Source organism: Chelmon rostratus, chromosome 22, assembly GCF_017976325.1.
Source record: "Chelmon rostratus isolate fCheRos1 chromosome 22, fCheRos1.pri, whole genome shotgun sequence".
NCBI classification, from domain to species: Eukaryota; Metazoa; Chordata; class Actinopteri; order Chaetodontiformes; family Chaetodontidae; genus Chelmon; species Chelmon rostratus.
Window position 1 is genome coordinate 6,997,016 of NC_055679.1, and position 72,089 is coordinate 7,069,104.

General features: G+C 43.3%; 2 protein-coding genes across 3 annotated transcripts in view; one reads left to right on the top strand and one right to left on the bottom strand.

Moving 5' to 3' along the window:
- Positions 1–17,404: 17,404 nt before the first annotated feature.
- Positions 17,405–50,405, bottom strand: cerk (ceramide kinase). The gene is made up of 13 exons (XM_041964240.1): positions 50,237–50,405; positions 40,030–40,167; positions 38,400–38,522; positions 35,690–35,815; positions 34,960–35,026; positions 33,701–33,846; positions 29,188–29,262; positions 28,828–28,980; positions 27,647–27,752; positions 27,036–27,118; positions 23,828–24,033; positions 20,169–20,383; positions 17,405–17,885 (listed from the first exon to the last, which is right to left on the bottom strand). Exons 1-13 carry the CDS (start codon positions 50,403–50,405, stop codon positions 17,774–17,776), a joined length of 1,719 nt encoding a protein of 572 aa, XP_041820174.1. The 3' UTR covers positions 17,405–17,773.
- Positions 50,406–52,649: 2,244 nt separating this feature from the next.
- tbc1d22a (TBC1 domain family, member 22a) overlaps positions 52,650–72,089 on the top strand; it is a 110,168-nt gene continuing 90,728 nt past the window's right edge. For both annotated transcript variants that reach the window (XM_041964059.1, XM_041964058.1), the window contains exons 1-5: positions 52,650–52,839; positions 53,324–53,380; positions 55,237–55,420; positions 55,673–55,922; positions 59,442–59,624. In XM_041964059.1, coding sequence (XP_041819993.1) covers positions 52,778–52,839; positions 53,324–53,380; positions 55,237–55,420; positions 55,673–55,922; positions 59,442–59,624 — 736 coding nt within the window. In that variant the 5' untranslated portion in view covers positions 52,650–52,777. The remainder of the gene's footprint in view (positions 52,840–53,323; positions 53,381–55,236; positions 55,421–55,672; positions 55,923–59,441; positions 59,625–72,089) is intronic.

Here is a 72,089-nt window from a genome sequence, read left to right on the forward strand (position 1 = left end):
GTCCAATATTCAGTCTCCAAGCTCGATATTGGAGCTCGATATTGGTTACCACGTGTTTGGTGCTGGGCAGGTAGCCCATGTGGGTTCATCAGAGCCTTTTTATTGAAAACAGTTGCGGTGTGCTGAGTCCCGTGAGTCTGAACCAAAACAGTAAAGTTTGCAGACCATCAAACCAAAACCATGAGCTGGGAGCTGCTAATGCTCCGTTGAGCTCAGAGGAACCAAATCTGTGCTAATTCTCTGTGGGTCCACAACTATGAATGACACCTTTTCACATTCACCACCTGCTCTGTAATCACAAGACGGCACTCTGACAGATCCTAGATCAGATACACCAGCAGTAGCAGGTCATGCGCAGATCACGTCACTGGAGACGTCGGCTGTATCCAATAACAGGCCCACTCATGCACTAAATAAAATGTCTCCATAATGTCTCGTGTTTGGTTTGGGATGTGCACGTATGGACAAGCCTGCAACAAACAGGCCGTGCAGGTACAGGTGCAGTCATCGGGAAGCAAAAACAACGTGGCTCAGCCCAGCAGCAGCGACTCAGCAGAAGCTTTCTGCGTGTTTTCTCGTTGGGAATTCTTAATTGGCCGAGGAGGAAAGCTGAAAGGAAACTGACACTGAAAACGATCAGCCTGTATGAGCAGCGTTCCCTTGCTGACCTGCGGCAGGTGTTGTGGTTGCCCTCAAAATGAGACAGTATGGACCAACTCGATGAGGGGCTTTGTGCCGGGCGGGAGGACACGCAGACACCCACCGGAGAGAAGTGAGTGGCAGTTTTCCAAAACGCCGGCAGAGCCGAGCCGAACGACAGTGTGCAGATTGTGAAGACAATTTTCTCTCTGATGACCATTAAATGGTCAGACTCATGAGTTGTGCGCATACTTGTGCGCTCGCTCCGTGGGTGAGAGGGCTGCAGCGCACACACACAACGTGTTTGCTTGAATACAGGTCGCACTTTCAAAGCACACGACTGGCCTCGCTAATACGGTGTTCATAATGTGGATGATACAAATCCTCTGAGATTATTTAAGAACAATATAGAACAAGAATAATGAGGGGGGGGGGGGGGGCTCCGGTTGTCTCTCTAGGCAAGATGGGCAATGCAAAGAATGATAGGCCTGCATACACTCAAAACACAGAACTACAAGCTACACCACAGGTCTTTGCAGAAGAGAACTGTACAGGAAATGAGGCACCCCCCAGCCCCAGCAGCTAGTATTCACCACAGTTTAAGTGAATCTGTGTGTTATATATCTAAGTGATTTTTCTATTCAAACCACAGAAAAACAAACCGCACGAGTCCTCGCACCTTTTTCCTCATCTGCCTGCACCAAAACCCCGCTGACCTCCTCCCTGTATCTCCACGACACCTCTCCCGGCGACACCTCTGCCCTCTTTATGACAAAGGTAACAATTAGTGTGAGTCTCACAGCGGCGCTGGCGTCGAGCTTCGCTATCACACCACCGTGAGCCTATTCCCAGGCTACGCACAGGCGGCTTTGGCACAATGCTATTATCCAGGCCAGCCCACAGGAAATAGACTGAGAAGAGAGCTTATTGATTGTCTCAGTGTGAGAGCTGCTTGATTTTCTCTCTCATCTGTATCACCTCTCTCCCTCTCCCTCACGTCTGTTGCTCTCTCTCTTCTGCCTCCCCGTCGCATCGCCGTCCGAGGCTGCGTCTGAGGGGAGAAGGGAGAACCGCACAACCATGCACACACAAAAACCAAAGTTTGCCTTTTCCTGTGCTGCAGCGAAAGTCAAAGCACAGACACACACATGCAAACTCACACCACATGTGAGCAGAGCGTAATGTTAGAGAGAAGAAATGTGTGTGCTTGAAACGATGAGATCAAACCAGCGGCGTGACGCTGCTTGTTGTCATTATTACCCCTTATTGACGAGTGTGTGCGTTGTATGTGTGCATGCATGCATGTGTGTGTGTGTGTGTGTGCAGGAAGAGGGAAAGGAGAAAAATCGAAGCCATTAGGGCCTCTCCAGCACTGCAGCGCTCTCGCCGACTCTCTTCACGTGGGGAGAACCTTTTTGGCATCGGCCGTGGAGAAAAAAGAGTCAATTTATTATCTGCCCTTTCCCACCTAATTCTGTTTCAGTGCTCACTAACACACCACTGTTTGATTTACAAGAAGCCATTTAATATTCATGCGTGCCTGGGAGACACCAGCCAAACTCTCCGGAGACGGCCGGAGATTTATTGGCTTTGTGTGCTTTTCTGGTTTGTGTCTATTTGCGATCGAATTCGTCGAAACCGCAACTTGTTTTGTCTCGTTCTGAAACGGCCGTCTTCCGCATCTCAATTATCTCCCGCTTCTCATCTTCTCTCTCTGTTTGCCTTCAACTTTTTCTGCCTGTCAGATTTCCCTCCTTCCTGCTTCTTGAAGCTTCCGATTCTCGAGTGCAGAGACGTGTCTCCGACGGTGAGATGGGGGTGCTTCAACATCTCCTGTAGGCGTCCTCCGCCATCGGGAGCCCCCCATGGAGAGATCCCAGCGGGCCGGTCGCCCTGTTGGCCTCTCGAGCAGCCCATTATACGAAAACAAGAGCGAGAGCGATGCGTTGCCAGCCCACTTTGATTATGCACCAGCCCACTCCCCTCCACAACCCCCATATGCCCTGACTTTTAATGACCCCGTGCTCCTTCGGGGAGTGCAGAGGAAGAGATTAGAAACCAAACAACATCCAATATTTCTGAATGTCATCAGCCCTAAACAGCAAAGTCCTTTAAGCGCCTCAGAAGGAATGTATGTCAACCCAGACACATGCTGCCGTGAATGCATGATGTGCAGGAAGCGGTGTGTTATGCTCGAAGGGGAGAGACTGTGTGTCTCCATTCATCATGTGTGTGTTGCCACGTGTGTGTGTGTGTGTGAGGGGGGAAAAAAGCCATATGTGTGTATTTCTCCTTAATATGTATGTGTCTCCGAGGTGAAGTGTGTTCGAGATTGGCTGGTGGTTTGCGACCGGATCCTGCACCTCTTGTTTGCGCTGGCACCAGGCGTAACCTTTTCCATGACGGATCCTCATCCACCCACACACACGCACACACACACACACACACACACACACACACACACACACGGGACTTAGAGGAGAAGCCAACTGTCAGCAACAAGAAATCATCAGCACTATCATCTGCACTCTTCCCTGGCCTCCTCCGTGTGTGTGTGTGTGTGCATGTCTGAATCTGTCTGCATGTGTGTGCGAACATTCGTCTTTGAATCTTTGTGAGTGTGTGTGTGTGTGTGTGTGTGTGTGTGTGTGTGAATGCTGTCTGGCTGTGTAGAGGGGCTGAGGTGAGTGATTGCCTTGTTTCTGTGGGCAGCAAGCTGTGGCGGTTTGCTCTCACTGTAAATTTAGAAGAATTCTTAATGGAACTCTGGAGCTGTCAGACCTCAAAGTGTTGCACCTTTTTTTTTTTAGCTTATTTTTTTTTCAACGACAAGAGCGATGCCTAAATCCTCCACACACGACTTTATTTTCAGTGTCATCAGAAGGCAGGCACCGTCGGATACATGTGTGTGTTGAGACACACCACGGTGCTCGATGTGTCATAAAGGAAGAATCACTTCACTGTAATGGCGTCAGCTCGTTGCCTGCAGTTCTCATAAATTCCACATTTCGACAACACTCTGACGCGCTCTTGATCAGGCAGTCTGAGTGCGCAAAGGATCCACACGTACAACAAATGAGCTGAGTGTGATCGTTTTCACGCCGCAGAAATGCTATCAGAGCATTAGGGTTTGCCTCTTATTCGACTCTCTACACTCTCATCAGTACTCTTTCTGTCCATTTTTTAAGCCAGGAGTCCTGATAATCTTACGTTCTGAAAGGGCAGTAAGATAATTCAAACTTTTTGCAATAGATATCAGTTTGTTTTCAAGAATTTTCTAGTGAAACAAAGAAGAAAAGCAGGTTGTTGCATTAAAATGCATTTAAGCTTTTTCAGCTAACTACAGTCACAGTCTGGATTTAATCCTGCTCAGTTATTAAGATCTTTACAAAAAGTACCAATACAACAATGTAAAAATACTCCTTTACAAGTAAAAGCCACACTTTTAAAATCCTACTAAAGTAAAGAGATATTCATCAAATTATACTTGAGGTATCAGAAATAAAAGCACTCATCCTGCAGTAAAACTGATTTATTATCATATGTTCACTCATTATATTGATAATAAAGATGCAGTGTGTCAGCAGCATTTTACTGTTGCAGCTCTGAGTGGAGCTAGTTTTTACCTGCTTTAAACGTGGTTAGCTAGTTTAGACGAGCATGCGTCGGATGGGTTCATAGTAAATCAGGTGCTGGGCCACCATGAGCCTCCAGAGCAGCTTAAGTGTGTTTCAGCATTGATTCTCTCAGTCTCTGCAACTCTATGAAAGGATTGAGGTGGTGGGAGAGCGCTGTCTAACATTTCCCATCGGGCTGAGATGGGGTGACTGAAGGCCAAGGCGGATGATTCACAGTGACCCACCGTGCCCTGCGTGGACATACAGCATTTACATTCACCACTCCCCTGCTCATCCGTGCAGGTTTTTTTTTTAATCCGCTGCCCGTCCGTCGCGTTTCGCCCCGGTTTGCAAATCAGCCACGCGTCTGAAACGTGTCGAGCCACAGACGACACTATTGAGCGGGAGCGAGGGCCGATGAAGGAAGGACGGAGGGAACAGAGACGTGACAGGCGGTAAAAACATGGCGGCAGATTAGTTTTTGATAGTGCGCACGGAGCAGGAAGGCGACAGCCAAGATGGATATTTGATTGGCTAATGCGATGAGGCGGGCGGCGGCAGAGGGCACCCCGTTCTGGCCCTGCTCTCTCTCTCTCTCTCTCTCCCACTCGGTTTCTCTCAGCCTTGACGGAACAAGACCACCCATTGGGGACGTCTCTGATCAATGCAGTCATTATTCCTGCACACACACACACACAGACGTAGGGGACAAATGAGGGAGAGATGTGCTATGACTAGGTCAGAGCGGCAGCAAATGTAAATGTGTCCGGTGAAATATGCTGGTAAATGTCGCACCATTAGCCAGGCTGCAGAGCGAGCCGGCTCTCTGGCCTCAGGTGCAATAACAAGTGGAGATTTAGGTTTGTCACTGCCTTTCTCTTGCCTCGCTATCTTTGGTTTTCTCCTCGCTGTGTGCCTCTTTTTCTCTCCCTCTGTTTTTGATTCATCTCTTCCTGTCTCGCTGTCCTCTTTTCATGAGCTACACCACAGCCGAGACGAGCAACAACAATCCTCATTGACAGATACTCACTTCCTGTGTGCACACGTATTTATGTCTTTCATGTACCTGCGCACCATACGGGATTTTAATCTATATTTGTGTGTGCGCACGTGCCCATCTGTGGGTACGTGGAGCCCGCGGAGGCTAAATCCCAGTGGAACAAGCGATCCGAGTGGAGCAGTGTAATGATTGCTGTCTGTTAGCTCTGCACCACCTGTAGGTGCACCAGTGTTTGCAGACCCAGCATGTCTGTTTGCTGTCTCTTAATGGCTCCCTCTCCCCCCAACGGCAACACTCCGGGCTTTCCTCGGTCGCACAGCGGAGAGAGGGAGGCAGAGGCGGAAGAAAGACGCCGCTGCGGTGAAGAAGGAAACAAATGAGACGAGCATACAATGCTGAAGATGAAGCAGAGGAGGAGAGGTGGACATGAGGTGCAGTAAAGATCCTGACGGGGGCACTGGAGGACTTGCTATCGCGTCGCTTTCCCAGAGAGCTCAGGGAAGCGAGGGACAAGGCTCCATCTCACATGCTCAAAAGAACCATTTGTGAGAGCGCCGTGGGATGAGCGAGTTTATGGCAAATACAAATTAAGTCTAATACTAGCTTTCTTCCATTCTGCATGGTGGCAGTTTGATGCTGTCAGTGTTATGAACACCTATCAGGGAGAGCCCGGGTGGCGCGAGGGGCTTGACTGCAACTCAGGGAGCTGAAACGGCGCTCGATGTCGATCGCTCCTTTGAGATGCACAATTTTGCTGTCAAAAGCAATGACCGTTTGTATGAATAAAGATGCTCAAGGAGGGTATGGCAAAGCTCGGAACCAGCTCAGCAGATAAGAGACTGCGCAAAACATGCTGCTTGAGCACTCGGCGTAGGTTTGACCGTGCACAAACCAGCAGTTTAACAAGATGAGCGAAGGAAGTGTTTACCAAGCAGACGCAGAGGCTCCTATAGGCAGCTAAAAAAACGTAGACTAGATACACACAGAATATTTGTTTCTCTGCACTGTTGAAGTGATTGTAGAAACAGAATTTGCTGTATTTGGAGAAGAGAAGCAAAAGTTAATCTAGAATGATCATGTTATGATGTTTTTCCATCATTAGAGAGTATGATTGGTCTGGGAAGGATGAGTTGTGGCAGATCGTGGCAGAGATTTGAAAATGCCAAGTTCTAGGAACACATCACCCCGTCATTCCACTCACTGAGGACTCACTTGTGCTTCACCCAAATCGCTTGTTGAATTGTAGAAGCCTCTGAATTCCCCCCCTCAGCCCACAGTTTTCTGACATCAGAACTTGTGGGGGGGGGGGCGTGTCTGATGGTATTTGCAACTGACAAGCACACACACACTTGACGCGCTGATTGGCTCGCTGTGGAGAAAGTAAGCTTGATTTGAACGTCTCTGTCGAGCGCTCTCTTTTCATTCTTCACACGGTCACTTTTCAGGTGAACAATCAAGTGCAACGCCATGACTGAATGCCTTCGAGGGGGAGACTGTCCCAAAGTGCGCTCCATTATCCCCGCCGCCCCTCTCCCTGGCAGTTTTCAGAGAGCTTCCACTTTGCCTTTGAGTGTCGCCGGTCTGAACAGCTGGGCCTGGGCAGCATGTCGCACAAACTAGTTTGTCTAATCAATTGATTGTGTCATCTTGGAGGCGTCTTTCATCGGAGCAATTCCACAAAAGACTATCATAACAAAGCAAGGACAACATTTCTTGGCTCGCCACGACTTTCACTTTCACACTTCAGGACCATAGGGGCCTCTGAATAACCCTTAATTTATTTTACTTTACATTCACATATTTCTTTTTAATCAAATCATTGCCTGATGAATTAAATATTATTTTCTACTCAACATATACTTAAAAAACTTTAACATATTAAATATTTCAAATATATATATATATTTTGCACAACACTCCTACCCCCGTCTTGGCAGAGAATGGTTTGACCCCGCTCTGGCGCACTTAAGGCTACGCTACATACGTGTCCTGAAGCGGGAAATTGACATAAATTTGTCATTGTTATAAACTCTAAACATGGCGAGTCGTCATAAATCGGGTGCACAGAAAAGAAAAGAAAAAAGAAAAAGAGAGGAAGATCTTAGAGGTGAACGAGAAAAAATGATGTGTTTTTGTTTTTAAAAGGGGGACAAGAAGCCAGAGAATTAGGGCTAGAGTTGGCTGTGGATGATATGATGGTCTCTTGTCCCCGGGCCCCAGCAAGTCTGTTGACAGCCCTGGTCCCACCTCACCTGCTGCCCCACAGCACCTCGACAACTGAGTCAAGGGAGACAAACCATTAAACGACTAGACATGTTGCCCACCATATCACTTCAATCGGCTCACATACATGCAAATACACAGGCAAGATAGTTCATAGAACGCTGGTTATGATACACAACCATCTCATCTACGTCAGTACAGTATGGGTACACAGTTGTGTGAACTGCTGCCCTACCGGCATGATTCTAATAACATAATTCATGATTAATAGTTGGTGAGTGTAAAAAGTGTATGTCTTGTGACTTGCTGCTCCCAGCACAAACTCTGGCTCTAGAGATGCTGGGTCTCGCAGCCTCTCCACATGCTCTGGGAAGGCTTGAACACACACTTCCTGTTTGTCCAGCTGCGACAGCTCGGTTCCTCGCGCCGCCGCAGATAAACACGTTAACCCGCGACACGCTGGGACATGTCTGGATGATCGTATTACCGAGTGTCTCTCCTTCCCCCATCGCTCCCTTCTCTTCATGTCTCACGGAGTCGGACAGCGATGCCTGGTTGCACAGTAAAGTAGGACACCCTGTGGTCTTGTCACTGCGGGTAAATCAGAAGGTCTCGTATCCGCTCTTACCTACAGCACATCTTTGCACCAACATATTGGCCTGTTTTTCTCCGCGCTGTCGCCGCGATAAGATGTCTGCCCCCCGGGGGGGAAGGCTGAGCACGCACACACACATGCAGAAACACACACTCAGACGCTCACATTCATCCCCCAATGTCTGTTGAACCCCTCTTAGAAGGTGACAGTTTGTGTTTGCCCATGTCCTGCTGCGATCTCCCCCGGAGCAGAGCTGACACCGGAGCAACGCGCCTCAATCATCCGCAGTCATAAACAGAAAACAAGTCTGTGACATCAAATGGATAAGGAAGAGGCAGGAAGGAGGAGAGGCACAGACACAGGAGAGAATGACTTAAACCAAATATCCCTCAGGGAGTTTTGGAGACTTGGGTCATAAGGGTGATTGGAGACCGGGGAGAGGAGGTATCAGTTAGAATTTTCCGGAGGGCAAACTGCCGTACAGCGGCAGTCATTTCAGTCACACCGGCTGAGGTGCATTAATATTGGATTGTGCTGCATCTCGCCCTGACACAAGCCGAGACACGGGGGAAAGGAGCATTTTTATCCTGTGCTGCACGGAGGCGATATAGACTGTGATGGCGGTAGATTGTGCCACGTTAAAGTCGAGGTTGAAGGTCATCCAGAAGGCACTGAAAAGAAGACGTGGCTTCCAGTTTACCTAAAAACTCTACAGGCAATAATCAAGGTCATAGTCTGGGGGAATAGTGAAAGCTCAGCTAATCTGCATCATCGGGACTAGTTTAGCGTGTCAGCATGCAAACATCAGCGCTGAACACAAAGCACAGCTGAGGCTGATGGTGATGATGCTCCCTCCGTCCAGTGATTGCTGAGAGGTTTCAATCTGGGCAGAAGTGGTTCGAAACAAACATCGCCATCACTGGATCCATCTTTTTAGCTCATCCTTAATCGGCTTAATCAAACTGCAAAGCATGGAAACTGCAACTTTTTTGAATAAAACACTTCAAATAAAAAACAAAAAAACATTGATAAGTTCTGCTTTTCTTTTTTACCATTAGAATTTCAAGCATATACACGTCTGTAATATTGTACATAAGCGCAGCATGTCGCTCGAATCAAATCAAATATTTGAAGGACTGAAGTGTTGCATGTCTGACGAAGCCTGTAATGAATGGGTCTCACACACACAGACATCTTACAGTGCTCACGACTAATAATTTGTTTGTGTGTTCACACCCGCTGACCAACTGGCCCCTGCATGCAGCCAGTTAGGCTGCTGGTGAAGCATGCCTCATAATCTCGTGCAAGAAGAAGTAATTGCGGATGCATTTTGGCTAATGGAGTCATTTGTGTGGGGTGGGGTGGTGTGCACGTATGGCACTTCTGAGCTACCGTGCTGAGGCTTGCTGGAGAGGACGAGACGGCGAGTAACATTACAGGCTGTAATTACTTCAAGCACCATTAGGAACACAATAACATCTGCGCTTAGCGGAAAACAAAGTCCGGCATGCTCGCCGAATGTGTTTGTGCAGACACACAGAAACCGGGTCGCACATGCACACGGGTCCTCCTATTCAAGCGATTAACAAGTAATGAGTGGATTGCTCCGGCAACAGATTCCTTGTTTGCTAACAAAGAGCCAGCTGAGGTAATGGCTTGTCACTACAAAGCAGCCCGCTGGCTGAGGCCAAAGTGCCTCTGTGGATTCAGCAGGTGCAACTCCGGCAGCATTTTGGATGCTAACCCAACTTCACAGCGAGGACATTGAGCTCGGTGTCGGGTCCAGTCTTGGGGCAAGGTACTTTTAAAAGAAATTAGAGCGTCCACCTAATTTAACAGAAATCCCTTCCCTCCTTGTGGTACAATAAAGGTGAAAGGAGTTTCACCTTTGGTACCTCCATGCAGCAGACATTCGTTTTATCACTTGAAAATGTGGCTGAGTATTTATTCCACATTGCATATCCATCATTCTGAAGCGCCTCTGCTTTCTTTTGAAGTTATTAGACGTCTACATCTGTGCAGCGTGAGTTTAAGTTTTATTTCGTTTTTGGGAACGCCTCCACCATTTGCCTCGTGCATTGCATTGTGGGAGCGTTGCACACTGAGAGCACACTCCAAACCTGACAGTATTTAGCATGCAGACTGTGTGGTTAGAGTAGTCTCCACTGTGGACACACTGTATGAAGCGACAACTGTTTGGACATGAAAGACTCTCCTGAAGTGTTTCTATCTAATCAGACTTGAAGGGCTTTCTTATTGATCATTTATCTGATTCCAAACGTCCAAAAGTGACGGCAGCGGGGATTTGTCAGACTCAGCAGCGACTTTTCTGCTGCGCGTATCGATTCTGTTATCCGAGCCCCTCCTCGCCTCCAGCGTGGTTTTATTTTGATCGTCTATAAATAACGCCATATTGACCTGTTTTATCATTTACATGTGTTATTCGAAAGCCTCGTTGTAATAAATGATGGATTGTCAGACTCGAGAGAGAGTTTGCTAATGATTGGAAAAGTCATTAATCATTGGTTTGTAATTACCTACTTTTTATTGTCTATTGATGAAGCGCTTTAATGCTAATTATTATGAACCCTCTTTTTAAATATTTATGTCAAAAGCAATGACCCTGCCTTTTGGAGTTTAGTTACTGTTTAAACCTCACACCTTCCTTCCCTCGAGCATTTCATCACTGGCCACTGGTGAAATTCTGTGGTTACAGACAAGCCAAAACCTTTTTGACATGTTACAAACACACTGGATGAACTCTGTGCACCGGTCCACTCAGTCTTACGTTGAATCTTCCATTAATTTACCATCTTAGCTTTACCAGCTTATTTTCTGACCTGTAGTGAGTGTTGAACACGACCGTGTTGTCACCTGTCCACCCTCGACATGCTGATGTGTCTGTGTTGGTCACTTTATGGACGCCCTGACAGGCCGCTGGTGACTGGAAACACTCATCAGTATCGTGCCAAGATGGACCGATGTGTCTATTTTACAGCACAGTCGCTGAAGCAAAATGTTACCGTACCAATGTGTGTCTCCTAACGCACAAATAATGCAAGTGAAGCCTCATTCAAAATGGTGGCGCCACAGGCAACATGTTTTCACCCCCAGCGCACATTAAACTTGCTGAGAAATGAATGCGTTGTGGAGTAAATTACATATCACAGCGCTTCGTCGAGACGATTATGGCGACGTGCTAGATTAAGAAGATGCTGGGTGTGTGGCCTTGCTAATTACTGTATTAATGCCGATTCAAGGGCCTCTCGCTTTGAGAGCTGGCTTTTGCTCAAAATTACCATAATAAGGAAAAATAGTCCATTTTAAAAGTGTTAAAGGAAATAATTCACAATGAGCTGTCACACGCTGCTGCTGATGCTGAAATTGAGAACACAGAATCCAGTGAACTACAGAGCTAGCTACATGTCTTGTAACTGATCCATAAAGCATCAGTAAATGTTCAGCAGTTTACAGTTTTTGCTGCGTGGTCTTCATCAGCAGCGTTCTCAGTTGTCATGCAACTGAAAAATAAGTTCGGGCACGACGGGCGCTCTAAAGACTCGGAGACCTTTGAAACTGCAGTCGACAAAACAATCTGAACTCAAGGTCCACTTGCCTGCTTGTTCCGTAGTGTTCGATCGCAACACACGGCTGGAGCTTTTGCTCGGAGGCACCGGGAGAGGAGCTGCTCAAACTTTACATTATTCTGAGCGCTTTTTTCGGGTCAATGCCGGCCGAAAAGTCGAGCTTCTTGCCCCCCTGATGCAGCCCGTCAGATCAGGAAATCCTTCTGTGTTGTTTAGAGGGCATGGACAAACATCACATTTAATGTGGAGGACTTGTTGGTATAAGAGAATGTACAGATTATATATTAACCATTATTATCCATAACTTTAACCACTAACCTCCAACTCTTATTGTCCTTATTAATCAATGTGCTCGTTATTTTCTCTAAATGGCTGATTTTGCCCAACCCTCATCTCATGTGATCACATTTGATAGGCTGCCACGTTGCTTGTGAAATTGGTGGCGACTTGCTGGTGTTGTTAATTAAACCGGTATGTCACGATGACCTGAATATTTCAGTAGTAGGATATAAAGAGCACCTCCGACAACGCAAAATGCACCGTTTTCAGTGTTTCGCAAAACCCCGGCGCACAAATGGATAGAATAATGATATATTCATAAAAAAAACCACAAGGTTTCAGCCGTGAGGTCTGACCTCCAGCGGGTGAGTGCATTAGTGAGCTGAAATGTGCGAGTGTGGGTGAGAGACGCAGAGTGAGAGATAAGAGGCCGGTAGTGGCTCCTGACTGAGAAGATGGACTTTTATGGCCTCATTGATCGAAATCTCTCGCGGGGAGTCCATTCCAATCAATACAGAGAGAAGTAGGCAACATCACTGCTGCTCTTTGGACCACCGCCCCTGCAATATCTGCTCTCTCTGTCCCTCTATCCTCTGCTTCACACTTACGCCGTCTTCACTCCGCCCACCTAATTCCCCTCAGACTCTCACTCAAGCAAATACTTTAACTTTTGTTTTGCTCTCGTTAGCCGACCTGCTGTGGGAAAATAGCAATTTTCCAGATTTGGCTGCTGTAATTATTGGTGCCACACAACCATGGCGGGTGCAGCACCTTCACCTGACCTCAACTGTCCTGCAGAACAATTTGTTTTGTGTGCGTAGACTGGGAATTTCTGCTCTTTGTGTGCAGCAGAAACAAGACAAGGGTTGAAAAAAAACATGTCGGTGAGGTGCAAAAACCCGTCCGATTTATCGCCTGATTGCAGGAACTGGTTGAAAAAGGCCAAATCAGGCCAACATAATGGGGATAGTGTTGAAGTAGTCACACCTCACACACTCTCAGGAGAGCTAGTGGCTGCATGTGTGGGCATGAGGGAAGAAGAAGAAGAAGAAAATAAAAAGAGAGGACGAGAGCATGTGTTTTTCTGTTATATTGTTAGTGTAAATCTGTACGTGGGAGTGAAAGAATGGACATGTTGATGCAAGTGCAAAAGTGTGTGTGTGTGTGAAGGTGAGGGAGGGACAGAGAGTGAATGAGAGCATCCAGGGCACGCAACACCGCTGTCATCTCCTGTTAGGGACCCTTTCTTTGGGTAAAGACAGCAGTGAATTGAGGACAACCTCCACCTTGTGTGTATATGTGCGTGTGTGTGTGTGTGTGTGTGTGTGTGATAGAGGGTGTTTGCTGCCGTTTCGTCTCACCTTGTGTCTCAGGTGGGATGTTGGAATGAGATAGCAGCTCTCAGGGGGGCTGCAGACAAGCAGATGGAAAATAAATCACTGAGGAAGTAACAGAGCAGGAAAATGTGGGGGGTGGGGGAAGGTAAATAATTTGGTTGAGGTTGACAGTCCCTCTTGTCTTTGTGGTCATGCTAGACCTCATGTAAGAGTAGTGTACGACCATGTTGAGGTCGCTCAGTCGCTCTGTGACACATTACTCAATACAGTCTCACTTTTTTTTACCCCCCGTTTTGGAAACAGCCATCACACAAACTAACATTTAAGTACTGCACCCTTTACTCTATATATGTACATATGGTACTCCACAGTAGATCACTATAAACTTCAGACCTTACTATCAGTGATTCGAGGCAAAGTCCCAGTTTTTCAAATCTAACTAAGTTATTTGCTCATTTCATAGTGTCTGACGATTGAAAAACATCCTTTAATTTACATTAAGATACATCTAAAACTTTATTAGACATTACCATTTAAATTGTGAATAGATGCAAAAAAAAAAGCAAAAAGAAAAAAAATCTGGTAATCGTTGTTAAACTTGCATTAGGGGGTTGTTTTGGGCCACCTGGGGGCAGAAGAAGCAACATGGAAGCATTCACAGACCATCGCCTGACAAAGCTGACATCACCAACACGCTCACAAACAGTTGCATAACTTAGCTTTCATTTGGAGTCGTGTTTCTATCCACAGAGAAAATGTAAGTCCAGCATTCACTCTCTTTAGGCTCTGTTTCGGTCTCCACCAACTCCACAAAAGGAATTATCTGGCATTTTCCCAGCTAAATGTTCCACTATGCTAGCCAGCTAGCTGCTAACTTTGTTGCTGGACAGTGATTTTGTTTGTTTGTTTCTAACACTAACACCCTGTAAAACCAAAACAATGAGCTGAAAGACCCTAAACCGCTTTTTGTCCAGCAGAGAGTCAGGGTGGTAGTTCAGGTGGGTTCATCACTACGGGCAACACTTTCACATTGTACACGGCCAACTGCTCTTCATTGATCATTGCATGAATGCATCAGGACACCACTCTGACACATCATGCTCAGTCGTCATGAGCAGTTAAAACTCATCCTGTGAAAAAAGTTGAGTAGAATCTTCAAAGCTTTTGTTCAGTCCGAGGAAATAACCCTGTTGGTGTCATCATGGGTATTTCTGCTTGGGTTTGAAGACGAGAAATCAGTAAAGAAACGTCTTTAAAACTGCAGGCCTGCAGTTTATAATGTCTAAGGACCCCTGCTTTAAAACATGACCGACACTCTGAAAGTCTTTGTTTTTTTTTAAGAATCTATCTCTTGTGAGTCACCTCAACTTTATGGAAATCATAAAGTGAAGGAGCTTTTCATGTAATGACTTCATATAATGTGTGATGTGGATGATGATTTGCTTAGTATTACTGTTTCTATGTCTCTCTCTCTTCTAATTGTGTCTGAGCACATACGGCTTGTGTTGCTGAGACGTTGGTATAAGTCTGTCTAGGTTTGTTTTGTTTTTGTTATGTTGTTTTGCCATTTTCTTTGCGTTATTTCCCACCGCTCACATAATGGTCCAATCATCGTGGACCCATTTCAGATGGACTGGTGGAATTTTACCAGAGTGCCAGTGGCACACACTGCTGTACGGTGGGGATTGCTCTCTGGGCTTCATGTGGTTTTGCCAGAATATTTTGGAAATTGTGCATTAGCTGCCAGTGCATGGCCTGTAAAAGCTAATAAAAGGGGAGCGGGCTCAGTAGCCAAGTTATTTCTACAGAACAAACACACTGAAATTGTGTTTTTATCACTTGCACTTGAGAGAAAATTTCAACAGGTGTTTGATTTGACTTTGTGAAGTCATTTGCGGCTGACTGGGAGGTAGACGACCAATTTGCACCAAACAGGTATTTCCTATTGTGGCAAGAGTTCGCTCTGGCTTATTTTGGCACCGGACTTAACTCTAACATTTATGGGATTAATTGGTGTCTGTTTAATCGTTTACAATTTCTCACCACGGTTATGAAATTCAAATTACCAGACTCTTCGACGCTCTGGACTTGCTGCACAGTATCAAAAAAGAAACAAGATCCAGACTGTGTGCAGAGTGAGCACAGCGTGAAATACCACACCATCTCAGCAGAGACCTTTGATGTCTGATGTTCTTTAATGAAACATCTCGCTCACATCAGAGCGCCCTATTAAACTCCACTCATACGGGGGGGGGGGGGGGGGGGGGGGGGGGCAGAAAAAGAGCGAAGGAGTGAGATTGAGAAAGCCGGAGCAAAGGAGCGCTGACCTTTGTGTGCATGTGTGGGAGCGAGCGAGAGAGTAAAGGAGGGAATGACACATCGCTGGCATCGAGCACGCCACGACGATCAAGCCGAGCACATAAAAATAACCACAATTCAAAAGCACTTTATTCAGCATTTTCATCAAATAAATCACAGATCTACTCACATCACAGCTTACTTATGCGTTTGCTCTATAGCAGCACCAAACAGAAGTCACAGGTGGACGCTCGCTGTCCGAGCTTGCTAGCTTCCAGTCGCGTTATAATTTAGATTTCCTTAGATAGAAGTGAAGGGAATTCAAATGTCAGTTCGACTTTGTTTGCCTTGTCAGTCATAAAATTGCTAAATTCTTTAGCTTTTCAAATGTGTTCGGTCAGATCTGACAACAATCCTCACATCCAGAGCGTCTGTGTTTGTGTGTGTGCGTACGAGAGAGGATTTAAAAGCATCTGATTCTTTGAAAAAGCCATCATACTTTGATAAAAGTGAGCACTGAAGGTGAAGCATTACAGACAGTTTTAACCGAACTGGAGAGGATTCAAAGACAGGAGCAGGCTTTTATGGTGTTAAAAGTTAAGGAGTGTGTGAGTGTGTGTGTGTGTGTGTGTGTGTGTGGGAGGATGTGTAAGGCAGAGAGACACTGACGCTTAGACGTGTTATAGATTAAAAAAAATGTGTGTGTGCCTGTCTTTGCTCGTCTATAGGCGCGCGTGTTAGCGGCGTGTTGGCCGCAGTGAGGGAGCATCTGCAGAACGGCAGTCATGAGGCTAATTGCGATAGAGCTAACTCATCACATTGGCACCTTCACAAACACATTAACGTGCACACAAACCAATGATTGCACATCCCTAAAGGGATTGTGGGAAACACACTTAACCCTTCACACACACGCGCGCACACACACACACACACACACACACACACACACACACACACACACACACACACACACACACACACACACAGTTTACTGTAACGTATTAATATGTAAGTGGCTCAATACAGTTTTGTTGATGCAGAAGCAGCAAAAAAAGCTAGCAGCAAAAGAAAAATCTTTTCATCCCTAACAGTCCGCCATGAACTATGACTGAGAGGAGCTAATGAGGCTAATTTCAGAGCCGTACAATAGATTATCTCTAATTAAGTTAACAATGTATAATTCTGGCTAATCCCAGGTGATGATTGAACTGTCTGTAGTTTTTAGCCGGAGAGGAGCAGAGCTCAGAGCCACAGGTGCGGCGCAGCAGTGCTGAGACACACCAAATCACTTAGCAACCACTTTGCCTTATTACCCAGAAGCCACCGGGGTCCTGTTAGTGTATTAGCAGGGTATTCAGCCCTTTTCATTAGTGCCCCTGGCTCATATCTGCTTTCACCTCGGTCACAGATGAAATGTTTTTTTTCCCCAAAAAGGGGAGATCAGATTGCATGTGTGGGTTTTTTTTATTGTGTGTGAAGCCCTGGCTGAGTCTTTCCAGTTTATCTACTTCACAGGCATTTTTTTTTGTCATCCTCCTTACAAAGCAGTATCTCCTTGGCTGCCTCTCTTTGCTACATAGGGAGAAATCCTATTAGCCTTCTCCTTCACGGCAGTATAAAAACCTTCCGCCGACTGTCGAGGCTGAGTCCGGCTCAGTCCGGTTCAGCTCCGTTTTCATCTGTGTGAACACCCTGCTTGAGATCCTCTGAGCTTCAACATCTTCATTTCCCATAAAGCACAGATAAACACCCCCCCCCCCCCCCCCAAAAAAAAAACTTAAGTTTGAATGTGGCAGCGTGAGCACCAGCAGCTGTAGCACATCATATTTTAGGTTAGTTAAAGATGCATGAGGCAATTTTGCACATAACAGTCCGAAATGGCAAAAAGGAGATAACTGAATTTCACAGACTTCAGTAAGTACAAATCATGCAATGTAACTTCTCTTTAGACTTCAGTTTTTATGGCTGCTGATAGGAGTCTTTTCAGCTTCTTTTTGGAGCTTTTTTTTAACCACACCTTTAAGTTTCAGTCCATCATTTCTTGTGCATAGAGATAGCAGATGCGGTATAAATGGATGCAACGCCAGCGTTTACACTGATGAGATGCATGTATTTCTCCCGTATAATCCTGCCAAGTGTAATTTGGTATTTGTTTCCCAGCGGCTAAAAGTCCCATCCAGCTCTCCGTCCAGTGACTAGAGCGTGCTTGGCTCCAGGGCCCACAGTGGACAAGGGTCTTCAAACACACACTGCTGCTGCTGCTCCTCGATACCGCGGGCAAACAGCCGGATCAACTGGCACTGGACACTGCAGAGAGGACACACACACACACACACAACGCATCATTTAGCCTGAATAACAAACCATCAACTTAATGACTGTGCTCATTTCAATGAGACTTTACTGTCCATGTGGCAGATGTAAAAGCAATGGAACGGCACCCCCGTGTGCAGACTTGACACGCAAACTTGAAAGTGAGACAGTCTTTGTGGAGCGCAGAGGATAAAGATGCTGAAAGAGACACGGTATCATGCAGATGGGGCTGATGGACTTTATTGACGCGTTAAACAGATCCTGATGAATCCAAGGTAAAAATACACTGAAAGAAAAAGAGGCAGTGAACAGGCAAGATGGCTATTATGTTCAACTATTTTGATATAGCCTCAGTTGTCTGTGCCTTTGTCTGCTCAGTGACACCTGTAATTTTACTGGCACACCTGTTGTTTACTTGAGGGATTCATCAATAGCTAACATAATGGAGGAGTATAGTAACTTGTAATTTTCTACCCAATATGAAGGGTTATTTCCAGAATGGTAATCATATATCACACAAAAAAGTGTCAATACAATACCTATAAAATCAACAAAGCACTTGGGTTATAATCACATGAGGACCCTGGCTTGTTTTGATTGTTTGGTGCAATCATGACGCCGCGAGTTTCACTCTTTCCGAATGTGGAGCTCTCACTTTAAAAGCAAAACTCTTCACTCTTTCTTCCTTTCTTTCCTACTTTCTTTCCGTTTCGCCTGGGCTATTACCATTAATTATCCGAGCAGCTCTCTGGCTGGCTCACTCCAAGAACGATTAGCGGAGAGGAAGAGGCAATAAAAGGACGGACTTCTGCTTTAATTAAAGGGGAGTAGCCTTTTAACATGGGGAGGGCCGTTAAATTAGCAACATTACAGCGCCATGCATCATTGGCAAAGTACAATGGAGCATGAAATAAATGATGCGTCAAGCAGCGCCACACCGGCTGTATAGAGATCTGATAGTGGGGGAAGCTGAAGTGTGGACAGGGCCAGAATAATGAGGGGGGCTAATTCCACCGACATGCCAAGATCGTCCAGCAGGGAACAGTGAAAGAGTCCCGACCGGAGACTGTTGGAAGCTAGCAGCGCTAATGGTACTGCCGCTCTCATTTCTGTCCGGCCAAGCAGGGGAGCTGTTTCTACGAGCCATCAAGATGACTAACTCTTCCTTGATATTCACCCTGACAGCGTACAGACTTTAAGCTTGGAAAAGTTGTCCTCTTTTGCCTGTTTTCAAAAAGTTTGGTCACAGTATAATACGAGTAAGACACGACAACCATCAACCATGCTAGCAGCTCCGGGAGAGACTAGCAGCTAACTACATACGAATAAAAAATAGGAAATAATAAGGAGTTTCACTTTTTGTGTCTTAGTTTGTGAGTGTATTCCACAAGTACTCTGAGAAAAACCAAGACTAGTACCATGCTAGCAGCTCCTTCAGGCTGTAGGCTACAACTGGCTAAAAGCTAACGCAAGCATGCTAACATATTGACAATGACAGTGCTGCTGAGGTGATGTTAAGCAGGCACAATGTTAACCATGTTCACCACTTTAGTTTACTGTGTTAGCATGCTAACATTTATCAGTCAGCACTCAACACTTGGAGTACAGAAACCAACAGACCGACCGACTCTGACATTGACGCTGCTAACGTGGCTAAAAATAGTATGTGCGAGTTTTACTTTAGCGCACTGTGAATTAGAGCTGCCGGGCATACATAACATGATCTATTTCTACTTAGGCTTGATACTCAGGAACATTTTAAAGCAATTTAAAGTGAAGATTATATCCGTAATACCCAGAAAAAGAACAGTCTTTACTGTGAACACCAGAACCACGGTGATGCAATAGGCATGAGCCCTGCAAGTATTTCAATGCTTTTTCCATTATTCCGCTTCTGTAATATTATGTGCACCGATTCAAAGCCATTTGCCGTTCCTCATCTATGCTGAGGGTGATCCCGCCCGTCCTCATCGCCTCAAAAAGTTACATTTTCCTCGCAGGCTTCATAAAACCTGAAACAAGCTGGCACACTGGAAAAAGTGATTGAACCATGCCTGTCTTTAGCAGACAAAATGATTGTTTCAGTTTTACAGCATTAAAAAGCCACACACACACGTACATACATACATACATATATATCTTGTTTGCATGTCAGTTTGACTTTCTTTTTCGAGTTTTGAGTTGATCGACTTCTTGGCATGGACTAAGTTGCTTGAAATAACTACAGTAAGTTTGGCATTGTACTGAATATTCACAGGGGTTTCTGTGAGTAGTTACCTGACTTGGATGGCAGTGTGAGGCAGGGTCTCCCCATCGCAGTTCCAGCTGCTGCGGGCGGTGCTGTGGTTGCAGGCTGTTTGGGCAGAGCATATGGAACTGAAGCCTGTCTTCTTTGGACTCTCGCTCAGGTCCTCCAGCGAAGCCAGCTCGCGGTGCCGCGGCTGGAAACTAAACTTCCTCACCCGGTGGACCTCCACAAATGAGTGGTCAAACTGGGGAGGGAAGCAGAGATGGATGAGACACAGATGAAAGAGAGGAGGAGGGGAGATGGACGGGCAGATGGATGAAGGAGCAGATGTGCCCACAGATGGTGCAGAGGTGAAGACCACCACTCTCGAGATCACTTGAGTTCCATTTCAAAATGAGGAGTCGAGCAGGATGAGAGGAAACATGAGAATCCATCTTTGTTTTGTGCTTCACCAAATGAAATAACCCTATTGTCCATGTTTCCACAGGGGTGCTTCAGTCAGAGGGTACAAAGATCATGCTGGACACAATTACAGACAAGTGATAAGGGCACACACTAAATGCTGAGGATGTGAGCCGGTTTGAAGAGAAACATCTTCTTTTAGTGCCTCAGCAAGAATGGAAACATCAGGGGAATTCATCATCTGGGTATCGTGAATGTCAACATTTCATGGCAATCCATCCCAATGTTGTTATCTGGACCAAAGTGGTCGACCGACCTGCTCACGTGGCTAAAAAGTAAAATAATACGTCCAGCATCAGCTATCGCCAAAATTAGTCATCAGTCCAATCTCAGTGGATAAACGGGTTCGACTTGAGTTCATTCGAAACTCCGGCTCCCTTCTAGAAACAACATTTTGAACATTTAAACGTCTCAAATGGAGCATAAACTACCAAATTTTATAAATGAAATGCCACTGACTGAAAATGGGCAGTGGGATATTTCTCTGAAATATGATGATTATATTGGGCGGTAAAACATTTCTTGCCATGTATTTCTTTTTTAGTTTACAGGCTCCTGGTGGGTGAGGTAAAAAGTTAATTTCTCCTCCATTGTCTTTTTATGGACTCCTGCTGGTTTCATAATGAAAAGCAAAACTACATGTTTCTTCTTCTTCCTTTTCACTTAAGGAAAAAAAGAAGAAAAAGGCAAACGGGAGATCAAATGCAAAAACAAAGAGTGAGAGGAGAGGTCAGATAAAATGGAGGTGCATAAAAACTATGTAAACTGCAGAGGAGTGAAGAGAGGAAGAAAGAGAGAGATGAAAAGAAATTATATTGTCAAAATCCCCTTTCATCTCACTCAGTGTCCCAGAAAGGTTCAGCTCTGTCCGGTGCACTACTTTTCTCGACTTCACGGGGTGCCACTTTCTCTGTATTCCCATCTCTTTTCTTCTCCTCTTTTTTTCTTTTCCCCCCTCTCTCCCTTCCTGCTCTCCATTCTCGCCCTCTCTCATCCCAAAAGTGGAGTGACAGCCATTTATTTCACATCAGACCCACTTTATGACTGCAGCCGCTTTGCATTCATGCTGGACGGTCTGCCTAAAAGGCTTTCTGACAAGGCCATGAATACGCTTAGCGGCTTCTCACTCCTTGTTTCTCTCCGCTTGGCCGGACAGTGATGCTGATATTAAGTGAACTCTGATGCAAAGTCGCTCTCACCCGACTCATTCGACCACTTGTCTACCTTTCTGTGTTGCAAGTAAAGCATCGAGGACGGCCTCAAGCTAGAGATGCACCACATTGTGCCTTCTCACTGCCAATGCCACGCCATGGACAAAGACGTTTGTTGGCATAAGACAACAGTTAATGAGATACAATTTTTTTTTCTCCATTAGAGAGATTTGACACTTGAATGACTAAAGGCAAAAGATGGAAAAGACACATAGAAGGCGACGAGATACGACGCAAGGTTTAACGCCATTCATTTTCTATGAACACGCAAATCTTTTTGCAAGGCATCTTGGAACTGACCATGCATCGATGTAAAAATTACACAATGTTTGCTAATGAGCAAGCTACTAGCTAGCTTGGAAGAGAAGTGGCGGGGGCGATTTGTTCACTTCCTGTCCATAGCCATGCTAACTGAACAATGAGGCCGTACTTTGGTACAGCCGTGCTTTGAGCTAATTGCTAACATCAGCAGGCCAACATGCTAGAAATGTCAAAGCTAACATGGTGCAGAGGCATAATATTTAAAATGTTTGGGATCTTAGTTTGGGAATTTGCATTCTAATATTAAAGCATGATGGGGATTTCATTTGTTTTGGTGTTCATGAGCCCAAGCTTTGGACAAATTAAAATTCTGACCTGATGATACCTACTTCCCTCAGGCACAGCAATGCTTTGAGCTCAATGTTATCACGATCATGATAGCATGCTAATATTTAGCAGGTATAATGTTCACCATCTTAGATTAGCATTTTAGCTTGCTAGCATTTGCTAGTACTAAGCAGAGAGCATCATCTGGAAATGGTGAATGTCATAGGAATCCATCCAATAGTTGTTGAGAAATAACACTGACACTGTCATCCGTGAAATTCAAATTGGGTCTTACAGCAGATTTTAATGTGTTGGGGAGATGCTCTGTCATTGAAGCACTTCTTGGGCCTCTGTGCATTAGCACAACCAGAGAATGCTGGGAATTCGTTTTTGCCCACATTCAATTTCATTCAGTCATCTGGATGTAAAAGACTTTTTTGGGACCGTGGCATTGCAGGGACATGCTACGTTGATACGTTTCACGGTAATAGCAGGAGCTTCCGTGCTGTTTTTTAAATTTCTCCTTGGTATTAAACTGTTTGCCTTTTCTTTCTGCTGAATCCCATAAATGTGTAAAGCTGGAAATCCATAATATCCTCCTCTAATCAAATCTTATTACGAGAGCAATATTTGTCCTTGTAATCCAAAGGCTGGGTGCACAAGTCAAAGTGTTGATCTTAGAGTTAAAACCTCACCTCAGGATGTCAGTGTTAGCTCAGGACCTGCTTTTTGCTTTTTAACACTTTTACCAAGGCAGCTACTGCAGATGAAATTACTTACAAGATCCTTCTAAATGGGATACACTTCCCGAGGTCCTTCCTGAGGTAATAATTACTAATCACCAGACTTCCCCTGGTAATACTTGTGCTATCCTGAGAGGGCATTTGTCTGGTATCAGCCTGTTCTCCCATACAGCATATCCCTGATGCAGCGATTATCAGCGCCTCTCCGGACCAGGGTGAAGGTTATTTATGATACGTGGGAAGGCACAAGGGCTGAGGCATTTGAACTAAAGTGAACCATAGTTGGGAAATTGAGTCGAGTCAGCAAATGGAGGTGCTAGCACAGCAAGTGGGAAAACTCTGCCTTCTGCTCGCTCGTTTAAAGACTTAACACGCTGTCAGTTTATCTGCACACAGATCGAGCAACTCCTCATGCTGAAGACTGATTCTGCTGCAGAGTGATTGACGGGAGGCTTTTTGGGAGGGATGGAATTGTCTTAAAAGTTTTGCTGCTTTTTTTAGAGATTTCTTTCGCTCTTTGAGGGTGATGTTTTTTCTCATCCCTGCTCGATGGGTTTTCCCAGCTCAGTTCAATTCTGAAATACTCTGCACAGCTTACACTGTTCATGCACGCTGGCTTTAGATGCACAGATCATACACAGAGCAGCTAAAGATGACATGCAGCACTTTGAGCTGGACTACTACCTGGTCGTCTTTGTTGGTGTGCCGGAGAAGGTGCCTTAAGAAGTCCAGGCGGGAGCACTTCCTGACGAGGATGAGGTCTGTGGTGCCATCGGCGAGGTGAGCGGAGGGCGACAGGCCTTTTGGACTGCGGGGACACGCGCAGCTCATACTGGCCGCATTAATGGCAATAAATTTTCCACGGATCACACTCCAACGACTGCTGCCATCTGAAACAGAGGATTCGAGAGCTGGAGCGGGACAGCACACTCTTTAATTTTGTTGTACTTTGATGCTCTGGGCAACAGAACACTTCCTAAATTGCTCTTTGGAGCTTTTGGACGTCCTTAAACAGTCAATCAACATGATATTTAGACTACTAAAAAGGAGGCAAAACCCATTCTAGAACCAGCCTTTTTAATAAACTTGTTAATCCTGACATGTAAAGCCTTCTGTAGGGAATGAACATCTGTTTTATAACCAGGGCTTCTGATTAACGTCACATGGATTCATATGTGAGTGATACTGCGTCTCCCTCGCCATGCTTCCAATAATATAGCCTGAGTGCTACTGTGGGAAATGATGGCAACCATAGTGGCATCCTCACACTACCATCCCATGGAAATAATGTCTTTTTATTTATTAATTATATATATTTAGCAATATCGGTTTCACAAGTATCTTAGCGATGGCTATCAGATCGAACCTTGTGTTGGACAGTTTCCAGCAACAGAACCACACACAAACACTTTAATTATATATGGGCTCCAAGATGGCAGTATACGCCAAACTACTGCAATCACTTTTTTTCAAGTATTCTACAAACAGAATAACATTTGGCATGTTCACACAGGGAAAATGTTAAGTTTGCAACCAGAATCAAGTGCTGCTGAGCCTCCACTACAGCCCCCTGGCACACAGTCACCTGCAATTGTTGAAACAAAGGTCATGTGCTTTTTTACATATGCCTTTTGGCCTGTTTCTAGTTTACTTAACTCTTTTCTTTTCGCCGCATTGTTTAATCTCCTCCATCTGACATTGACACTTTTAAATGAACCGACCTTGAGCTGCAGTGAATGTGCTGTAATTTAATTATAACGCTGTATTCAACAGCACTTCTGCAACATTTGCAAAACGTGTGCCACATTAGATTTGATGTGGAGTATTCTGCCAGCTTTAAGCTACTTATTTGTACAAGTTAGATAAGGGCATGTAGCTATAAGCTCAACATTCTGACTCCCTTCAGCTCCTTCCACAAGTGCTGATGTTAGACTCAAACAAATAATCTGTGTGGCATCAGGAATTTGCTTTTCGAAGTTTTACGGTGTATTCTGCAAGTGCTTCAAGATTCCTAAAGGTGAAGTTCCCTGCTTGTTACACAACAGCAGTGATGCTGATGAGGGTCCATTAAGATCCAGATGTCTTGGCAGGAACTCTCAGAGCAGCTTTACGCTGACGATTGAGCCAAGAAAGAAACTCAGATGCTGAAAGTAATGCGTGCTACCCTCGTAGAAGGGCTGGATGTATAATGTTTTTTAAATGCAGTTGAGTTTGGCGAAGGAAAGGTTCACAACATCTGAAGAGGAAGTCATACACATAGAGGATTGATTGGATTAACCTCAACTTTGCTTGTTATGTTAAATGCACATATGGCCTCCAACTCTCGAATGACAGACGCAATGGTTGCACTTCACAAATCACCGCTCTGTTCCTCTGAGATTAGCAACTGTTTACAAGTGATGGTGTATCAAAGACGCAGTATCACCCACGGGACCGCCAGCGCCTGTCACCGGGGTGATAGTCACCGGAGTCAGCTGCAAAAAGTGATCACAGACGTCCAAACCTCGGGGGGGAAATTATGTGTCGGAAAGCAAAGCGATTCATTACCTTTTCCCCTCATTTTGCAAAACAAACTTACAGAGGTGATAACGTGAACCAATGATAACAAGCCCGCCGAGGCTACATAAAGACAACAATATTCTAATTGGGAAGCAGTGATTAAAGCTTAAAAAAAAGAGCAAAATCAAAAACAACAAATCCAACTGTGGACTATAGGCTCTGCATTAGGAGAATGTTTCTAAATGAGTATTTGCTTTTGGAGGGGAGGCTGGCTCATTTGCAGAGAGAGTGTGTGTGTTGTGCCTCATTGATTCAGCAGTTGTCTGAGATTTCCCTCGCCAGGAAGGAGGAGGGGAAAAAAAACAAAAAACGCAAAACAAACGGCAGCACTGGCGTGAGGCAAACCCCCTGTCAGAGCTGGCAGAGCCAAATTTCCTCTTGATTAGTGCGAGTCTGTCACACATCATACACACACACACAAACAGGTTACGCTCGCTTTCATACTTACACGGGAAAAAAAACACACACACGCCATAGGAAGCCACAGGACCAGATCGCCATGATAGAAAATCTTGAATTTAATATCACGACACTAATTAGAGAGGAAAAAAAAACCCCACACAGCTCATCTGCAGCTATGAGTGCACACACACAAACATGCACCAGCAAATACACACACACACACACACACACAGGACTCAGTATTTCATCTGCCTCCAGAGGGTTTGTGCTGCTGTGTCTGTGGGCTGAGCGGACTGTAGATAATGAAGTGTGTGTGTGTGTGTGTGTGTGCGTGTGTGTGCAGTGGTCTGGGGAGACAGACGGGGGAAAAGGAGGCGACGCTGTCCTACTCGAGGCTGAGTGGACAGACACAAGCCTCGTCAGGGGCAGCATGTAATCCCATCAAGCAGACGCGGGGGCGGGTGCCGGAGATTTGGAAATCGATAGGCAAAAAAAAGGGGCTCCGGCGGGGAGTTGTGCAGTGTCACTAAAATCAGTTTAGATTTTCTTGTCAATAACTCATCAAGAATCTCATCAAGAATTTTGCCATGCTGCGGGAGCAAAACAACCCCGACAGAAAATGGAGATAAAGTGAAATTTGAGAAGAAGATGATGCTGTTATTTACACCCAGGTACTGCAGAAGCCCTGATTTGTGTGTGACTTCAAGGGAAGAGAGAGCCTCGTCTCCCTCTCAGCCTCATCTCCCTTTGTTTTTTCTTTGTCTTTCGGCTCAATCTGCACCCTTTAGAAACACTTATTCTCAACTGCCTCAGAAATCTAGAAATGATTTGAAAGTAGACAAACAAGGCGATAACGAGGCAGAGAAATGAGGCGTACGCTTTTTCGGTGTGATTAATTTGACGTATTTCGAGTAAAACCCCAAACACGTACCTTTATCAGACTTCTCCCTCTCCTCTGCTATCTCCCACTGCTTGCTGTCCTTTGATGAGGGCTTGTGCTGACAGACGCAGCATCTGAAATATCAGCATAACCTCGTTTCACAATCATCAAACCATCGGTGTTGCGGTGACATTCAAGGTTTTAACAAGCTTCGGCGCAAATAAACGCGGTCCAACTTGAAACGACTTGCACGGGGTTCAGCTATTTAAATATTAGCAGTTTTTGTTTGAAAAGAAACCTACAGGCAGAGAAGCCCACAGTCATATCACGTTTTATGGTAAAATAAGTTGTTAGGAAACGTGGCATTTTACAGATTAATGGTTTGCAGCTCCTTTCAGTCCCTGTAACAAATGCAAACAATGTCGGCACCCAGCATCTCAAAAACCAAAGCACTTAGTCAAGCGCTTTTTTAGAAAAGACTGAATGAGCTCTTAGTTCACATAAATCAGATAGGCTCCCTGACAATGTAAACTACCCCATTTAAGCTCTGGCAGGTGCACTGCTACTATTGAACTGCATCAGATAAGTCCGCACATTGTAAGGAAAGCTGAAAAGCTGTAGAAATGGATATCTTTGATGCTTTTTTTTTTTTTTTTTTTTACCCGGATCGACACTGCAGCTTGTCCCTGGGGGTCCCCATGTTGTCCTCAGCGGGGAGGAAAGAGATGGTGCCTTCATAGCAGTTGTGACTCAGAAAGGTTTTTACCCCTGGAACAAAAACACAGTGTGGGCCACAGGATGCATGCCAATGTGTTTCATTTGTTGTGTTTAATTCAGCTCTAACTATACCTGACAAGACAATTAAGAGTAAAATTCTTAAAGCGACTCAGATCTAATTGGACCACTATTCTTTTTCTCTAGAGGCCGTCGCAGGTTTAACCATGTAAAAAAAAAAGAATTTAAGCAAAGTTTAATGCCACTACAGTCCAGATAACACACAGTTGTATTTAAAACCCTTGTTGTGTTTGGTAGCTCCAGCAAAGGGGCCTCTTTTAGCAGCCATGCATAGTTCTGTGCTCATTTCTACACATGCAGCAGAACTGTGTAGAAAGTGATACACAAATAAACCAATTCCTAAATTACACAGAAACCCCAACTCGCCTGTCAATCATGTAAGTAATTGATAGATTGTATGATGGAAATTATGGCACTAACGCTGCTATTTCCACTTATTTCTCTAATACTCCATCTGCCAGGTCTCGCTTCAGATGTCTTAAAACATTCAAACAAACTCTACATTAAAGATACAAGGACATATATATATACATAAACATATGGCTTTCTGTATACACTGTAAATGAGTCAAGCAGATGGATTTAGAATAGGTCAGATTCATGACTGATCATTGTGTGCGCATGCAGTTCTTGCACATGTTTAGCACTTTTTGAGTGCACACTTTGGTAAATAAAGTGCCAGGTTTTTTTTTGGTTAAGAATTATTATCATCCGTGCAGTTGGCCCCAGTTTAATTTAGCCCTGTTTCATAACTTAGATCATAAGGTGGTAAGTATTCACATGTAACCCAAGCGGGCAGAGAAACTGGTGGTGTTAGTGGGCCTGTTGGAGTCCCGCTGAATCCACAAGCGTTGTGTGTTAGATTTATATCTTTAATCCTTCGAGGTCTGGACCCAGAGCAGGACCAGCAAACTCAGGGACAAACTCCACCTTACTGCACATTGAAATAAGCGAGTGTGAGCCACTGGTTAAAGAAAAGGAAGGTTTAAGTGTGTAGGGAGGCTTAGCCTGAAGAGTCACTGAAGTTTAGAAAGTGAGGGCCCTCATACCTGACAGGTCATATCTGGCAGGACCCAGCCATCTCTTCCTCTCGCTGTCTGTCAGTACATCACCATAGAAACCGTAGCCAAGCAACGAGACAGAGTATCTGAGAAATTCGTTTTTGTGGTGAACTGAACACACGTCCATCGGCTGGGAGTCACCTGTTAAAATACACCCAGTCGAGCTGTAAAAAGCCACTTCCTACTGTGTTACCGTAACATGCATAAGAACATGAAACTAAAACCAGTTGTGTAATAATCAAAGGTCATTTGTAGCTTCCTCCACAACACTGATAACACGTCATAACAGGATGCCACCCAGATACACGTGCTGCAAGGTCTCTGAGTCTTTCAATGATTTCTACTCACCCACAATGATGTGTAAAGCAGAAGTAACTGGATCGTTGGTTCCCACTGTGGCAAAGCAGATGCAATCAGTGGACCCTGTTGGATAAGAGACACACAGGTCGATGGTCAGCCATTGGATGGTAGCCTCAGTGCAGGCATGTTAAAGACACTGTGGATAGGAAAAATTACTTTTTACTGTATGTATATATATATATGCTATATATGAATATATATATACGTACATACAAACCACAAAGACACCAGTTTTCATCTGGATTCTAAAAACTACAACTTATGCCACCAGACAAACTTGAAAGGTCGCATAACTTTTGTGCACATAGTTCTGGAAAACTTTTGTGCCAGTACCAGCTGGCATACTGGGACAAATACACACAAGACTAAAAGTCTACAGCCATGTCAGCAGCTCTGTGAGGCTCAACTGCAAAACACGCAGCCTGCTGACGTGTCCACAGCTACAATGCTAAAATGCTGATGTTTTCCATATAAGGTCTATCATTTTAACAGTCTTAGCACGTTAGCACGCTAATACTTGCTACAGTACTGTACTGCTAAAGTACAACTGAGGCTGATGGGAATGTCATTAGTTTGGTGATTAACCAAAGTATTGGACAATTTAAAGTCATGAACTGTGTGGCAGTTATCAGCTAGCCATGTTCAGGATTTCAAGTCTTGGGGACACATTGTGTGGGAACCACGACAAACTCGTTGTGCAAATCCATCTGGTACATGTTGACACTTTTTGCTGGATAAGTAAAACTCCCCTTCTGGAGGGAGTGTACAAAACATTTCCTACAACGGATTGTTCATCTGGATCACATGCATCAGCATCGGTCTGGCTGGTTGGCCAAACGTCGTGCATGTTTTTGTTAAAAAGCACTGTTTCTTATGCCATAGGTCCAGACAGGAAGTGAATCAGATATCTGATTTAATCTTGCATCTTTGTGAAATTACTGACATCATATCAAATCTATAAATTAGAGACTGGGGTTTGGTTAGGCCAACCACTGAAATCTGTACAAACCCTCTGATATTAGTTTGATTTTTCCAGAGGTCTTGTCACTTCTTATTACTGGACTTATTCCTGGCAGAGCAGTCGATGGATAGTGTCATTATGTTCTTATCACAAGTATGATGGGCGGTTTTATGTGTTGCTATCTACAGCAATCAGAACAGACTGTGCACGCAGGTCGACTCTATTGGCAGGTAAAGCTGTAAAGACATAAATCAAATGTGTAAATCTCTTATTCATAGTTGAAATCAGTCATAAAAGATTTGGTAGAGTTCCATGTCTTTGAAAGCTGCAACCAAGTAGGAAGAATTCAGTTCAATGATTTTATTAGGCAGAAGTAAGGAGACATTTCAGTCATAAAGTTAACTAATCGGATAGCTCCAGGCCCTGGGCTATCATCAGCTCTCTTCAGCCAACAAATGAAGGATAAGAGGCATCCCCCGCCTTGAGAGAAATGTTGAGTTTGATATTAAATCTTTCAACTTGAGAGGTAATAAGGCTCCATCTCTCTTTCTGCACCACATGGCATAATTTCAGACCTATCTGCCCTGCTTTGATCATCTTTGAGTGGTGAAATGGACCTACTGCCACTGATAAAAGCCAGAGAGAGCGAGGGAGAGAGAGGAGAGAAGCGAGTGAAATCTAACTAGTGATGTTTTGAGTTAGCTCACAGCGCGTGACAGAGGAGATCAGGCCTGTCATTCAGCGGTGGACACACAGATGAGTATGAAGATGAGCTCCCTCTCTCGCTTTTTCTGGCATGCTCCTGTACTTTCTATGTATATCACTTATCTGGCCTTTGCTTCTTCTCCTCCGAGCTTCGTAATCACATCCGAACACTTTGAAATTGCTCCCGACAGCGCTGCACTACCTGCTATTTTGCTGAGTGTAAAAATGGTGACATACGCTATTTGACTCTCCTAAAAGCTACCCAGTAAAAGCCAACTGTCTTTGAATGGATTTAAGTGGCGCGCACAGATGTTCAATGATGTTCAGTCCTCAGATGTTCAATGTTTTATTCCCCTTAAGTTACTCAACCTCGGTAGCCTGTTGGCATATTCAGAGGAGAGAGCAAAAACTGTCACAAGGCATATCCTCAGCGGAAAAGCTCCAGTTTTCATCTGCATTTTCCTCTGTGCCAGTAAGATCATCTTCGTCTCAGGGAAAACAATGGAGTCTAGATGCATTTCAGTGCTGCCCCGAAAAGGATATTTTTGCTGCTTGAATCCTCAGTACATGAATGTATTTATAGCTGCCCTTATCTTATAACGACAGCAGACAAACGGACCTTTGAGTAATATATCCTTTTTTGTTTTTCCATCAAAATAATCGAAATCAATCTCATCAGTCTCAACTTTCAATCCGTCAGGGTTAACCTGACAGTCCTTTTCAGACCATGATGGCTAAAACCAGTACAGTAGGAGCATGTCAAAGAGCATGACAGCTTGGGTACAAGGTCATAAATGAGTTCATGACCCTTCATCTGAATCTTGGCATAGAGGACTTTGATATCATACTGAGACATTACCATAACCTTGACAGCCATATTGATCATTGTATTGATGAAATCATAAATTAAGTCCAAGTGTCAAAGATGCAGTGTCTCACAATGACTTATGGCTGCACATCAGACCATGGCTTTTGTAGCAAAAGCTCAAAGCCTGATACGATTGCCCTTACGCAATAGTCTACGTGCAAAGATGTTAAAAATGCTTTTACATTCTCACCATTATTTGAGACACTGCCTTTTTAAAGCAAAGCTGCAAATTGTTTCAAAAGTTGATGAATGACTAATGCTGGTCATTTGGGGGCATTTTATGCCTGTATGAGAGAGTGGACGGTGGAATAATGATAGAAAAGAAGGAGGGAGAAAGAGATGGGGAATATATGCAACAAAGGTCCCAGGCCAGGCCTTAAACTGGGGATGTTGTGTTTTATGGTACTTTTAGCCCATTCATTCCTACTGAAGACCTAAATCTTTAAAATCTGGGTGCAAATATTCATTTCAGGAAAAAAAGGCAAACTAACAACTGGGCACTGTAGTTTTTCGTAAATGTTCTTCAAACAAGAGTAAGCAGTGCTTCCGTTGGGGACCATTTTCAGCAGCGGGGTATACACATTCGATACGTTAGCATTTATGGCACCAGGACAGCGTATGGCTGATTCACTTAAAATAATGTGATGAAGTAATTGTAACTGTAATGAAGGAACAGTTCACCAAGTGCAATATTTTCTGCACAATGCAGTTCCCCAGCTCAGTGAGAAACATGTTTAACACTGGCCTTTTAATACTCATAACCTTCAAGCATGATGGCTGTGCAATTGTTCGAGCATTACAGTTACTTTCACTGTGAAGTGTGTTCCACGAAATCAACACTTATCATAATATTGCTGGTTTTGTTACTATTGCTGCCGCTACTCACAAACATCAGCGTTTCCTTCTTTCACTGAATTAAGAGCAGACTAATGGATAGAAAGAAAACATGCACTGAGGAGAGGTTGCCCTTGGTCAACTGAGGTTTTGTTTAACTAAATAGCTCAATGTAAGCAAACCAAAGCACTTTCATGGCATACCAGCGACATATAAAACACCTTTGAAACGATTGCTGTATATCTACTTGAGAGTTTTGAACCCTGTGACCCCGACTTTTCACTGACAGCGTGAAGTATCTGGGTAGAGGTCTGGTGACAAGACGTTAGACCTTTATACAACTTAATGAAAAGATCAGAGGAAGATTACATTACACAACTAACATTTTAATTGATCTGTGATTGTCAAAGGGCAACAAGTTTGAGTCACACATCCATGAGGTCGTAATTAGCCTAAAGAATTATTTACTGTGTCCCTGTCAGTTTTTAAACTCCTCTGTTATCATCATCAAGCTGTGCACCGGATAGCCTCATACTGGTCTTCATGAGCTGTATAAGCATCCTCATAAAAATTACAGTGATTTCAAAATGTCACACAGCACGTTTCCATTCATGGCTCTTGGAATGATTGACCCTCCGCAGGCCCCTATTGGGACCCCCCACTCTGTTGCCATAGAGATTCTCTAATGTAACTCAGCAACCCCAGAGCAGCGGGGTTGAGGTTCTTCACAAATGAAACCAATAACGGGCCTGTCGAGTGGGATTTTTAAGCAGCAGTGACCATTTAAGACTGGCACCTCCTCTGTACAATTCAGGAAAACACTTGACATCCTGCATGCAACACTTATCTTAAGAGAAAACATTAACACTATCTATTAAAGTATCTGTACATGTATATTTACTGCACTTTATTATTATTTAATTCACTCGGTCACTGTTTACCTTTGATTTGTGACTGAAACACTTTTACATTTACATTTTGAACATTTGTGTGGTGTCGATCTTCTAATCAAATTTACAGCAAAAAAAGCAAACAAGTGCATTTCCCAAACAAACATTTCCCTTCAAGCTTTTAACTGCTGCTGTTCCCAAACCTTGGATATGTTTTTATGTGATATAGTGGGCAAAACTCACCTGCAGGAATGATCCCTATCCGTAGAGAACATGGCACCAGCTCAGCATCTGGTTGGTTCTCGTCCACGCTGTTGTCTGTTTGGGTCCTGGTGACCAATCCTTGCAGGATCTCACTAAACATCCCATCTCCACCCACGCACACCACCCTGGACAGACAAATGATATCAAAAACACATGTGCTTGAGTTCTGGGATAGATTGGAGCGTCGTTGAGGGTAGCTTCAGGTCATACACATAGCTTGGGTGGATGCCACATAATAAGGCCAACTGCATCTGCATGTGTTTGCAATAAAGCACAGATTTATGGGACAAAATAACTAAAAAGCCAAAAAAAGAAAAAAAAACCCCACGACGATAATGCAACTGAGCTGCAAGCCCTTCAAAACATAACAATATCATGCTGAGCCACCCAGCACTATACCTTTTACAAAGTCCACATCACCCTATATCCTCATAGAAATTGACCTATAAATAATATGAACTACAGAGTTAAAAGCATCATGGACTCTAACCCTGCTCTGCTGGACTGGATATCTGATGAATAGAAGCTGGAGACAGCAGGACACTCAGCAGGAAAAACCTTCCGTGTTATTGATGACCTTTATATCCGACTATCAGCTGAATTTTACTCTCATATGCTTCGGTCACACAGAGGTGAGCTGCAGCATCATGTACAAGTTGTGTTTAGCACCCAAACTTCTGTGAGTGATTTATGATCAATTTTACAGTTATTATAGTGGAGAGAACAGAATCACGTACACTAAAAGGATTGTAAAATGTGGAGATTCTAATAGTTGACCGCTTGATTTTGACAGTTACTTTGACTTGCACCACCCACCGAAACACCACTGCAGACCAAATCCACCCCTTACGGCAACAGTATTCCTTGTTGGCTATACCAGCTGCAGGTAGCGAAAATATAAAGTGTGGGTGTTAGTACGAGTATGGCTGGTAGCAAACATTATATACAGATTAAACAGCTGAACATGACTTAAGTGGCGCCCTGACAAAGTTTTCACTTATCTTGTGAAATATCAATATTCTGTACAGACTTTCATTGTTCCCAGATGATGAACCCTACCAACTTTGGTGGATTTGCTTGAAATGTCTCAGCAACTATTAGATGGATGACATTATCAGGTCAAAATCTTTAAATTAGCCAGTATTTCAGAAATCCTATCAGCCTCGGCTGATATGATTATTGGTTGTGAAGAACCAGCGTTGAATGTCCAGCAGCGAGTATCTTGCTTGAGTACTCACCCGTCATATTTCTCTAGATTGGCCTCTGTTTTCAAGTGGTCCCTGGCATGATTGGCCCGCTCTGTAACTATGGAAACAAATCAAACGGCAAGCATTAACACAAGTTCAGTGAAAGAGAATTCACAGACAAAATAACTCGACTTTTTGTGGCCTGACGAGTAGAACAAGAAGCCATTGTTGGCATTTTGAAATATAAGGCAAAGAAAATGACTGTACTTTTGAAACATTCACAGGAGCCTGACGTGTAGATTAATGTTCAGATGAAGCAAAGGAACTCTGGTACAAAACAACCCAATTCAGGCGTTGTATATTAGCCCGCAAAATGAGCCCTGAGCCAACAAAAACAAAAACAATATTTCACCAATAAATCTGTTTACCGGGCATATAGTATCAACACAAATACATTCCTACAATTCATAGCAGCTCTAGGAAGCCCAGAGTGAGTCACTCTGATGGACCATCAATACCCCAGACTATGTGTAGCTGTAGCAAACACTTATTGAATAATAGATGTGTTTGGATACCCTAGCTTATCAACTATCACAGCTTCCATTAAGGTGCTGGCGTGATTAATGGCACTATAAGCCAAATCATATCCTTGCAAGCCTCTTCGGTCCCTGCGAGAGGCCGCAGTGGCAGTGGAGATCTATATGGCAGCCATTGAGGCTCATTTTCTTATTTAAATGTTTGGAAAAAAAAATAAAAATAAACGCTCCTGATAGGGACCCACCAATCACATCGGCTGAGATGCAGGCGTGGCGAAAAAGCGGGGCCACCTTCTGCTCGTAAATACGCTTCCCGCGCTGCTTTCCCCCGTAGGGATTGATGTACACCAGAAGGCTCTTCGGTCGGTTGGCTGCAAAGTGAGGGAGGGGCATGAGATGGTCATTAAAAAGGCTCAGTGTTTTTTTTTTTTTTTTTCTTAACAAATGTGTAACTGACAGCAGCTTGATGAAGTTTTCATTAACCAGAGACCTTTCACAAAATGCTCAGTCAACCTGACTGGTGGCCAAAACACGCCGCCCAAGAAATAAATGGTGTGTCGACTGACTATGGGAGGAGTGTGAAGCAATTCAGAGGCGCTGCATCATCCGGTGATAAACCAACAAAGTGCTGCGATGGAGAATACTAAATGGCTTGTTTATGGCTGTTGTGGAAGACTGCGTTGAGGACAACAAACTGAGATACAGCAGCTGTTCGGATTGAGAATGAATGGATTGGGATCAAGTGTTAAATGAGCACAAAGAAATATAGGCTGCAATATTGTTTGGCAATAAGACAAAAGTTCCATTAGATTACAATGGATTGTCAATGGGTGATGTAAAGGTGTGCTGTGGAGGAGGCTGAACACTATTGAACAAACGAAGGCTTCATTTTCACAATGAATGTAGTTAATTTTCTTGAATTGATTCATCCTGCGGGGCCGAGCAGACCATTTCAAATGGGTTAAACCCATCTGACTCTGTAACTTCCACATGCTACATGCACACTAAATCCTGCAGAAACCCAATCATGTAATCACTTCGCAATCACCTTCTAAGTGTGAAACACTGCTTCGCTCAATATGTTGTGACTGACAATGTAATTTCATGGTCACGTCGTATGTTAATACATCATTGGAAGACATATTACATTCTTCAGGCAGATAACTGTTTCCCAGATGGAAGATGCAAAACAAATAAACAAGCAAACAAAAAGACGGGTGAGCCAGGTGAGCTGCTGAGGTGCCCCGATCTGCACACTGCATTCTGTTGTCTCCTTAAACTCATTGCAATGACAATGAAGCTGAATTTAATCTAATGTAGTCTTATTGACATTTTCAGTCCAGAATTTCATACTTAGAAGACAGATATGCAGATTGCTTAGGTCACATCTGGACAGTAGGCTGGAGCTATAATACAGACAAACTCTTCATGCTTCATGTCGAAGCCAGCCAAAGATACTTTCATACGACTCTACACTCTATTAACGTTTGCAATACCACCATTTATATGTTTTATCAGGCTGTTGTTGCTGGCTCCATTCTTTACGTCCATGCCTGTGAGGTGCTGTCTGGAAGAGAAATGCAGGAAGGAAATCTCTATTGTAGGTTTGCCTGCGGGCTCTCCTGAGGACATTTATACTCCTGAAGAGAATGAAATGTTTTTTTATGGACAATATTACACACTCTCTTTACAGTCTGGTTAAGGAGCAGAGGACTTCGTTCACCGGGTCTCGTCTTGAATGATAAGTTTGTTAAACATTAAGAGAAAATAGCAGTGATGAAGGTCAGAATGGTTCAATTATACTCACCAGCATGTGGAGTTTAATCAATTTTCCTATATAAAGATGGCAAAATGACATTAAAACAGCTTAACTGGAGTGTTTTTTTAAGTCTTTGACAGAGCTGCTGACGATCTTGTTGAAAAAGTTATTTGTCCAGTGTGTAAGATTTAAGGGGATGTATTGGCAGAAACGGAATATAATATTCATAAGTTTGATTTCATTTGTGTACAATCACCTGAAAATATGAACTGTCGTGTTTTCATTACGTTAGAATGAGCTCTTTATCTCTCTTTCTACAGGAGCCCACAATGGACAAACCAAATGCTAAATGCCACTAAATCCAACACGCCGGCCCTTTAATGTTGTCTATAACTGTGTTTGCTCTTGAATGTGAACTGAATGTGCACTGTGGAACCTGGAACCTGATCTTTCCAGGTTCCTGGTCTTTGTGATATTAATCTTTAAACTGCTCACTCGCATTGCTATCATTTCCCTCTGGTTTGCCTCATACACTGTTGATGTAGCCTACAATAAAAACAGCCTTTCAAGAATTTCAGCATGTGACTGGAGGCAGTGTCATGTAGGTATAGTGAGTGAAGAGAGAAGTTAAGGTTTTCCGCAGGCGCTACAGTAACATATTGTGTAGTGGTGTCCTGTTGAAATAGTCCATAAACCACACAGACAAAGAATTGTATTGTATAGCCCATGTGCACATTGCTGTCAGCTATTAAAACTGCTTGAGGAACAAAAAGCCTGATCCTCACAGAACATCTGTTGCTTCTATATGGAATTTATGTGCAGCATCTTCCAGTCTAATCTGACAATCTAGCCTGACAAACAAAAAAAAAAATTACTGATTTCTGAAGCACGCTCGGCAATAAAAAAAACAAAAAAAAAGTCTAACTGTTCGGCCAAACTTTCACTATGAACTTCACTATGGAAGACATTGTGTAATGCAACCTAATGTGCTAATGAATATATTTTTTCTGCAGTTGCATTTGCCCATATCTCTGTGTTGCGCAGCTGGACAACTGTGTGTACTCTAATTATATATGTTGTAGTATTCACTGACCTAAATTCTCAGCACATACTCAATAAACTGCTCCTGCTTACTGTAAGTTAGGTTCAAAGCTTGTCAGCACATCTGCTAGAGGACATCGTTAAACAGAACGTACTGAGTGATGACAGTTGCTCATTGATAACATGGATCCACTGCTCGCAGAGCGCCTGATTGGTACAGTGGAAGGTGACATCACTACGCCGCCACTGATGCTGCCTTGTCCTCCTAACGTAGGAAACTGGAGAGACACAAAACAGAAGGAAGGAGCAGAGTGTGAGATAAAGCAAACAAGAATCTGCAGATTGTTTGTATTTGTCGGTGTTGTGGGAATGACGTACACTTGACATCCCACCAAGACATTTTTAGGTCTAGTCTGCAGATAGACACACGCTGCCTGCTGCAGGGACTGAAGCTTCAACCTTTCTGTTACACTCTAACACTTGCTAACCAAAGCCTCGTAGCTCTTGGACAGAGGATGAGAAAAAAAGGAGTATCAGCAGGAGAAAGATGGTGTCATCAAAACAAGAGAATACCTTATCTGATTATGGACGATAACACAAAATGTGCTAAATAAAATAAAATAACAGCCATCATAGCGTGTGGCCTATCTTAGCATTTTTAGCATAGCATAGCACATCATTCACTGCTTCCTGGCTTTGCTACAGTGTGGACTTGGCCTGAGAGTGAACCCAGGCTGTATCCTTCTCGGACAGGCCAATCAGGTGTGTGAGCGAGTAAGAAATGGGGGCATGTGGGCTACGGAGAAGGAGTCGCTTAAGTAAAACAGGCCTCTGCTGATAGTCAGACAAAAACTAGAAATGGAGTCCCATAATATCCTGCCAGGGAACATTACTGAAATATTTACATTGAGGACCAGAAATTCACTCGCTAAGCACTTTGACAGCAGATTCACTCACTAAGCATTTCAAAGTGAAATTATCACACTAAGCATTCTTTTCATCTGATAGAAAAGTTAACTTTTCAGGCAAGTTCTTCAGTCCAAATCGCTTACAGTACCTCGTACTTGCAGTGGGGTAGGCAGAGAGACGTTCAGAGTGGGTGTAAAATCATCCTTTAATAAGTTACATAATCAGGATGTAAGTGATGGAACGTGTCTTTGATGCCAAGTTTCCACAGATCGTGGGAATGCAGTCGAGTCAGGCTCAACACACTCTAATGCCAGTAAAAGCTCACATTAGTAAGGTAATTTTTTTTACATTTTCTGTGATAAATAATGTAAATCCGATCTTGTTTGGATTTAATCTAATGGCTCAAAATTAAGCATTAGCCCATAAGTCATTGGCATGCTGCCATCTTAGACCCTGTCAGCTAAGCTGTGAGGATGCTCTCTTGTTAATGCATTACTTTCAGACTGTGGAGCTGTCTACGGGCTTATTTCCTGTGTCAGATCGCTTGTGATTGGTGGCGTGAACACGAGCTCTTGGCACACTTACCCAAAACAAAAGACGCTGCATCTATTTCTGCAAGGAGCACTTCAGCGATTAAGCATTGCACTTCCACAAAGAAGGAGGACTTGAGGAAAGTAATTTTAAAAAAAGACAAAAATCAATACAGTAAAAGCTGAGAAATCCTGACTTTCAGTCCCTTATATGGGTCAAGCCCGAAAAATGCTGGATCCTGCACTTCAGATAATGCAGACTGTTGAAGACATTATACATCAAACTGACTTTGAGGTGTAAAATCAGTGTAATGCCCCTTTAAGTGTGTGTATCAGTGTTTTATACCTGTGAATGCATGGGGATACAGCTGGGAGAGCCGCGTTGCTTTTTTCTGACTCCTCCTGGTCTCTGTGCTGTCCTGGTCATCGTCTTTGGTCTTGTGGACGGCCAGTATTTCACACACTTGGACAGCATCTTTGTGTGCTGGAGAGACATTCATACATGAATGTATTACTCAGCTGCTCTTTTGACAGAACAGTTAGCCTGTGGAAGAAATCCTCACATGTGCATAGACACACACATGCACATGCACAGCATTTGTCATTTTTGTTAAGATCATTAAAGCTGCAATGATGAATATTTTTTATTGACAATGGATCACATGATCATGTGTAATGTATCATGGTTCACCCATAGAGGCGAACCCACAAAGAATGAACACCCGACTCTGCCTCCCCCTCAGCTCTGCAGAGCTTGTTTCAGATCATTGTTTTGGTTTTATGGCCCACAGCCTTTACTTTTTATTGTTTTGGTTCAGTCTCGCCGCTCTCATCAGCCTCATTTCCAGATGTAGAAGGCAGCTGTTTCAGTGTAAAAGCTCCGATAAACCCACGACATGCTTCCTGCCCAGCGCCACATGGCACACAGACAAAGTTTGTGACTGATAAAGCCGAACATTTGGCAGCTAATGGTCCAAATATTTCCCTCAGGAGTTGGTGCAGACCAAAACAGAGCTAAAGGTAGAGTGAATATCGGATTCATCAAACGAGACACAACGTCACATGAATGGATGTGTAAATAGGCAAATGTTTGCTAACAAGCCTAATGACACCAGCTTCATCCGTTCAGTTCTATCATTGATTTCACAAACAGTAACAGTAACAGTAACATCAATGAAAGTAAGTAATAAGACAGCCATATCCCGAGAGAGCTGGTGAGTGTTTGGGAAAAAGCTGCATCTTCTTGTATTGGTTCCCCACAGGGACGGGATCCAGGCTCCTAGTTTAAAATTACTGTGGGATGAAAGACTCTGGCAGTGTTTGAATGGTCTGTTGACGGAGAGATGGGTGGGTCAGCTGCCTTAAGGAGCTGCTAAGCGACATCAAAGAATTAAATAGGTATAAATTTGCAGCGTTTGAAAGGCAGAGACTTTGCCACATCCACACTGGATGTTGGTCCTCGTATGAAATGGAGTGACCAAGGAAAATCAAGAAGAGGGCAATGAAATCATTATAGAATAGCTTAAACACCCAAGAAATGCACTGTAAAAAGGCACCTCAATGCTCGGCAGGTGATTCCTCAATATTCTACACTCTCATAATACAGCTTTTCCCCTGTGAACAGTTTCTATATTTAAATCCAGAAAATCTGTGCATTCAAGCACAAAAGATGGCTACGCTCCTGACGGAACAAATTCAAAAGTGCACTTTTTTTACCAGGAAAGGACAATATTACTTGCAATGAGTTTAACTGACCTCTTCAACTGCATCACATACAGACATTCCAGTCTCTCCTACAAATTTATTCAGCTGATAGGGTGAAATGGATGGGAGGGAGGCATGACATATTATTTCTCTCCTGGGAGTCTGAGGGAATAGGATTTCATTTCTTTCTCAAATAAAAATGATGCGCCATGCAGGCATGAATAACTTTATGGCCATCGATATTCACACTTTGACAAATAGGAAGAGTTATGGCCATGTGGGTAATGGCTTTATTTAAAAAAAAAAGAAAAAAAAAGAAAAAAAGAATGAGGAGTTTCATTCCAGCTGTTTGAAAAATGGCACCCAGCGCTCCGCCAAAGTGATTGTGGGTGTTGAATTAAAATATATAATGGATTAGTTTAAGATATTGTGACTTACAGTAAACATTCCATCCATTTTCTAAACTGCTCGTCCTGTCCAGCCGTGTGGCAGCAACCAGAAAAAACACAGAGGAAACCCACCAGGGAGACAGCTGAGGCTCAAATCTACTTCTGCTGTTGTTTCTGTTGTGCAACACGTTGTGTCAATAGTTTGACTTATCGCCGAGATGTGCCGACAAAATAGACGCGGCGAATTGAGGAGGATGGTCTAACGTGTCAAAAATCCTTTCATGCAGGCGTACACAGATGAGCAAAAGCAGATTAATGTTGGTAAAATGTTGCACGTCGACAGTGAAAACTATAGTCTGAATGAATCCCATATTACAGCAAACCGTTTGAGATTTGAGATAATTCAACACTCTTGTTGTTTATTTCATACCAAACTTGTACGCAAGCTGTGCCAAAACACTCAGTGGAATATATCAGAATATCCTATCTTGTGTCTTACACATTTGCATGTTTGTTATCTTAAACTCCCTGGTTTACAGAGGAAAAAATATGAAAAATGCATGAAATCTTTCTGTGTTAGCCTGGTAGGCAATTCTGCTCCAACGTTCATCATCGAGTCAGTGCAGGCAGTCTCTCTCTCTCTCCACTCAGGCCTGCCCTTTGAACAACTTGCTCAAATTAACCCTAAACACAAGCACAAAGCCAGCAATCCCAGTGAACTGTGCTCGGGAAGGAACTGGAAACAATGGCTGACATTCCCACATTCTAACACTGCTCCAATAACCCTGCCACACACACACTCGCAGAGGCGTAAACACACGCTCAGATATGCACACATGAATGTACACAATAATCCCACACATAACCACACACAAATTCCCCACTTTTTAGCTCAGTGCAGTCCCTAAGCTACATGCTAAGCCCTCGGCCATACAACGCAGATCCTCTCCGCTCTGACATACTTTTCTTTGTGCTTGAAGAGAATCTTAGCGCTGGCAGCCAGCCAGTATGTGCAGCCTATTCATACCACAGGGTTCAGCGAGTTACTGCGAGCCGGAGAGGTCCGCTACCTGTGAAAAGTCAGCTTTTCAGGAACTGGAGGAGGAAATGCGTTCATTTTCGAGTGTCTGGAACTTGTGCACTTGGGAGCAAGCTTTCAAATGTTTGTTCTGTTCCTGCAAAGCTGATGCGATAAGTAAGGACACTGATATAGAAGACTGGTGTACTTTAGGGTCATGTATTCTAGCTTCCATTTTCTGCAACCAGTATCAGTATCATTTATCATTTACTTGTTTTTCGTCACTGTAAAAATTCTAAATTTGTGGCCACCAAGCCAGGGCTTGACATTACTGCTGCTTCATCTGCCAGTTTTTCCAAAATAAAAGACTTGGATGTAGGAATGAGGTGTCAGAGGATGAGCCCCAAGAGACTGAAGAGGGCAACCTGGATAAATAGCACAAAATTATGTCAAATGCTAAAATACAAAATATTGTTGCTTCACCAATATTCAAGGCATATGTGATTAAATTAGTGTGACGCTTTGAATTTGCCTTGCTGACTCATGATTGGGCAGGGCCCCGTGTAAAACACTTGAGACTACCAGGTGATTGTCATATCAGAGGTTCTAGCTGCTGTATGTGCTGTTAAAAAATTATTCTTTCAACTTTATCTCTGACGTGCCAAAAGTAAAGAAGTAGGCTGTACATGATTCTGATTGAGGTGATATCTGGCACGGCCAAAACAAAGTAGTTCCTACTGCTGAGGCTTACAGCCAGCAGATAGTTCTATTATCTTATCTTAGCATACGGACTGGAAAAAGGAGCTTGGTACTGTCCAAGACAACAAAATCCTCCAACAAGGAAGTGCACCCAGCTAAGAAATAGTTATGCATATAGAAACCCTTTGAAACCACAATCTGTTGTTTTAACACTTCAGATCTTACACCGATTAGACAAACATGATATGAAGTGTTAATCATTGAGCTTGAGAGTTGCTAGTGGGCCAGTTTCCTTTTTCTTTTGTTTACTTTCAAACTTGAACTGAAACTTGACAAGTTTAGTGCCATGTAAACAAGACCAAGTTCAAAGAGACAATCGCGTGGAATGAGGACAAGAAGCAACACAGAGAATGATCCCCTCATCGTCGCATGCGAAAGTATGAATGTGCAAGACGGGAACGGGCCACAAATTCTGGCAATGGCTGTGCACTGCTTTGCCCCGAGTGTGAGTGTAATCCCTAACTCTGGCATTGTTTGTGCCTTTCTCCACTGAGCCAGAAACATCCAAGTCCTCAGGGCTCAGGGAGCTGCTGGTTTCCATTGTAACCACATGAGATGGATTAACACCTGCGATGCACTGGTGTAATCTGTTAAAGCGCCAGGGCCAGTTTGCAGATTTTTACACAATCTGTGATTTGTCTTGCACATGATTGTATACACCAGTGGTTCCCAGCACTTTGGGCTTGTGATATCTTAAAGTTAGGCTTTCATAGGTCTACAGACTGAGACCAGTTTAACCACAGGTTCATTATTCCCTCTTGGAAGCCTTCACACACACACACAAAAAATTCACCAGTCATCTGACCTGTCAGATTTATCTTGCGACCCCTTGATAGGGACCACACTCCCAGCTTGGAAACCACTGCTATAGACAACACACTTCCCAAGACTGTGTGTAATCTGCATGTTCTCTCATTCCAGCTAAAGTCTACATGTGATAATGCAAGCGTGAGCAATGGCAGTCTCTGTTCAGGATGAATGTATCATCCAGGTGTAGGACTTGGGAGAGCCTGCCAATGCCAGACAGCATATGCTAGTGTGGTGGTTTGAGGCAGTACGAGAAGAACTTTGGTGTAGAAAAAGTTTAAAATCAGTGGAGTGGCCCTTTAACTATAGAGAGTGTTAATAATGCAGCAGTACTCGACAAGGATTGAGAGCCACTGGTCTTTGCAATAAGGGTATCGCACAATAGCAGAAGAAAGAGGATCTTTGTGTTAAAACAAGGGCGCTTAGCAGGTCAGTCGAATTCAGCTCTTTTGCCAGAAATACTATCCACCATGTAATTCAAGAGCGTGGCTTTGAAGAAGAGCCGTTGTTCATTCTGGCAGACATGCACTGTCAGGAAAAGTTAGAGCAGAATTGTACCTTTTAGTGGACAAAAGCTTGTAGCTTTGGGGGGAACAGTGGCATCCTTTCTTGCAAGCCAATTTTTGTACCCCAACCTTTTTATACTCTCAACAGTACTTCAATGTACCCACAGACTTCTCATCACTGTGTTAAGGCCTGGTCACACCAGAAAGTGGCCCAGTGAAATTCATTTGCGCTCCCTTGAGAAATACTTCTAGAAGCTTTGGTGACCTAGCATCTACCTGAGGGGGAAGTTGGGGAACTACTGCAGTTGGTTAGTAACAGTACCTCAAGGGCAGACTAAACTGGTACAGACTTCAGGGACTACTTTTTGCCTGTACAGTGGACCAACAAGTACCTGTGCTTGTTATGATACATCTGCAAAAAATGTTTTTACTGGATTCATGATCCTGCTCATCCTGCTTCCCTAAAACTGGGTGGCATCTCACCTGACTGGATTCCACTGAAAATACTGGTTCCTCATAACGTCTGTGAATTCCTCATCGCATCATAGGTGTTTCGCACATGGATGTCGAAGAGACCCAACTCCAGATAATCAAGTGTATGATTGATTTAGAGATAACGTTACAGATTCAGTATATCCTATGCTTTCACCTATGTGTAAACAAGAGATTTTGTGTTTGTGTATGTCTGTGACAGCACAGCACCTGGCCTTACCTTCTTTTAGTCCTCTGACAACAAGCTGTCATCATATTCATATTCTGCTCATACTCTGCACCCCTCCCTTTACACAGTGGATCAGTTCGTAATCCCTTTATTGTTACTGTGGTTTGGCACTGACAATGTGTTAGAGGACCAGCCAGCAGAAGCTTAAGGAAATGCCTGCATTCTTAGGCGTTTCCACACTATTCATGTTGTTTTTATGTTATTCCTGTTTTGCTTTCACACATTGCATTCCAAGTGACATGCAACACGGGTGCAAGAGAGGGGATAAGATTTAACTAAGTGTGTGAAACTGATAAAAATGTTAATGCTGTTGGGTGATGCAATCTAATACTTGCCCCATGCTGAATATCAGTTGCAGGGGCGTCCATGTACACAAGTGTTGTGCTGCAATATATCCAATAATGAGAGCTATTATCAAAACAGTTACATGTCCTCACATGGAAAGGATAGTTGTGCACTAGTCACTCAACCACACCGTCAACATCATCCAGGTCATTGATTCTTTGTTTAATTAGCTTTTAGAGGTCCTACTTTTCACTCCTGTTGATCCAAGCTGCAGGTAAATAAATGCAATCAATGTAATGAAAGGACCTGTATAAACCACAGCTTACCCAATCTCCAGCTGTCGTTTTCTGGCAGTGTTTATTTCTCTGTATCTCCCTCCCTCCCTATGCAGCCGTCTCTCAATGTACAGACAGGGCTGTGCATTGAGCGCCAGCTTTAGATTACAAAGCACAGACCTGCCTGGGTACACATGGCAGTGAGCTGTCAAACAAGACATGTGGATTTCTCCCAGGCACAATGGGTTTGTTAAACCAATGCTTAGGCAAACAGATGGAGAGAAAGGGACAGCAAAGGTGGAAGATATAACAGGAGAACTGTCACTAGGGGTGCAATGGTACTGCAAGTTCACTACCAATGCCAGAAGTACCAGTCTATGCAAGTCATTATTTTCAATATGAAAGGCAAAATGACTTTTTTGTGACCCTGATTCTCAAAAAGGAACTCTGGATTTCCATACTCGGGTGCTGCTTTTGGATTTTTAGCCACACTAGCAGTATGGCTCTAGGGGTGGTGGCGGTGTCAGATTGTCCAGCACAGACTAAAATATTTCACCAAATATTATATAAATTGCCAAGATGCTCCCAGGAAGATGAATCCTACTTGCTGATTTTTCCTCTAGTGACACCATGAGGTTGGTGGATTTGATTTTTAGTCAAGAATGTACAGACATTATGGTTCCCAAAGGATGAAGCCTGATGACTTTTGTTGATCTCCTGACTTTTCAAACAACGCCACAAAAAGATCAAAATGTTCATCTATCCGGTGAAATATCTCTACATCTAGTGGCTGGATGGGCACAACATGTTGAACAGACGTTCATGATCCCTAGATGATGAATCCTAGTGAGTGGTGGTCTGCTGACGTTTCCTCTAGTACCAACACCATAGATGGATTTCCATTCAGTTCTATTCAAATACTCATGTATGCCGCAGGACGAATTGTAAACACTTGCAGTGATTACTTAAAGCACCAACATGAGGCCAACTAAAAATTTGCCCAAAGCTAATTAGCAAGTGCTAGCATGTTAACATGCTCGACTACAATGGCGACAGTAAAATTATGCCAGCAAAGCACCAGTGTGTTAGCATTCTGATGCTTAGCAGTGAGCACAAAGTCAAAGTGCGGTCTCACAGAGCTGCTGGCATGAATGTGTTTTTTTCTACAAACTTTTGAGATTTGCTGCAGTTCTGCGATTGCCTGGTGTACAATATCATGTAGCTTTGTTTTGCTTCTTTACTTGTTATGTGTGGATTTTGCAATAGGATTTTATTACAGAGGATATTCTGGTGTGCTGATACCCTATTTCAGCCTGATTTCCAATACTTCCAGTAATGCTATAAGTGACAGTAACACATTGGATCTGTATCCAGCTCTGCCATATGGGAAAGCAAATATCTAAACCCCCCGCTGGCCAAGAGAGATATCCAGGCTTAGAGGGCCTGAGGAAGTACTACTCGCTAAGCATAGTGATTTGGAGGAAAGGGGAGATGCTCTCTAAAGCATATGCCATGATTTATTCTAGATTTCCCTCCAAGATGGGATTGTGCATTGTATCAGAGGAGTGAGTGAGGCATTATGTGGACATAAGATTTGCTCTAGGCTCAGAGGCCATGCCATCGCAGTGATTGGATTTTGTTTGTGTGCCTGTGAGAGCAAATCTGTGTGTAAACAAATAAAATTCCTGGCTGTCATGTTCTCTGCTCAGCACATCTGACTGACGGATGCTCTAAATTCGACCAAATCCAGTTACATGTCAGGCAGTAACATCCGCTAATGTTGTCTAAACCAAAGAATCAAGACCAGAGTGATGTTTACAGCTCATACAGTAGCAATCCCTCTTGGCATTTATGTTACTTGCGTGTCAGCTTGATGTTTGAGAAAATATATTGTGCAAAAAATGGAAAATATGAGCTGAAGAAGACCTGTCAAATTTGAGTCACGCTGCGTGATTCTCTGCTATCAGCTGGGATTAACTTTGTCTGTCTTCTCAGCGCTGCAGCAGAGTCACTGATCTTCCTAACTTATGAATGTTGACTAGAAAATGTTACACTTGTACCGACTAACGTGTCACGTTCAATTATATTTCCCCTGATATCACAGCTTTTCTCACATTTTTAATTTTTCGTTTTCAATAAACTGGAAAATGATGTATGTTACAAAGAAAAATAATCCATTCTCTTCCTGACTTACTTCATTTGCATTATTTCTGCTGTTGCAGGCACTGAACCTGTGACCATGCAGGTAAGGGGCTGGTGCCTTCAAACACCACGCAACCCTGCCAACTTCAGAACAAATATCTCAAGGGCATATCACCAATTAGATTTGAAGCTGTACACACACAGCTGCCTAAGGCTAAGGTAAACTGTCAGGGAAAGAGCTGCACAGAGAGGCAAGTGTGAAATGCTTGTGCATCCCATGATGCAAGTCAGATGTAAAGCATGTGGAGTCCACAAAAAGAGAACTTTGCAGACATTGTGGAATATTCCTGTCCCCAACATTTCCGTCTTAACTGTAGTCACTGATAAACTACATGATGTGTGATTTTATTGGATATTTATTACTGACAAGTCTCCTTGTTTGATTGCTAACTCCAGGGTAACTGACCTGCTGTTGTCACAGTGATCACAGGGGGGGGATTTTCATGTGGCCAGTTTGAACATTGACTGAATAAATGAAAGTCTTTATGGCAGGTTATTATAGGACACTTGATACCACTTGGAGGAAGGTCAATGGCCAGGTTTAAACTTGAAGTGCGCAGTGCCAGCTGTAATCACTTCACTCGATACGGTACAGTAATTGCAGACCAGAGAACTCATCTAGCCTCGGGAGGTTATAAGGACACGTGGATTAAGTGGATGTTACCTGATGCCGAGGATGCAAAGGGCCAAAAACTGGAGTGCTGGTTGACAAGCAGTTATGGTAAATAGAACTGAAGTTACAGACCTTTAGCCCAATGCATGCTGGGATTCCAGCTCACTGAGACTGTGGACTGGGTTTCAGCAGCTATTCATGAACACATCACTAGCTTAAGAGTGTGTGTCCAGTCCTTCAGGAAACTTCAGGTGCCCTATGGCGTCTTATTACTTTTACAGTCCTTTGTAAATGAATATATGAAGTTGTTTTACTTACATTGCCATACATGGAGAATGATGTGGCACAGAGTGTTGTATTTACATGGAAAAATATGCTAACATAAGATACAGTCATCTTGTCTGACGTTAGCATGTTTAGTAATTTCAACAAACCCATATATTGTTTTTTTTGTGAAATGCATTTTACTGCCTTGTTAGTAAACCACATTTTTATAAAAGTGTCGACGATATTCCATAAAACCTCTTACTCTTCTCTCCAAACAGACATTAGCGAGCTAGCTTCATGTTAGTTTTGTCAGTTAGCTCAGTTAGCTAGGTAACAGTGATACTACGAGCTACTATCATACATCTGACTGTACGTTTTGAGAAAATTCCGCCTCTTTTTGCCTTATCAAACCTTCCTGGATAAACTCTCTCACTCACAGTGACCGAACTGAAAACTAGGCTCGTTTTTTTTGTTCTAAAGAGCTGACATTTCTGTGTCAGAAAGCTCACTGGGGAGGAAAACGCCTTTCATCAGTGTGTTAATGGGAGAATGAGTGAACTCCGTCCTGGGGGACTTATGAAAGAACAGTCAACCCCGACTCGTGTTTGCTTTGTGAGAAACACAGAATCCTAATTAGGCTGTCTCTGACGGACGACCCACCTGTGCGACCTGCACCTGTCAGCGTGCAGACCCCTGCTACAGCAGCTACATGACCTGACGGTGTCCCCCCTCAACATGTGCACGATCCTGATAAGGAGCAGGGAGGGAAGACGGCTGCTTCACACGACAATGGTTACCATTTACAGGAGGGGAATACTGAATATTAAACTGAATATTGGCTGAATATTCCACTAAAGTTTTGACCTTTTGTTAAATATTTACAATTCTGTTTTTATGGGACGAGTTGTGCTGTTTGGCATATATTTCAAGAAATGAAATAAAAGCTTTTTTTGAGCTGCATCATAACAAAGCCATGAAACTCATTCAGGTCTCCATGCTACACTCACCTGTTTCTAAAGCGCTGCTGATGCCGGAGCTTCGTTTCTCGCTCTTCTCAGTTTCCTTCCACGCCAAAACACTGCGGTTCAGAACAACTTCTACCTGTCTGTGCTTCTGAAAGAGCTTCGACGACAGTAATCTGGCCTGTTTTTCCATATTATCGCCCAGACGTGTCATTAGTTACGCTGTCGTCCGATAGTTTTCATTCCAACTTTGTTCCAGTCCGCTTTGCAAAGCGCGTCCAGCGTCTGAAGAGTGGTGAGCCGGTCGGCCCGAGCTCTCAGCAGGAGAGGGGACTACAACAAAGATCGTGTATGAGCAAGATGACTCACTTCACACTAAAGCGAAACTGGCCGATTTTCCATTCTGCGCTGCCCTGCCGTGGAGTGATATAAATGATTTTCCCGCTGACTATTAAAAAAGAAGGAAATGAATGAGTAAAAATCTTATTTTTGACAGTTCATGCCTATTCTTCCTTTAAAATCTGGTGACATTTACTTCCTATGAAAGAACCAAAAGTGGTGGCCACCTTTCCTCTGTTATGGAAGCCTTGACTAAAAATAAGCAATAAAAAGTGCAACATATTATGGTGTTATGAGCCATTAATTTGGTTTATGTGCAATTTTACTTAAAAATAAAATAAATTCACAAAATCTTTATTTGCTTTAACAGAGCCTATCTGCTGAAATAAGACAACTTCCCCCCTTTTCCACGAACTATACACTGACAGCACATGTTAACGCTTGCAGTACTGGGAAATAGTGTCAGAGTGACAGCTCTCGCCTTTTATTCTGTCTGCTTCGGTGCTGTGGAACAAACGCTGCATTGGCACGTTGGGTAGACACACACACCTTCTGATTCATGAGTCAGAGCTGTTAGATGCTGCCACGCTGTTCCAGTCTGAAGAGTTTAATAATTACCATAACCTCTCCTAACCTTCCCACAGCAATGAGGCAAACAACAACATGAACAAAAATGATGACTAGACTGTGTTCAAGTGGGTTTGCCCTCCATAACATCCTTACCTCTGCTTTTTGCTGAGTGGAACTGGGCTGACTTTAGGATGATGCATGTAGCAATTAAGGCAGATTATCCTGTGTCTCTTTTTCGGCGTGTGACAGTGAGTCAGAGTGAACACTCCGCTTCTAAGACTGAATAAAAAGTGTACTTGATTTCAAATGTCAGCTGCATTTTGTGCAGGCAACATTATTTCTTTAAAGTGCGGTAATGTATGTGCTAGTTGTATCAGGCTTCCTGTTATATTAAAAACTATTCAAATCAATACTTAAGTATATGTTAAAACTTTTAATTGGTTTTGAATGAATCTACAGTTGACATCACTGTAAATACAAGACTTATGCAAATCCCAATAAATATGATCTTGTAACTTGTAATACTTGTGTGATGAGAGGCTCCACTGTTTGATACTGAGTTGAAGTCTAGTGAGTTTAAGAGATGTATAATACAAGCGAACAATATAAGATAGCCTATCAGACCAAAACAGATTAAATAAAGCAGACTACTGTTCTCGCTGTGTGGAAATCAGTTACACACCTATTGTCTCAGTGCAACGCAGAACATCTGTTCACATTTAGGAGTCATTTTTTGCCAAATGAGAACATAAACTGCTGTTAATCTGAATTTACTAACAGGAATTATGACCTCTAATCCCAGATATAGCACTAAGATATTTATTTTAAATTAATAAAAAGAAATAAAAAAAAAAACTAAACATTGAAACATACAGGAATGTTTTTCTCCACAGCATCTGTAAAAAACTGGCCCATGGTTGAACCTAACTGCTGACCCCTGCTGTCAAGAGACAAACACTTATTTAGGGTCAGAGTCTCTTTTCAACTAAGCTACAGTACTTTACCACCACATTCTAAATGTCTTTATGGTATAATTGTACATATCCCTATTTGAACGATTATTTAGTTTATGACTTTGCACACTCCAGGGAGTGGGAATTGATTTACTGGCTTGCTAGTGCTTTTTGGTGAAAACCTGCAGCAAGTAATAATCATTGCATCAGTCAATATCAATAAAAAATATTTTATATTGTATAAACACCCCAACATTTAAAGCTTGTGTCTGGATAATAGTTAAGTTCTACCTCATACAAGCAATTCTAGTCAATAGTAAACATTACAAAACCATGTAGATGTCATCTTATACTGTATCTATAAAATGGAAATATATGGTTAGCATTTTTCTCTTCCTGTTTCTGGTCCTGATGCTGATGGTCTTTCGTTTGATTGACACACAGCTTGCAGTTTCTGTCAACATTGCATAGACAGCGGACCATAACGTCAGCAGTTTCTCACTTCACCTAACAGCGGATCTCACTTGTGATTGGCTCACAACAAGGAAGTGTCGGTCCAGCCAATCACAGGACCGTTTAGTCGCCGATTAGGCAGTATCAACATGGCAGCTTTTTGAGTTTTGGAGGAGGGGACCTGGTGTAAATAAACACAAATTTCACGTTTTACAGTTAACGACAGCGTTCGCGTTTTTGTGTTGAGAACTGGTTGGGCCGTAGAGGTAAAATGTCGACTGACGGAAATAAAAAACAGTTCTGGAAAAGAAACGCAGCGAAGGTTCCTGGCAGGTGAGTGACGTGTTCCCTCCTGTCGGCTAGCTTAGCGTAGCTAGCCGTGCTCCACTGACGCTTCACTGTTGAGCTTCAAACGCAACTTTTACTTTGACTGGGGATCCTGACGTATTGCACAGAGTTTGCGAGTTTCACCTGTTGTAACATACCAGTGTTTGTGGTAAATTCGTCTCGCGGACACAGTTTACACATTTCTGCTGTTAGCAGCGTAGCTCTTAGCCAGCTAACAGCGGCTAACAGTTGAGCAATGTAGACACACCGAAGTCACAGAGTTGTTACTAATGATACATGTACCATTTTATATTGGGGAGTAGCTATGTTTTTACAACAACTTAAAGCCGTTTTCATCACACTATCATCGCAGTATTATTTGTATCAGCGGGTATTGTTTAGGGTAATATGAAGCTAACATGGCGAGCTTGACAGCCAGTTATGAATTGCTAACTCATTCATTTGCATTCTCTCTTTTTCACTTCCTCAGCATTCAGCATGTGTACGGCGCACAGCATCCACCTTTCGACCCTCTCCTTCATGCTAAGTAAGTTCCATGTACTTTGTCATTGCAGACAAATGCTCTGTGATGCTTTCGAAGTAGTTTGCACAAGTGTTTTTTCTTATTGAAGTTTCTGTGCTGATGCTAGCCGTTTGCTTCAGTTGATAAAAGCCTAACTGAAGTTGACATTCATTCAGGACTCCGTTCACTGGAGTCCTTCTTGTTTCCTTCATCTCAGTTCACCACGAGTGCCAGTAGAGAGTGATTATTTGGCAGAAGGCTTTAAAGAACAAAACAGCAAAAATCTTAAAGGGAAGCTACCCAGCCACTTACAGAAGACAGAAAACTGTGTTAGCATGAATAGTGTAAAACAGCCACATCCTAACCAGGAATGTGGAAGCGTTTGTTTTGTTATCACCTGACATCAGCTGTGACATCATGGACTTTGATGTAGCCATAATTGTCTTACCATTCCTTTTCTTTTTTTGCACTATATGGCCCGTCCTGTTCTGCGGTGTCAGTGGAAGTTGACCTATCAAAAAAATGTTGTTACATTGCTGGGTGGAGAGCTTACTGGATATAAAAATAAGATACTATACTTAATATAACATACTTTGTTTTTGGAATTTCATCAATTTTGAATATGTCCAGTCCAAACAGATTATGTTAAATTATGTGAGTGTATACATGACTTGAAATGGAAGTTGGACGTTATGTCATCATAGACCTACACAGGTCTGGGTTGTTGTTGAGAATATGTGACTGAATGAATGCTTCAATAAATCAATCAAAACAAATAAGACTGGACTTTAAAGTAACTTTTTTATGTACACTTAAAAAATATCAAAAAAGTTCGACTCTTCAAATATTAAGTGCGTGGAAAACATTTTTTATTAACCATCGTCATTTACTTCTGCAGAAAATAGTTTTTGAAGATTCAGACTGTACCTGTATCTCATTTTATACACGTGTACAAACACACACAGACACACACACAGATAGAAGAAACAGCCTCTTATTATTCCATAATAATCCTTTTATTTCTCCTGACTGATATTTAATTATGTAGATTTCCACAGAGAGTTGAATTTGATTTGCTTGTTTTTTGTCAGGGTACATAGTCAGGCTCTCTCTTTTCTTCTGAGTCATGATGGGAGAAAGCTAATATGGACAAGTTTCTCTCTTTATTATGGTAATCTTTGTCTTTGTAAAAAAAAATCAGAGCACCTTATTTCCTCCACTTCCTCTTTCCCCAGTGCATGATAAAACGGGAAAGATTGAGTTTAATTGAATTCTCGCTTTCTGTTGCATTTCTTGTTCCTGCTGTGTCCTTGCGGCACAGAGACAGCAACTCTGTGAAATTTTGTCTTTTGAACATGCTCAGATTCAGTCTTGATTGGTGTTAGAGACTTTTGATTGAAGTGTTAAAGATGAAGAGTCTGTGTGTGTGTGTAGAGGTCGTGACTCACACACCCATGAGTTTTATTGTGAGCGCTCTGTTTTATTGCTGGTAATTCTTTCAAAGCCAATGTCAATTTGTAAAATGTGAATATTTTAATGACTTTGCTGAGGCCAAATGTTAATTTATTAAACTTGTAAATCAGTTCTATTTTTTCAAAAAGTGTTCTTTTATTCCTTTGCCCACCTGTGTCAAAGTGATTCACTTCACATCTGTCTTTTGTCCCGCTCATCCTCAATCTCTGTCCTTTTGTGACTTATCGTCACTGTGCGTATTTATCTCCCTCTCCTTTTCTCTCCTTTTCTGCCTGTTTGCCTTTCTTTCCTTTTTTCCCTTTCCCACACTCCACCCCCACCCTGCCTCCCCTTTTCTCTCAATTTCTTTAATCTTATCCTCCTTCCCTTATCTTCTCTGTTTTCTTGGCCCCGTCGTTGTCCTCCAGCCTGATTAAAGCAGGTAACAAGCCTCCTCCGGCCACACCAGGCAAGCCCAAGAAGGCCACCACCTTCCAGGAATTTGAGAGCATCACAAGTGATGCCTGGGATGTCGGGGATGATGATGACGAGTTGCTGGCCATGGCTGCACAAAACCTTAATATTGAGGTGGTTATGGAGACAGCAAATAAGGTGAGCAACCAGATGCAGTGACTTTCTATGAAACTAGCCATGTTTTTCTGCCACATAGGCTTGGTCAAAGCACAGGTGCCACGTTACTAAAAATACACAGTAAAGTCAAGTTGACAATTTAGTTTACAGATAGTTTGCAGAAAATTGTACACTGTTGTAATACTCTTTATTGAGTTTAAAAAGTTCTGTCTGTTATCAGCAAAACCTAAGGCTCACCAGTGGCTCTCCTTGTTTTTTATGTCAACTGAACAGGTGATTGAGAATCACAGCAAGCAGCAGGAGAGACAGAGGCAGGATGACACAACAGAGCTGGAACAGAGAGAAGAGGATACTCAGGAGGAGGTTGTAGAGGACGAGGAGGAGGACGAGGAAGAGGAGGAGGACAGGGTTGGGGAAGGAGACGTGACCAGCCCAGAGGTGTCGTTTGCCTCCCAGAGCAGCCCTTATACTGATGGTCGCCTAGTTAAGTCCCACAGCGAAGCTCCAATTGGGTCACCTAAAGGTTAGTGAACACCATTGCTCAGTGTCCAGAAAGTTTTCTGGCTCACCTGCCGAGTAAATGCTGGGCTGCTTTTACTTTTAAGTGCACCAGTGTCAAGGTAGACTTGAAGAAGACACACTGAAACCCTTCTAAGACACTTCTCAACAATTGTCCCATACCTAGTTATAAGTTTTACCTGATTCCACATCTAAGTTTGGTTGTTAATGTGTTGTGTGTGTGTGTATATGCTCTTGTCATATTTATTTAGTGTAACTATAAACAGGGTATTCAGCCAGTATATCCTGTGTTGACAGGGGTTAAATATGGGGAAAACAAGGAATGCTGCCATATCTACTTTTAATGAAATGCTATAAATACTATAGAATACATGAACATGTTCAGGATTTTATAGATCAACTAACTCACTTTTACATTATTGTTTGTCTGCCTCATTTTTTGTGTTTTTTTTTTTACTTACTGTGGTCTTACAGCTGCTTTATGTCACCACATTTAAATAGTATCAAGTTTCAGCAGAACCAGAGAAAATGTTTGGCAGATGTTCAGACTCTGTAGGGCAGTGTCATTGATAGACTGCCAATGTTGTGCTTTGATTGGACTTGCTTGTGGTTTAGACAGAGTGTGCAGTGCTCAGCATCGACACAGTTTCTGAACATGTAAAGAGGAAAGACTTCGTAGTAATCGCATTCAGATTTTTGTTAAAAGATAGTAGTGTTGCAAGTGATACTTATTTATAGATACTGATGGGTTATGTCGGACTACTCTGTCATCCCACTCTTTCATAATCAAAATACAAACAAACCAAGAGAAGGAATACACTGTAGTGTTGTGTACTGTAGTACTCCCTGAGACATTTGTTTCTGCCCCTTCCTCTCCTTGTGCTCTGCTCTTATATAGAAGCATCAGATGGCAACAGAAAGAAACACCTTCCCTCCTACCCGTTTTCAATTTGGGTCTGTGCTCCCTGAGCACCTTTGTTTAACCTTGTAGTGCGCAACAACTGCTCTGTGTCATGGCTCCTGTTATTGCCGCATCACAGTTCCAGACCTCTTTTTTTACTTAAAACGGGGCCCAGCAGCGCTTTATAGCAATGCAGAGTCCGTGTGATGAACAGTGTTATCCTGGTAAACACACGGAAGACGAGAGTCATGAAGAGATGGACCCACTGTGACTTTATAGAATGTAACATCAGCAGCAATATCAGGAGAGGTGGTGTATTGTGACCTGTCTGCCAGGTCATCTGCCTGTCTGCGCGATTGTCTGCCATTCTCTCTGTTGCTGTGTTTAGATACAGATAACATAAGAAGCCCGTCGCCTTCAGGCAATCCCTCTTATCTCTTCAGAGAAGACGACGTTCAGGTTTGCCTGCAGTGCAGTGCTGTGTACAGGGATGTGTAAGACGACACCTTTTGGACCTCTAGTGAGCATAATGCAAAAACACTGAGGCTTATGTACCAACCCCAGTACGTGCACACTCACTGTACTTGGCAGGTGCGCAAAAAAATTGACACAGTTACAGTAAAGCTGACTGCTGGTTTGCTGCGTCTCATTTCACTGTAGATTTAATTTGCCTCTGCTTTTGCTTCTCTTCTCGTTTTGCTTGTGTGAGATGACAGCGAGGAATTGCATGAACACAATTGTCCCAGTCTAATTAGATAATGGCACACAGCGTGGCTTTTATTCGTGAGGCCCAGACTCTGTCCATATCGTAGTACATTATAAACTCATACTTGGCACTGACCATCCCTCTAACCCTGCAGCTTAGAGAGAAAGGGACACACAAACACACTCACACATAGACGCTGGTGGTCATTCGGGCTCTCTGAAGCCTCTAGTGTTGTGTCTTTTGATTTTTCATCCAGAAGTACACACTTTACTGCCATTGTCTGTAATGGAGGTTTGGGGGAAGTACTCTCTATTTGTGTGCCTTCATGTATATATTTCTCTTTCCTTGCTTGTAATAGCCGATACAGTATACTGTGTGCACTGTGCAGTCTACTGACAAGTGAACATTACCAACTTCCTCTTACTTGGCTTTGTCTTTTATAGCCCTTTAAAAGTTATTAAATGGACTATCAAAATGGCTTATTGTTGAAATCACACAAAAGCTTCTGTTGGCTTTAATAATCTTTTCTAATTTTTGTAAGTGCAAATAAAGCAGTTGAGAACAGATTTGTAGCTTTTTATTTGTTCCTGTAAAAACTGAAAAGGATATTAAAATTGGCAGCATTCCAGTTCTCTTACTCGCAGTGAAGGGTGTGTGTGACTGCACGCTGCGTATGTGTCGTGGTTTGATGTAGCACCGAAGAAGCCGGCAGTGCTCTTCACAGGGATCTTTATGAAGTTTTGCTTCGTTGAGTATGACAGAAGAGCACCCCTCTACCCACTGCAGCCCCGACCCCACCAGCTTGTTCTTAACTTGTCTGCGTGGTTGCCCCTGTTCTGTTCTGTTCTGTCTTTTTTTTTTCAGCACATCTGGGGGAACATGTGGCCCTCAGCAGACTGAATGAATGTGTTTGTCTGCGAGTTATAAAGGCTTCACAGTTGAATCACAAAATTTGCAACAACCCCAGCTGCTGCCATCCTTGGGGCTTATTGCAAAACAAGCCACTAACAGTAACTGCATTCATTAGCACCTTGCTGGGAACTAGAGAAAACTGCTTAAAGACAGTACTCTCATTGGCTTCTAAATTAATTCATAGTCTTAGCTAAATTCCTGCTCTTAAGTTCTTTGTGTAACACAGACAAGGCTTCTAGATCTAAAAATATCTGCTCACTTAACCTGAAAATGCAGTTCCTCAGCTTGACTTCGGCACCTAGCTAACCAGTCAGCAAGCTAACATGGGAAGCTGCTGCACACAGCAGTTACTGTGTGAGCTACTAAGCACTGTTATTCACATCATGTCACCTTACTACTGCTCAAGTTAAAGCCTGCTGTTGGCAGAGGACATTTCTCCCGCCACAGGAAGAGGCCAATCAGTGTTAGAGAGCAATACTAAAACTGTCCTACAAGCAGAGGGCAGAGGGAATGCTCTGTTCAGAAGAAGCTGGGCTCAGTGATGTTAGGCATTGGTCATGTACACTTGTTATAAACATTTTTCCTTCCTTTGTACTAGGTGATTACGAATTATAACCTTTAGCCATGTGAGCATCTTTAGTCAAGGGATGTCGGTGACAGTTTGTCAGTTGGTCAGCCAGTCGATCCACCACTTTGATCCAGGCTGAAATAGCTCAACAATTCTTAAATGTGTTGCCATGAAATCTTGTACAGTCATGGCCCCCAGGGGATGAATCCTGCTGACTTTGGCCGTCCCCAGACTTTACATTGAGTGCAACCATAAGATTGACATGTGGTCTTGAATTAAATGTCTCTGCAACTATTGGATGGGCTCCTGTGCTGCATCATCTGAAAGCCCCCAGTTGTTCTGCGTCAGTTGAGCTGTGTGTATGTATGTGTGTGTGCTTGCGTGCATGTGTTTATGTAACGCTTTGCTCCGTCTCAACTCTTTATCCTCCCACCAGATGCAGCAGGTGAGCGTGCAGCCCTCCACAGACAGCGGTCTCTGCCCCACCGGCCGCCCGTCATCCCGCTCGTGGCTCGCATGGCTGACCAGAACACATCTGGCACCCCGGCCATGACCGAGAGGGAAGCATCCCGTCTGGATAAGTTCAAACAGTTGCTGGCTGGGCCCAACACAGATCTGGGTAAGAGATACTCATCCGAAAGTCTCCACTTATCTGTCAGCGTGGGTTACGATGTGTGCTCTTGGACGGTCCACTTGTCTCCCTGTTGCTCTTGTTTCACTCTACATTTCTCAGCCTTTGTTGTTTTTTTCCTTTTTCGTTTTGTTCTCCAAGCTCTTCCACTTTTTCACTTCCTTGCACACTTTTGCCTCTCACTCTTAGTTTGCTCACTCTGTCTGCCAGCTGTGCTGCGCTTTTAACGATGCTGTGAGTGGGAAAGTCATCCAGCCATCTGGACATGCAGATTACAAGGGAAAAAAATACCACCAACAACAAAAGCAAATGACAGGCCTTTGTTCTAACCAAACGACAGGCCTTTATTGTTTATCCAACCCCAGAGACTGCTTGCTACCACTGCCACCCCAGTGGCCATGAAATCCTTGCAGACCTCCCTCTTTACAGCTGACTTTGTGCCCTCAGAGACTAACTTTTGGAAACTGCAATGCGTCGACTTGTTGACAAGTCAATTATCTACATCAAAGCCAGTTGAGCCTATTCAAGTGTACATGTTGAATGTTAAGATCCAGCCAGTGACTGGTCTGTTACATTCAAACAGAATGTTATATGATTAAATACTTGCGCTCTCTGTTACAGAGCAGTAGCTGCCATGAATGTGATGGGTTTCTTGTGAAGCTAAGGTTGCATGGAATAAAGATGGCAGAGCAATGAGTTTTGAAGTCTAAAGAAATATTACAATTCACGGCAGCATCTGAAGGTACATCCAGCACCGGTGGAGCACAGGTCAACCCTTTGCACAGGATAAAAGGTATAGACATAGATAATGGCCTTCTGAGATAGTCTGATGTAATCAAGCATCACAGTTTTTATTAAGGCAGTCAGTTAACAATAATAACAAGACTTTTAAGTTAGATGATAAAAACACAAATCTGATCTAAGATGCAGCAAATGCAGAATATTTTGTTCCTTGAATTAACTAACTAAGACTAATAACCACGATGGAACTCCATCATAATGCACAGCAGTCTTGTTGATGTTGTCTTGCTTTGAATCAATTTCCTGGATGAGGACAGATGATTTGTGCAGGCTGTAAAAATGTGTGACCAAAGAAAATAGTGCTTTAGATTGAAGTTAATTCCCATGACTTCAGTCAGTTGTGGAAAAAGGAGAGACTGAACTCAAAAATGTTGGAGTTCTGTGGATTATTCGACCGTCAAACTCTTTGTAAAATCTGTGTTAAGAGCCCTCTTGAGTTCAGATGTGTTCTAGGTTAACATTAAGGATGTATATCTGTTGTCCTGAGTGGTTTTTGTTTGTGTGTATCTGTGTGTGCTTCGTGCGCCTGACACAAGGGGCGCATGAAGTGAGACCGGAGGAGGAAATTGGAAAAAGTGCTGAGCAAGAGAATGGGTCAATTGAAAAGAAGTGTGTCTGAGATATTCCAGTGCAGAAATGACACAGTTTAAATACCGTAGCCACCATTCTCAAATGATGACTATGGTCTTAATTTACCACAACTGAAGAGGCGACCAGGCATTAATTTGAGACAGGCTATTAATAGAAACAAGTTGTTTATTCAGACTTCTCCTCGACTGTAAGTATACTCTATCATATTTCAGTAAAAATCTTTTGAGTCTATAATCTGCTCTCTACAGCTCTTTGCTGTAAATGCAAACACTTCCTCAATCAGTTGTACATTATAAGACATGCTATGTTTCCGAGGGCCTGTTACTGGAGGGCTTTTATCTTGGGACATTTTCAGCATAGGCTAATAGATACTTGTTTTTTTCAAGTGGATACCAAAGTAGATGATTCTGGTAACAGTATATTGGCAGTATTATTTTTTCTAAGGATACCTTAAATTTGATATTTGGTCATTTATGAATTTTCACTTGAAGTATATTAATAATAATAATAATAACCTATAAGTGTTTTCTGGAGGACAAACAATGTGATGCTAATATTGATATATTTGCAATCAGCCAATATTGGCTGATTTATCAGCTCAGGCAAGCTCTAATTTGCAGAAAGTGTCACATTTCCCTCGAATTATGTGCATTTTAACAGACTAAGGTCTAAACATTTCCTCAGATATTCCTCAGTACATTTTTTATACTATTAATGATGAATGATAATTTGCATTGCCACTGAAATATTATCTAGACCAGCGTGTTAACCTGCATCCACAAATCATATTTTGTCAACAAGCCTGGCTCAATTTGAATAATTTGAATAAAAGTGTGTTTGTTTTCTCCCCTTTGTGCCACTGCTTTGCTCGCCACTTGTAGATTATACTTTGAGGTACACACACAAGGCGTGTTGGCTAAGGTCCTAAAATGTAAATGCTGGATTTCATTAAGTTTGAATGGCCTTAGTCAGCACAGTGCGTCACCTCTGTGTGTGATCCCCTTGAAAACTTTTTGAACTAAACAAACTGGTTCACAAGTCGCCAGCGTTGGCCAACGATGGTTGCGGCCCGCTTGGGCAGAGTGTATCCTGTACATCAGCAGAGTGTCTTGAGATGTCAGCCCTCATTAGGGCCTGCCAGGCATCACAAGCCGGCTGTCTAAATTTAGTTTAGTCTCTGCGCCATGATTAGATAGCCCAGAATGGGCGAGCCACGCTGCTGGCTGCTGGCAGCATGAAAGATGAACTTCATTCACGGGACATAATTAAGTGAAGGATTGCGGGAGGGGGGTGATGAGGGGTGATAGGGGAAGGGAGAGGGATGGGGCAGATAAGATAAGATAAGATAAAACTTTAATGACCCCCATGGGGAAATCGGGTCATTGCGGCAGCTAAGAATGGGATATAGATGAGAATACAAAATGAAGAAATCACCACAATCGGAAGGAATTGAAGCCCACTGTAAAAAATATTTCAGGCACAAAAGTAAATAATAATGTTTGCTCAAAGTTCTGATTATTTTTAGACTTTGGTGTAGAAAGTGGTTCTATTCTGAAATATTGATGTGATTGTTTTCACATAGAGCCTTTAATTATTTACACATTAGCAGCTTTTTTTTTGCAGTTTTCAGTTCAGAAGATGATGACAAGATTGATTGAACTCCTTGGGTCATTGTCCCCGCATGCCATCTGTGACACATTTCCTCTCATACAAATTCTCAGACATACCAGTGGACGCTGTTAGCAGGGATGACGCCCCCTTGCGTAAAAGAGAAAATTCGACCGATTGTCCTTGAGCTCGGGCCGGGGTGGTGGTGGTGGTGGTGGAGGAGGAGGGGGGGGATGATCCATGGGTTGGTTCCTCACTTGAATGGTGTAATTAATTGCAGAGGCAGCCATGTTTTTGGGCCAAGCCCCCTGACATGTCAGGGCTGCCAGTCTCTGGAGTCCACAGGTGTGTTTGTCTCTGTCTGACTGTGTTGGTCAGTGTGTGATTTTCCAAAATGATAAACTTGGCCCATAACTTAACATTGTAGCTTTCTCCACTTTGTGTTACAGCCTAGTTAGTGTCATCTCAGATGGTGTAGCAGAGTGAAAGATACAACAGTATGCACTCCTACACACACGTTTTTTTTCTGTCTCTTGATTGCGTGAAATCTGCCCAATATGCCTTCATGATCGTCTTTACATTGACATCTTCATCCTCCCCATCTCTCCCTTCCTCCCTCTCCATTGAGCCTTGTGACTGGTTGTGACAGCAGTCTGTTTAGCATGTAAGGTCTTGTGGAAGGTGATGACCTGTGTGCTTGTGTGAGAGAAGGGTGATTGATGTCAGGTTGATCTCAGCTAATTATTCCTGATATCCTGAGGCGATCCTGTCTGTTGAGTGAGCCTGAACGCAGCACCCACTGAACGGCCATTGAGTAGGGAGTTATTTCAGCTGGGAAGCCAAGTTTCACGAGTTTCACTTCTTGTTAATGAACACTTACCACAACTGCATGGTATTTTCGCACAAGATGCCAGACTGATTAGAATAGACTTTCCAGCCAATCCAGGACCATTCTTGTGAGTCAAGACCAAAACTAATCACATTGTGATGAGCCAGATGTTTAGCAAATCATTGAAACATGCACTAAAATTCTGGCTGAACCGTTTAAAAGTCGAAAGTTATCATGTTTTAAATGAACATATTGATGATGTATTTGTGATGCTTTCATAAAAGGTAAAGAACCTTTTGAGGAACTCAGGAACTACACCTGCATTTTAGTGGAGCAACCAGGGGCTAAATTAAGTTCCTGTTGAATAGTTTCAGCTGAAAAAAAGAAAAATAAAAGGCCACGCTATTCATGGGCTGGCGTTTGCAGGGCTGACTGTCAGTGATTGGCCAAACTCTGACTCTGCGGAAACCACAACTTGTGTTCACTCACAATAGAAGGAAGTACTCGAGTTGCCATATCAGGGCAAGAGGTGGCTGTTCTCATTGTTTATTAATGTCACAAAGCAAGACACATTTAAAAACGGCAAAGAGAGAGTGAGCTGCAAACGAGCGAATGAGAAAGAGGGAGCTGCGTTACACAAAAGTAAATACAAACAACAGTAACAGTCAATGACATTTTTACTGCAAGCCAACAATGAGGAGAAGCAACTTTTCTGACACATTTTCTGGAGTCTGTAATAGTTTTCAGCTACTAAACACGACTTATTTTTCTGCCAGCTCTCATCAGAATTCAGAATCAGGTTGTGTTTGTGTATGCGGTTGATTTTATGTGTGTGTGTTTCGATGTGTTTGTGTCTGTAGAAATGCCCAACCATCCCCCGCTCCCCAGAACTGTGTTTAGTGTTGTTTACTTTCTGTAAGCCACTTGCTCTATGTTGGTCTGTAAGTCACAATGCCAGATTTTACAGACTTTCTGCATATCTTTTTCTTTCTAATTGATTTTAATACCAAGAGCTGGCTGCTGACACCAAGCAGTTATTGCTGGTTGGTAGAAATACTGCTGTTGCTATGGCAATGGTCCTTTCCCCCTCTTCTCCTTCCTGACAATTTATCCTTACTCTATCCTTTACCTCCCCTTTTTCATCAGGTCCTTTCTTGCTTTGTGTGTCTTTCTCTTCTTTTTTTCCTGTTTTCTGTTTGCTCTTTGTGTGGTCATTATATAAGGCAGAGTTCAGCTCACACATGTACTCCCACACAAACACATGCTGAACATCTATGGACCACGAACACCATAAATAACACACAAGAACATACAAACCCAAAAAAAACTCTGAACCAACAATTAGAAAACAGCAAATAACTGCCTATAAGGATACGCACACACACACACACACACACGCTTCCTTTCATTGCCTTGCTGCCTGTTGGTGTGTCTCTACCCTCTGTTGGGGGTGCTGCAGCTCTTTGTTACACCTCCACCACTCCAGTACGCTTCTCCCCAACTGCCATCAACCTCACTGCAGCAACTGTGGTTAGGCCTGCTGCTCTCTGCCACAGTCGCTCGCTCCGCACTCTGTAGTGTTACAATCCTGTTACACAGCAGCCACCATATGATAGGCTTACCATCAGCACTGTTTGCAAAGTTAATAGCCGCCATCAAAGTGGGAAGTGGCGATGTAATTCAATTTAACTCAGTCCTAATGCCTCGTTTGAAAGAACTGTCCATGTGTGACAATTTCAGAGGTGTGTGTCATCGGCTTGGGAAGCGCAGAAGAAGTGATAATACAGCGTTAGACTGTCTACATAGGTAAATCTCTGGGAAATTAGGCAACTTTACAGTGAAAATGCTTCCATGTGAATCTCAGAGAAGGTTTTGCTTTTATGTGAGACCTCAACAACCTAAAATCCAGAGGGAGAAAAGAGGAAATGCACTGTAGGTTGTTTTCTGTACAAGTATCCTATTCTTAGAAACTGGATACTGTGAAAAATGCTAAATCTTAAAGTCACAGCATTTTGTTATTTCCCCTTTTTTCTGCTTAAAAAATTGCCCTCCGCTGTGTTTTCCTAGCAGGGTAGGCATGCTAACACTCAGTGGTACATGTATGCACGTGTGCAAGCATGTTCATGTGTGTGCGCCCTGCCTCCGAGCACATCCCCAGGCAAAACACCTGACTTAATAAGGTCGGCCCAACCACCAGCTGCTTCCCATGTCGGGAGCCTCCTAAATTGTCTGCCTTAGTTTATTCACATGTTACATGGTGGTCTTCCATGTTAATTTTTCATTCTCGCTTTTCTAAGAGAAGCTTGACTGAACTTACTGCAGCTGTTACAGTTCACTCCTGTTCTGTTCGCAATTTACTAACAGAGTTTGAGTCATTTTTGATCAGGAATGTGAGAATGTGGGTGACAGGTTCCAAACCTCGTCTTGCAGCCTTCTTATTAGCATTAGCATTTTCACAACCAGTTGCACTATGGTAGCTCATTATCCTGCTCTGCACTGGTTTCAATTTAGCATATTAATTAAGTTGTTTTTTTTACAGTAGCTGAAAGTGGAAGTTCCTTCACATATAATCACTACCTGGAAGAGTGACAGAACTGAAATTTAAAATGTCCCCTCATAAAATTTTGTTTAACAAAAAGAAAGGTCAACAGGTCAGATGTTTTAGAACCTGTTTCATCTAAATCAGTTACAGGGAAGGCGAGCTTCAGGGACTCGACTATACAAGTCCTTATTATAGCACACACGTTCTCGCACGCACACACTCACCTGAACGCTCGTCTATGCTCGGTGTCCTCTCCCAGCCATCTGGGCCATCCATCAGGCCTCCTGAGCAGGTATAATCCAGGGGGGAGTATCTTTTTACAAGAGTCCCATTAGTTTACGAGCCGTCTGCTCCCTGGCGCCATCACTTTGTCCTTTAGATGAGGTAGACCGTTCAGGACTCTCTCACAGCATCCAAGGTTTATAGGAGGGGAGCTTAACTTTTTAATACACTGCATGATAAAGGTGTCTGTCCTGATTGTATTGTTTTTCTGACCTCACTGGCAAAATAGCATCAGATGACACAGGGACAATACCTTCAACAAGGGATGGCATACTTCCTTTTTACCGCAGCAACATTACACAAGACTTTCATGGGTATCTCACAGGTGGTTAGGATGACATTACTGGCACACATTGTAATAGTATAGAAAATACTTGTGAGTGTTCTGATCGTTGCATTTTCCAGGAAAAGTGATTTAATGCAGAGATAAAATTACTGATTGGTGTGCTGCTTTGGTCCAAACCTTAAGTGCCGAAGTCTTGATTTTTGATTTGCTGAGGCAGCCCCTGCTTCAGAATGCAAAGCCCAGTTTTGGCAGGTGTGTGTGCTATTCACGTGTGTTAGTGTGTGTTGCGCAGAGCCTTGTGGTGTTTTGCCCCAGTGGTTGCGCTCCGTCTGAATGATGCCTGAATAGTGCATGGCTCCGGCCCGCCAAGCGTCTTCCCTCCTGCTCCCATCAGCTCCCTGCTCAGCCAGCACTGACTGACAGCACTTCTCTGCTGCTCGCCATCTTCTGTTCTTCTTACTGGCCTTCACACTGAACCATGCGCACGGGCAGGTAGACTGACTGACAGGCAGGTAGACAGGTAGACATGGAAGAAGTGCAGGTACACACGCTCACATGCACACTTACAATCACACCTATACACACATACTCTCATACTTCTCCATCTGATTCCACCCCTCGCAAATACAACCACCTCTTATTGCCTGATCGCTTACAGTAAGAGCCCTCACTTGGCCAGTTGAGCTCCATTGTTTCGGCCCACTCAGGAAGCAAACAGTCCTTTATGAAAGCATGCATGATTCTAGTGGTGGCACTTGACTGCTGTGTGTAATCAGGATTAGATAAATGAATCCTTACATCGAGATAAGGCCCCAATAGAGAGCCAAAGTCCTGGTGTCATGTCAAGTACCCTCTGTTCCTTGTTCTGACAATTCACATCCACTACAGCCCTTGCACTTAGAAGCTAAAATCCATATGTTTATTCATTTAGGAATATTGTCAGCATATAAAAAAAACTACAGCTGGCTTAGCACAGCCAGAGTACATGCATCACCATGTCTTGGTTTTGTCCATATCCATCATAGAGATACAACGAATTGTCACTTAATCAATTTCTCGATTGGCACAAAATTAAGCCGCAGCTATTTTTATAATCGGTTCATATGTCTTTATTTTTAACTGCAAACTTTGCTGGTTCCAACCTCACAACCTTTAATATGATATGAATTATTTTTGAACTGTTTAAATCATGCAAGCTAAATACATCACTTTGGGCATATGGGAAGTTTTCACAATTTTCTGTCATTTTATAAATGAAACAGTTCATTGATTGATTGATTGATTGATTGATTGATTGAGAAAATATTATCTATAATGAAAAGGATCGTTAGTTGCAGCCCCAATCCACAATGTCCACCAACGCTCTTGTGTAAAATCATTTTTTCAACGTTTTAGCTGTTGTCTCTGGTGTCTAAAAATGTAAACACTGTTCGCTCCTCTCTTGTCGGAATTAGCCGTGGACAGTCGACTCACCTATCCTCTCCTTTCCTCTATCGAGCTGTCATGTTTAACACGTTATGGCCTCATGAGGAATAGTGTTTGTAAAAGCCTGCTGAAAACACATATTGAATTTTTGTTTCTGAAAGTTTGTTGTGTAGCCAAAAAATTGAAGAAACGGTCCTGCGGACCTGTAAGGGGCTCAGATCCTCTGAGCAGGTTAAGAGAGTGTGGGCCAGAGAGGTGAATAAGACTCATTCTCTCCTCCCTTAGCAAGTGCACTACAGTACTGTTGAGCTGGCCTTTAACAAGGCACCCAGCCCCAGCTGCTGTCGGCAAAGGTACATGAGTGACTGCGCTGGGAAACTTGTGCTCATTTGACGTAACCTTCCCTCCTTTTAAAGCCTGCTCCAGCTGCTTCCAGAATACTTTTTGTTTTCTCGGCTGGTTAAATGAATTTTAATGTAATACAGACATGATATTTAGTTATATTTTGCCCTCTGAATGTTTTAAGAGTCATTGAGCATTCATTACCTCTGAGGGTCCCACATCAGAGCAGCTGTTGTGGGTGTTCAACAGAAGGTACATGGTGTCCTAATCACCCCCTGTGGTCTCCAGCTTAACTCCAGCCAAGACAAAGTGCACCCCTGTAAGTTCATGCATAATGGAATACAGTAGACGCAGAGGAAAGACTAGCAGCAGTTGCCCTTGAGTTGCACATTGCTAATGTTACAAGTGTTTTTCATGCCAGTGAGGAATACAGCTTCCTCGAGGGTTAAGACAGTCTCTCCAGACCAATCCCCCTGAGGTCGACTCCTGCCAGTATGATAAACACCCACAATACTGATCACACTAATTCCAATGCATGTATATAATAATGTGGTATTTTATTGGTCCCAAAAGGGAAATTCTGTTTTCTCTTGCCCCCGCTTGCACTTCTAAATGTATACTTTGAAATGATTGCCTGTGGGGTGAATTGACTCTAAATTGAGTTTTCGCTTTAATGAGTTTCCTCTGCATTTTTTTCTATAGAGACCTGTGAAAGGAATGTCCTCACAATTTCATTTTGTGTGTTTTTTTTTCCAGTTGTACAGATTGCTACGTATAAAGGAGAGTGACAAATTTGCCAGCTAAAAATGGCTTGTTTGCATTGTTAACTTTGTTGACTGAAACTGACGGGGACAGCTAGTCCCCCGTCGCCTCCGGGACAGTCGCAGAAACTTTTTCGCCCACATTGTGACAAGTGCCTGCTGAGCAAAAACAACAGATTAATTTTCAAAATGTCATGAAATGCCTTTAATTTATTCCAGTGGAGCCTGGATTTGGCTGTCTTATTCATAATGCACAAGAGATGCCCTAGAGAGTCAGTTATGTTTTCTGAGAGATGAGCCAGCCTCTCACTAATGAAACGACATCTGCAATTTAGCCTGGACGTCAACTATGCTCATGTCGCCCTCTCTGTCTCTGCCCACTGTGGGAAATGGAGTTTTCTGTCTCAGGAATCAGAGCTGAGTATAGCTGTAAAGAAAGTATTTAGGAAATAGGGATCTAGACACATTTCCTACAAGAGTGTATTTGCATCTCGGATGAATTATGGATTACGTATTTCCGACTGCAGCTCTCCCCTCAGAGCAGCGTTTTAGCCCACTAATTAAAATGTGTGAAAGTCTAAGAATATGATGAAAAAGTAGAATTTACCATTGTCCATTTGTGCTCTGCACCAGTGCAGTGCATCAGTACTCTGGCAGTCAGGCTGTGGGTCTATAAGTCATCTGGGCTCACGTTGGGTTAACTGTGATTTGGATTCTGCGGCGGTCCGGTTCTCTGCTGGAGAGTGTTTGGAAGACGAGGAGTGGAGGCTGTGTCTGCGGTTTTCTGCGTGTGATGTATGGGTCTGACGGGCGCATCTGCTTGTTCTGCTGGCCACATGGTGCCAAGTAAATATTTGCCCCTTGCCCTTGCCACACACTTCTACATACCCAGCCAACACACAAACACCAGAATAGATGCTGCCTCAGTGCACGCAGTGATTCTTCCCTGCAATGCAAAGTGTTTGACCGGAGGGGACACGGCTTTCTGGAGATCACTGCAGCATCAGGATGTAAAGGCCATTAGCTAACTTGTGCCGCACGTCCCTTCACCCCTCCTCTCTATAACCCCCTATGGTGAGATTAATGCCAGGTGGGGGAAATATAACATAGTTTAATTAAGCCCGAGCCAACAAGATTCATGGACTCATTTCTTTGTCTGACAGTGCAAATGAAGGTTCAAAGGGTGCAAGGCAAGAGGAGAGAAACCATTGACTAGCTGTTAAGAGCATAATGAATGTAGAGGTGCACATAGGATAAGGATTTCACCCTTTAAGACTTGGACTTGAAGATGGCTTCTGCATAACTACAGGTACTGGCGGCAGAGATTCAAAGATGTAAAAATTCGTTCAGCAGGATTGCAATCGGGGGGCTGAGAAAGTTGATGCAAATTTTAAAGAATTTTAAGAATTTATGCACATGTGCTTTGACATGCAGGAGTGGCAATCAGTAGCCACAGCTGCTGAAGCATGCAAAAAAGGATGTACTGTAATGAACCACACTGGGAATAAGTCTGGCCACGGTTTCAGTGCAGGTACGCGACCACAATGCCAATCAATCTTGCCAACATGGCATCTATACTGTATTATAGCATGTCAGTAACATGAGGTTATGACGTAATAAGAGTGTTTCCCAAGGATGGAAGAGGCGCAGGCTACAGAGCTCCCTCTGGAGATGCAAAAGGGTTGTCGGATTTCCTCTTTAGGTGTAACAAAACTGTCAGATTGAATATCGGCATGTACATTACACGCGCAGTACTAACTACGCCTGAAAGCTTCCCTATGCCTGTCACAGCATAACTTCGTAGCAATACGCACACACTTCCATACATTGCCTTGCACTTGTTGTAGTCCTGAAGAGCGAGAAGGGAAGGAGCAAAGAGACACAGCGAATCCTTGAACCTGCAGCACCTTTGCAACTTTTATGTTCTGTGTCATGTCTGAGAGAGTTTTTTTTATATGTCTTTTTAAATGCAGCTTGCTGCTGCACAGGTAACCTCGGGGTAATCGAAACCTTCCCATACTGTGGGGCTTTGACTCCCTTGAAACCAGCAGAGCCGTGCTGTGTGCTAGATCACTTTATTGAATTTCTATATAATTAAAGTCACTGGGGACAAGGTAAGGGAGAAATTTTAAGTGGAAGATGCACAAGAACTGTGGTGAATAAATAGCTGCTCCCATCAGCTGAACAAGCCCTAATGCGTTTCACTCAATTTAGCCAATGGACTTAGCCCATTGCTGTTTAGCTGATTGCTATTTCCTATTCTACTATCTGTCACTGACTCTGCATTTGCATTTGCCTTGAAGAACAGGCAAGGCAGAGTCATTTGGCAGCGCTAATCAATACCATTCACTCTGTGCGAAGGGCTTATCAATTTCAGCCAGTGCCTTGAATAAGAGTAGAGGAAGAGTTTGGCTTGTTCATGAGCTACATTTGTTTCTTTTTCCTTAAGAAAAGTATGTGAAGGCGGTGCCATTTCATTTGCACGGAAATCAATTTCCCCTCTTCCCTTCACTCTCGGAATGCATGTCAAACAGCGGCATGCAATTACAAGTGAAGAGACTTCCATTGCTGTTTTATGTTTGCCTCAGTTTGGCTGTGGCAACTCGTCCTGTTGAATGCTAATGGGGGGGGTTAGCAGACTTGCAGGGCCCGGGCAGAGGGAGGCCTATCTGTGAATAATGGATGAGTTAATGTTAGCGAGAACTCATCCAGGAACCGCCCGCTGCTTCAGAAACATTGCTGAAAAAAACGGACGCGTCATATCTTGAACATCCTAGGCTGCATCATCCTGGCAGACACAAGGTCACTCAGTGATTTCAAGAAGAAGAATTTGTTGTGAAGGATATGTTGTGTCACAGATTATCCAAAAAGAATTCAACAGTTTCAGCGTCCTGGGTATCTGGTGAGAGACATGCTACATGAACTTGCGTGACTCAGCTACTGCTTCATCACCCAAAATAAGGCTCAGTGTGGGTAAACTGGATGG

Excerpts from the sequence above, each read along its gene's own strand:
- cerk (XM_041964240.1), bottom strand. The coding sequence starts at position 50,405 with ATGACACGTCTGGGCGATAATATGGAAAAACAGGCCAGATTACTGTCG. Across the intron at positions 35,027-35,689 it reads CATCTCAGCCGATGTGATTG|TTACAGAGCGGGCCAATCAT; the intron begins GTGGGTCCCTAT and ends TTGTTTCCATAG. Across the intron at positions 27,753-28,827 it reads TGCCAGATATGACCTGTCAG|GGGTAAAAACCTTTCTGAGT; the intron begins GTATGAGGGCCC and ends TTTTTGTTCCAG.